We start from the raw sequence: 72,089 nt of genomic DNA on the forward strand, positions 1-72,089 counted from the left end.
AATGAAAACCTAAGTTAAAGAAGTATATTCATATCTCTTAAATACGTAAATACAAACAAATGTAAAAGCGTGCGAGTGAGACGGACTTATTTGGAATGTAAATTTCTTATATTGTAAAAATAGTACGAATATAATAATTCGTAAGACGGGATTCTTCTGATCTATTTCTATTTAAGTATTGATGTACCTACAATAAACAACTATACTCACACTCACAAATCGTCCCAATCAAAACTCTATCTCCTCGTATATTAGGCAGAGTTTTGATGAGCATATACTTTGAGCATTACTGCTACGAAATAAGGTGGTAATTTGAATGAAACTTCTATGCAACGCCGCTCGGACATATTTGGTAACCTTTTAATAGACGATTGTGAGTCTAGTTGTTTTAAGGTATCATAGCTTTTATCTCAGACTGAGCGCGGCGACAGAATGTAAAAATTCCGTAACGAAAAAACCTAACACCCCCTTTCCAACCGGCACAGCGATGCGATGCTATGCAATAGCTTTACGGCCGTACTCGAGTGCCACACGTATTTTTTTATGACACCAATGATTTTCAGTGTAAATGTGGACACTCCACGCCATCTACTGAGCGTATGTGACATTTTAACCAATATGGTACGTTCGTTTAATTTGATAAAAATGGCCTTTCATTTTAATTCATGTCTTTTACTATAAAATAGAAATGGTCTCTCATATATTATTGTTTTTAAAGCATTTATATTTTTTTGTTCTATTTGGAATAAGCAATGTTTTGTTATAATGTATTTAATATTTATTTTTTATTTCTTTAAACAGTGTTTCTGTATATTGTGTAAATAAATGAATTGTTTAATAAAACTGATAAAGTATTTGTTGTTTTTTATTTTATAACATCCGAAATATACACCAGATTCAGATTCAGACCCAATAAAAAAATGATAGAGTTATCTGTTTTTTTTTTGTTAGTTCACCATCAGCTTCCATAAATCGTCGGTTCAAAAGTTGAAGGACTGGATTCATCTTTGTTAAATGTAATTTTTCATGGTCTATTAAAATGGAACAAGCTTATTTCTTTATGTCGTCATGCAAAAGTTTAGAGTGTTTCATGCACTATATTCGGGCTAGAAGCGAACTGTAAAAAATTAAAAATGCATTATAATATATTTGATACTAGAGGTCCGCCCCGGCTTCGCCCGTGGTACATATTTCGCAATAAAAGGTAGCCTATGTCCTTTCTCGGGTATCAAAATATCTCCATACCAAATTTCATGCAAATTGGTTCAGTAGTTTAGGCGTGATTGAGTAACAGACAGACAGACAGAGTTACTTTCGCATTTATAATAGTAGTATGGATTGTTAGACGTTCATGCAGCTTGACAATTCACGTAGATGCATACCATGCTTCATGCTTGCATTACTGTCCGGGAACTGCATTACGCCAACACGCACACACGATTTGACGTCAAAATAACATGGCATGATTCAAATACGTACCCGACCTGTGTACCCGACGTACCCATACAAATGGTATACGTACTTAACATGAGTAAAATCTTATAGATATAAGGAGTAAAATGCCAAGAAAGTCATATTGTGACTTGCCACTTCCGGAGCGTTAATCAATAAATAAACCTTTTTACTTTTAATACCATTGTGATCCTCTATCAATATTTAGCCGCTTATCTAGCTTTCTATTCTAGGTTGATGCGAGATACAACAACGGACAAACTGTATTTTCGGAAATTAGCTCATTCTCGTTAGTAAATCGTGTTGCCAAGGAGAAAAAGGATTCCTTATCTGTCATTTCACATTTGTGTCACAGTGTCACTGTCAAACACTCAGCCACTCAGGTCAGTGACCGACAGTCAAAACTACGAAGTACGAACTCAATTTCATTTTTATAGTTGTAAAATGTAAAGTTCAATAAAATTTATATTTACTGACAAATATTTTCAGTAAAAGGAGAATAGTGTACAAGGTAATAATACTATCAATATAAAAAGAGCGTGTGTGCCCACCTCTCAGAAGTGAAACTTCTTTCGCAAGATTCAAAGATACCAAAAACGTCGCCTCACTCTATGACGTGACGGTATAGCCATGACGTGACCTTGAAATTTTATTCTCAACGCCCCTAGAAGTTTCACTTCAAAGAAAACAAATAGGAAGCAAATAGGTATTTCAGGCCAAAACAATAGTTTTACAATTCGGGCATAAACAATAGTTCAATAGAACTGATTTAAAACAAGATAGAGATTAAGGATAGAAATAAGATGAAGTTAGAACACTATTTTTTATATATTTGAAGCTGTAAAGCCCCATAAAATAATATATCCTTAAAATTAATTTTCAGGACACCAATCAGTAAAAACGGAGGCTCTACAGCCGCTAGAAGGCATTGGCCTGGTCCAGTATTTTCTTCCAGATCTCTCAGTCCTTTGCCCAGGCTCGCCAGCTTTTCAAACAGTTAAAATATGACAACAATAAATAAATTAGATTGTCCGTATGAAGTCAAAGTTGAATTTGTCGACACAGATGACACAAACACTATTACACCTAAAAATGAAGGTGAAATAACAATAGACGTAGAATTATTGCATAAAGAGAACTTTGTGGTGATAACTAATTATGAAGATTTGATAGTTGAAGCACCGAGACTGTGTTCTCTCTGTGACGGAATATTTCCCAATAGGTTTGTATATTTATCTATACTAATATTATAAATCTGAAGAGTTTGTTTGTTTTAATGCGCTTATCTTAAGAACTACTGGTCCCATTTGAAAAATTCTTTCAGTGTTAGATAGCCCTATAATCCCTATATATCATCACGCTAAGACCAATAGGAGCAGAGCAATGCGGATAAAACCGTGGGGCACAACTAGTATTTAAATATTTTCCCACAGAATATGTGTTATTTTAGTACATCTGTGCCTAGTATCATCAAAATCCTATCAGAGGCTTTCATATGAAAGAGTAACAGACATGAATGGATACATTCTTACAAACTTTCGCCTTTATTATATCGCCTCTTTGCGAGAAAAACGTGATATTTCGCAAAATGTTTTTTTTTTTTATTTGATAATCGAAACCGCCGTATTCAACTTTATTTTGTGCAAAAACGTGGTGTTTTAAAAGTGAAGGACAGCGAGACCATGAGCGAAAAGGACGTCACTACAGTGGTACGTTGCGTTATCGCGTTGTCCCTTTCACATAGTACTCTGTTTTCAACACTGTGACAAGTTAGTTTTCTCTTTAAGCGCCAAAGGTAAGGAGCTCTCAGTTTTCTGCAAAAACGTGATATCACGAGTGTACCACAGTTTTATTGCAAACATATCTTTAAATTCAGTGATATTTTTTGTTATTATACTGTGGTAAAGCAATATAACTCGGTTTTCTTGAAAAAATGTTTCAAATGCAACTTTTTATAAAATCTGATATCACGTTGTTGTTGAAATAATAACATTTTTGAATTGTGATATCATAAGGTGTAACATTGATGATGATGAATGGTTTTTTATTACCAGAAATGAGTGATGGTCATTTATTGTTGTTCCGTTTTTATAGATATGTTTCTTATTTCAATGCAATACATAATGATTTATCACGTTGTAAGCACTAAAAGAAAATACTATTAAGACTTATTTTTTCAGATGGGGACGCGGTCCAAATACTTAGTTTTATTAGCAACAAAAGAAAATAATGACGGAGAACAAAGCAATTCCATTTCTCAAATGGAAATACATGAAAATGAAAGCGACAACAATAATATCGAGCAAGGCGATTCAACTTTTCCAATGGAAACTAACTATGAAAGCAACCGAAATGAGGAGGTGACTGGTTGCAGCGCTGCAGCAGTTGCCGAATGTAAGTAACATTATTAGTTAATTTTATTGTATGTAATGTTATTCGACGCCCGTCTTTTCGTGTGTTTCGTGTGAGGCTTATAGATGGTAAAGTGAAGCGTGGAAAACATTATGGTAGTTATCATAATATTTATCATTTTGATATTGTTTTAGACAAAGAAGACTCAATGGTCACTAATCGTCGCCGTTGTGAATCAACTAGTAGTAGCACCAGTAGTTCCTCAAGTAGCAGTAGTTCATCAAGCAGTGGTCCGTCTTTCTACGAAGGTATAAATTTAATAAAACTCATATTATTGTGGGTACTCGATAACTGTATCTTACATTTATTTACTGACTTATAGATAATTGAAAGTTTAATAGATTTTTTTTGGTTTTTTTTTAGATAGTGATGATTCCGTAAAAGACCCCAACTATGAAATTATGAAACCAGCACGTGTGAGCTCTTCAGAATCTGACGACAACAATGACGTCTATACCAACATCGACTTTCGAAAGGATCAAGACGTTTTTCATTCTAGTGCAGCTACTGTAAGCACAGTACTCAATGCTATAGACCTGAATGTGACCCCAACAGATGAGCATGAAATTGTATTTCATACCGTAAATCAACAGGACCTGCTAATATCAGAAAATGAACCACCTGCCGTCGAAAATGTTAGCACCACGCAAGTAGAGTCAAATGAACCAGATAATACCCCTACTAAAAAAGGTAAAAAAAGGCCCAAAAGAGAATTATTATGGAAAAAAAATGTTGCGAAGCGACTAAGAAACTGTGGAAAATCATACAAATCAACAAAAACTAATAAAATTATACCGGAACGTAAACTAAAACCATCTTGCAAAGAAACATGTACATTTAAATGTGGATCTAATATCACTGAGGAGCAAAGACAACAACTTTTAAAAGAATACTGGGATTTAGGCGAGATTGAAAAGCAATGGTCTTTCATCGCAAACAATATCGAAGTAGTCGTCCCTAAACATCGATACGTTAAAGTTAATCCGGACGGAACCATAGCATTAAATCGTGATAATAATAATGCTTTCTTTTTGACTGTTTCTGGAGTGAAGATTAGAGTATGTAAACTGTTTTTTAAGAACACTTTGGGGATTAATAATCGCCCTATAGAGACGGCTTTAAAGAAAAAAAATAAAGATACTAACATTTCATTAATGAAAGATAATCGTGGGTGTCATCAAAATCACAACAAAGTGGATGAAAATATAAAAGATGGTGTAAGAGTGTTTATTGAGTCAATACCAAAAATTGAATCGCACTACATTCGTGCTAACTCGAAAAGACATTACATCGATGGTAGCAAAGCTATTACAGATCTCCATAGGGACTATGTTGAACAATGTAAATCCCAAAATACCCGTTTTGCAACATACTTGATGTTCTATCGCATATTTACACAAGAATTTAACATTTCATTCTTTATTCCAAAAAAAGACTTGTGCGATATATGCGAAGTAAATAAAAATAGTACAGCTGAAGAGAAGGAGTTAGGAAAAGAAATCTATGAGATGCATCTAAGAGAAAAGCAATTGTCACGAATTGAGAAGGCAAACGACAAGAATAACAAAAATATTTTAGTTGCTGTTTACGATCTTCAAGCAGTCTTTCAATGCCCTAAGGGTGAAATTTCAGTTTTTTACTATAAGTCAAAACTGAATGTACTTAACTTGACAATTTATAATATTCAGACTAACAATGCTGAATGTTTCGTATGGGATGAATCAAACGCTAACAGAGGCGTAAACGAAATCGGCACTTGTGTATTCAAATATCTGATGAAAGTTTCAGAAACGGCCAAAGATCTGGATGTTGTCTTCTACTCAGATAACTGTGCTGGCCAGCAAAAAAACAAGTTTATGATAGCGATGTACCTATATGCTGTACAGACTTTGCCAAATCTCAAGTCAGTGACACATAAATATTTAATCAAGGGTCACACACAGAATGAAGGCGATTCAGCCCATTCTCAAATAGAAAGAGAAGTAAAACGTCAGTTAAGATCAGGTCCTATGTATACCCCTGACGCATTTATTGGTGCCATAAAAGCTGCCAGAAAAAAAGGGGAGCCTTTCCATGTGAATGAATTGAGTTTCTGTGATATAAATGACTGGAAAAATGTATGCAACCTGATGAACTATGCGCTGGTAAAAGATGAAGATAATAACGCAGTGAAGTTTTCAGGAATAAAGGTAATACAAGTTAAAAAAGAGGACCCTAATGCCATATTTTTTAAAGATTCGTATGCCGACGTACAGTTCAAGAAGGCCATCGTTTTGAAGAAGAATAAGAAGATAAGTAACAATACCAATATTGAATTGAAAAAAGCTTATACTCGGAAACCTGGATTAGCCGAAAAAAAGAAAAAGGATATCATGGATTTGGTTAATAAAAACCTCATCCCAAGATATTATAAGCCATTCTTTGAAGCCTTGTAAGTTTTAATAATACTGTTTTGGAAATGAATGGCATTTCAGCACAAAATATGAGTGATATGGTTTTATCTATTTAAAGTTTTAATAGGCGATTTTTATGTTTTTTGTTATTATAATGTTTAAGATTTTGCTCATAGAGGAGATTTATGTTTTGATAATTATTATTTTTTGTTTAGAATTTTGCTTACTTTATAAACATACGTTTATAAAGTAAGCACTTAATTGTGCAAATTTACTGATTACTTAGTTTATGACCGAGACTGAAAACTTAGATTACTAGTTTTTTGAGATTATATAATTAAGATGATTACAATGTAAGAAGAAATAAGCATAAAGTGAGAAGAATATTGATTACATTCAATAAAGGCTGACTAACTGTTGATTAGTAATAGTTTTGTCCAAAGAAACCACTGTTTAGCTACAACTATTTCATCTGTTTAATAAATGTTTCTAATTTCAACAATGTGTTTTTATATTATAATTTAGCATAAAATAAAAATAATAGCATCAACAACGTGACAGATTAATTTGCTACATCGTTCTTCTTATACTTTTTCAGAAAAAATGTGACATATTTTTTCCTTTTTTTTTTAATGCTTTTTTTGTCCTAAAATCTTTTAAATTAGGGTATTTTTTTTGCATTATGCAATAGTTAATAAGATAATTCATATAATTTGTTATAGATGTAACCCATAAAAACGTTCATTTACCTAATATACCTTTTTGAAAGTTTAAAAATGCTCTCCTGTAAAATCGCCTTTTTCGAAATAACACGGTTTCGTCGCAAAGAGGCGATATATAAGTAGCATATAATAATAATATATGTACTTATTTATGTTTGTTGATTCTCTTTTGGTAATAATAAATAACTATGTTTTATTATTTTTAGCATAATTTGGATATTAATATCATCTTATTTCAATTATATTTTTTTTATCTTTATGTTACCATTTTTGATGCTTCAATATTAATATTTTGATTATCCTACAATAAAATATAAGTAACATTTATATCAAGGCTCAAAAGTCTGCACATCAAATATTTAACAAAATTTGTTTTTCATTTCAGCTATTCATTTCTACAACACAACTTACAGCATTTGATATTAAAACTCGATAAATGTGACGAATATTCTTGCAAGACATGTTCCGGCAAATTCTCAACACATCATGATTTAGAAAACCACAAAATAAACTGTATTTTATATGATTATAATAATAAATCAATATGTCCTATATGTAAGGAACATATAGAAAGTACAAAATTGAGATCGCACTTAAGAACACATCCAAATAAAGAAGCGAAATGTGAAATCTGTGGTGTAATAATCAAATCATTGAGTAATTTTAGGCATCATATACTGAATATACATAATAGGCAGTTTAAAACCTGTGAATATTGTGACAAAAGTATTAGACTATGTTATTACAGCGTTCATATAAAAAAAGTTCATAGTCACGAAAAAGTGAAGTGCGATCTGTGTTGCAAATATTTTAATTCCGTCGAAAATATGGAAAACCACAAGTCGTATATTCATGAAAAATTGAAAACCAAGCAAACCAAGGATTTTCCATATAAATGTTTTAGGTGTTCTAATTCTTTTAAATTGGAGAAGAATCTCATTGCACATGCAGAAAAATGTAAACCTCACAAATGTTCTTTATGTGATTCAACATTTAAAAATAATCAGACGCTTAAGAGTCATTTGACTTGGGTGCATTATAGTGGGAATGGGCATAACTGTGAAATATGTGGTAAAACTTTTAAATCGCCATACAGTGTGCGTAAACATATGAAAACTTCACATTCTACAGATAAACAAGAAAGTTGATATAATTTTTATGTTTTTTGGAAGAGATTGTACTGATTATTATTATTCTATATGTCTTTAAGATTAGTATTTGATTTTACGCAAGTATATTGCGTTTCATTAAAGAAACGAATCTTCAATGGCGGCCAAAGCTGACACTGACGTATGGTAGAGTCAGCAGAAAAAAAAAAGAAATCACGTAAATGGATAATTATTTTATTAATTATTTCAAATTGTTTGTTGACAAACTTTTTGTTATGGTATTTGTGTATATAAATGAATTATCATATTTACGTATACAGAATGTAACAAAATCCCCATAATATTTGTAATGAGCCCATAAACTGGCATAAAGCTGAACAACTTTTCCCAAAGAACATATTTTGTCAGATTCCAATAAAACATTATTATTACTTTCGCAAATGCATAATTGTCATTGTAAATTTATGATAAAAACTATTATAGGGAAAAATCAAATACATTTTAGTGATTGTATTTTTCCATATTTTTTTGCATGCCGTACGGCCGTGTGTAAGCGAGAGGGTTGATAAGCGCCGCCATTGAAGATTCGTTTCTTTAATGAACTGCATTATAATATACTTTAACGGCCTTACTAATAAAAAGTTAAACAATGAATAAATTTCTACTATTTTCTACCATAGCTGTGTCCTGCTCTTGCTCACATGAAATGTCAATCATAAAAACAAGACAGGTTATTGCAATAACTAATCCATTGCAAAGCGAATGGGTAACTTTTATTAGTAAAACCGTTAGAAATTAAAGATTTTAAACTAAGTCAAGAGGTGATACTTATTTAATATACATGTAATTTGTTACAATATATAATAATTATAATTAATTTAAATGAATCAATTTTATGTTTTATTGTTAATAAATTTCAGTATTGAAGTACTTATTGGAATTTAGAGGAAAAGTATTATTAGGGTAAATAAAATAAATGTTTCTTAATATATGTCTTTTATTAATTCCTAAAATATTAATTATTTTATATATTACTAGCGTTCCGCCCCGACTTCGCTCGTGGTACATATTTACGTTTTCTGTACATAAGAACCATCCTCGTATTTCAAGGAATATAATAAAAAAAGAATTATCGAAATCGGTCCACCCGTTCACGCGTGATGCCGTGACCAAGGAAAATTTTATATAGGTATATATATAGTATATAAGATGTAATAAGTAAGAATAGTGTCGATTTTAAAGAGCGGCAAAATTCAAAAGGATTTTTAAATGAGATAATAAATTGGCGCGTTTTTCACAATTTATATTATGTATTTATTTATTCATATAAATGAATTATTTGTTATTTTTCTACAAGAACATAATATTTGTTACAATATGTATTATTTATATTTTAAGAATTTTTGTAAACAAATGTTGGTTGACCAAATAAATAAATATATAGAACATAATATATACTCAGGGCTTCTCAGGGGAGACTGCCCCCGTTTTCCAATTACAGCACTACTAGAGCGCATTATGTGGCATAATGCTTAACGTTGAATGTTCCAAATACAGCAACGCTTCGCACAATCGAGCACTAGAAAAAGTAATGCGCGTGAATTGATGCGTGCAATCGATTTATCGTTAGTAATTATTAATTGTTGGAAAACATTTTAAAGCTTTCGTTTCATTGTAGTTTTTTCGAAATAATCAAAGTTAATTCAAATTGTGTTACTTAAAAAAATAAATATAAGTATGGATGAAGGTACAAACATTGAAAAAAATGTTAATGAAATAATCAAAATCCAAATTACTTAAAATAACCGTAAATATTTTTCAACCAATTATTATGTACATACCACTTTATTTACACATTAATGAGGTTATTGCTAATTAACTCTATGAATATTTTTTTTTTCAACACTGAACTACGCAACCTGCTGGTGCGTTTCACGTTCCAATTAAGCATCAGCATAATTCGGCATTGTGCGGCACTGAGTCGCATTATGCTCTGTAATTGGAAAACAGCCTGCATTACGCCAACACGCACACACGATTTGACGTCAAAATAACATGGCATGATTCAAATACGTATCCATACAATTTGTACGATACAAATCGTATACGTATCATGAGTAAAATCACAGTAAAATCAAGAGTAAAATGAGTAAAATAGATAACAGGAGTAAAATGCCAAGAAAGTCATATTGTGACTTGCCACTTCCGGAGCGCTAATTAATAAATAAACCTTTTTACTTATAATACCATTGTGATCCTCTATCAATATTTAGCCGCTTATCTAGCTTTTTATTTCTATTCTAAGTTGATGCGAGATACAACAACGAACTTAGAACTATATTTTCGTAAATTAGCTCATTCTCATTTGTAAATCGTGTTGCCAAGGAGAAAAAGGATTCCGTCATTGACAATTACTTGCTCTGTCAAGTGTCATTTCACTTATTTTGTGTCACCATTGTCACAGACCACAGTGTCACTGTCAAACACTCAGGTCAGTGACCGACAGTCAAAACTACGAACTCAATTTCATTTTTACAGTTGTAAAATGTAAAGTTCAATAAAATTTATATTTACTGACAAATATTTTCAGCAAAAGGAGGTAAAAGTAAAAGGAGGTATACAAGGTAATAATACTACTAATATAAAAAGAGCGTGTGTGCCCACCTCTCAGAAGTGAAACTACTTTGGCATTTCTTTAGCAAGATTCAAAGATACGGATACCAAAAATGTCGCCTCACTCAATGACGTGACAGTATTTCCATGACGCAACTTTGAAATTAAACCTTGAAATTTTATTCTCAACGCGCATGAAGTTTTTCTTCAAAAAAACAAATACGTTAGGTATTTCAGTCGAAATCTATTGAACTGATTTAAAACAAGATAGCGGTATGGAAATAAGACAAAAATTTATTTATATTTGAATCTGTAAAGCCTCATAAAATAATAATTCCTAAAAAATAATTTTCAGGAGACCAACCGGTAGAAAAGGAGGCTCTTCAGCTGCGAGAGGGCATTGGCCTGGTCCAGTATTTTCTTCCAGATCTCTCGGTCCTTTGCCCAGGCTCGCCAGCTTTTCAATCAGTAAAAATATGACAACAATAAATAAATTAGATTGTCCGTATGAAGTTAAAGTTGAATTTGTCGACACAGATGACACAAACACAATTACACCTAAAAATGAAGGTGAAATAACGATAGACGTAGAATTATTGCATAAAGAGAACTTTGTGGTGATAACTAATTATGAAGATTTGATAGTTGAAGCACCGAGACTGTGTTCTCTCTGTGACGGAATATTTCCCAATAGGTTTGTATATTTATCCATACTAATATTATAAAGCTAAAGAGTTTGTTTGTTTGAATGCACTAATCTCAGGAACTACTGATCCGATTTGAAAAGTTCTTTCAATGTTTGATAGCCCATTTATCGAGGAAGGTTATAGGCTATGTATCATCACGCTAAGACCAACAGGAGCAGAGCAATGCGATATTTAAATATTTTTCCACTAGTTACAGTGGAACCATAAAAATAACTATTTCTATAGAATATGTGTTATTTTAGTACCTCTCTACCAAGTATCATCAGAATCCTATCTGTGAAAGAGTATCAAACATAAACCATACTGTCTTACACACTTAGCCTTTATTAATTATTATTAGACATCGGATTATATGCATTTGCATATTTGCATATGCAAATGCATAAAACTCTCTAACTACGGCGTTAGTGCATATTTTGGCCTTTTTTCCCCCAAACGTGCATATTTCGTTAAGTAGCGGGAGCGGGAGGCATGCGTGACAATGACGTGAAGCGCGAGCGCAGTGGCTGACTGACTGACAGTGCGAATCGCGGGTGCGGGGTGACAATTAACGTCGCACTCGAAAATTTAGAAAAATGCTTAATTGTATATTGCCACAAAAACAATACTTAATTTTAAGAGAATTTCGCTGTTTTTAAACAATCTTTGATTAAAATATATAAAAATAATAATTTGATTAAAATATATAAAGGTTTTTTGAATTTGTATTGTGCATATTTTAGGCATATTAGTTGTTTTTAGTGCATATTTCGGCCTTTTTTAGTGCATATTTGCATGCATATTTTGGCATTTTGTTAGTGCATATAATCCGATGTCTAATTATTATATACTAGCTTCCGCCCACGACTTTGTATGTGCATCCTCGTTTTTCCCCGTTCCCGCAAGAATTTCGGGAATTCCTTTCTTAGCGGATGCCTACGTCCTAACATCTACCTGCATGCCAAATTTCAGCCCGATATTTCCAGTGGTTTGGGCTGTGCGTTGATAGATCACTATATCAGTCACCTTTGAGTTTTATATATACAGTGTAAACTCTATATAACGTCACGTAAGGGACCGTGCATTTTTCGACGTTATAGAGAGTGGTCGTTAAATGGAGAGAAAGGGAAAATTGCATGATTGGTCCCGAGACAGGAATATTATTTTGACATTGCCTATGAAACCATGTTATCATCGCTTGATCAAGGTCTTCATATTGAGGTTTCTTCAATTTTTTGGCAGATCGTCCATCTTCTTCGGCATGCAGAATTTTTTCTTTATTTTTCTACGACTGCATTTCTGAGAATCTTCGGTATGTCAGTAAAAAAGAATGTAAACAACTACATTTTCATTGATTTCGGCAACTTAGTCAGTACTTCCTAGTCCTAGTTCCTAGTTGTAATGTCTTATTGTGGTCGTTAAGTAGAGTGAGCGTGATGCTATATGGAGTGTATTATTGTATAGACAACAATATAAACCAACCAAAGTCGAGAAATCTTGACGTTATACGGAGTTTGACGTTAAATGGAGTGTCGTTATATAGAGTTTACACTGTATAGAAGTAGCATATTATAATAAAAAGCTATGTATTTATGTTTGTTGATTCTCTTTTGGTAATAATGCTTTTGATATTAATATCATTTTATTAAATTTTTTTTTTCTTTTTGTTAGCATTATAGATAGAATAGATGAAGAATATTTATTGTATGTATTTTGATTATCCTACAAAAAAAGATGACATTTATATTAAGGCACATAAAATATTTAACAATATTTGTTTCTTGTTTCAGCTATTCATTTCTACAACACAACTTACAGCATTTGAAATTGAAACTCGATAAATGTGACGAATATTCTTGCAAGACACGTTCCGGCAAATTCTCAACACATCACGATTTAGAAAACCACAAAGGAAACTGTGTTTTGTATGATAATAATAAATCAATATGTCCTATATGTAAGGAACTTATAGAAAGTAAAAAATTGAGATCACACTTAAGAACACATCCAAATAAAGAAGCGAAATGTGACATTTGTGGTATCATAATCAAATCGTTGAGTAATTTTAGGCATCATATGCAGAATATACATAATAGGCAGTTTAAAAACTGTGAATATTGTGGTAAAAGTATTAGACTATTGTACTACAGCACTCATATAAAAAAAGTTCATAGCCACGAAAAAGTGAAGTGCGATCTGTGTTGCAAATATTTTAATTCCATCGAAAATATGGAAAACCACAAGTCGTATATTCATGAAAAATTGAAAACCAAGCAAACCAAGGATTTTCCATATAAATGTTTTATGTGTTCTAATTCTTTTAAATTGGAAAAGAATCTCATAGCACATGTAGAAAAATGTAAACCTCTCAAATGTGGTTTATGTGATTCAACATTTAAAAATAAGCAAATTCTTAAGAATCATTTGACATGGGTGCATTATAGTGGGGATGTGCATAATTGTGAAATTTGCGGTAAATTTTTTAAATCGCCGTACAGTGTGCGCAGACATATGAAAACTTCACATTCTACAGATAAACAAGAAAGTTGATATAATTTGTATGTTTGGAAGAGATTGTATTTGATTGACTTGATTATAAGTATTTTATATATCTTAAAGATATTATTTTCTAGTGTTTGATTTTACGCGAGTATTGTACATTTAGAAATTAAATATTTTGACAGATTTTAAACTTAGTCTCTCCCCGGTGACAACGTTGAAACGTCGGCAAAATAATATAAAGAATTAATCGCGTTTAAATCCGTTAAAATCTTTAATGCGTTTGTTATACATAGATGTTAGAAATAATAGGTCCATGAATATCTAATTCTAATATATATTATAAAGGCGAAAGTTTGTAAGGATGTATAAATGTATGGATGTATGGATGTTTGTTACTCTTTCACGTAAAAACTACTGAACCGATTACAATGAAATTTAGCACACATATAGAGGGTAACTTGGATTAGCACATAGGAAAGTTTTTATCCCGGAAATCCCACGGGAACGGGAACTATGCGGGTTTTCCTTTGCAAACGCGGGCGAAGCCGCGGGCGGAAATCTAGTACCTAATAAAGTAAATTAAAATTGGCTAATGACATGCTAATTTACTTATGTTGTCAGACTTAATCATCAAGAGGATAGAAAGATATTTATTTAATATGTGTAATTTGTTACATATAAGTAATTATAATTAATTTAAATAAATCAATTCTATGTTTTATTGTTAATGAATTTCAGTATTTTAATATTGGAATTTAGAGTAAAAGTATTATTTATTATTATTTATTATAAGGATCTAAGAGTCTTTTGTTTAAAATAAAATAAATGTTTTTTAATATCTGTCTTTTATTAATTCATAAAATATTTAATTATTTTATTTATATATTAAGTAATAAGTCAAGTAAGAATAGTGTGGATTTTAAAGAGCGGCAAAATTCAAAAGGATTTTTAAATGAGATAATAAATTGGCGCGCTTTTCACAATGTATATTATTTATTTATTCATTTATTTGTTACTTTTCTACAAGAACATAATATTTTGTTACATGTAATATTTATATTTTAAGAATCATTGTAAACGTCGTAAACAAATGTTGGTTGACCCATGGACGTATAAAAAAAGACGGACGGTATATCGCCTAAACATTGAGTGAAGCCTAGTAATGGCGGCGAAACATCCATGTGTGTGTGCCATGTTGCCATGGCAACAGCTGTCCTGATGACAATGGCGGCTGTATTTTTTTCTATAAATTTTGCCGTAATAATTTTGTCATTAAAACATAAAAGAAATAACTTGCTTCCCTGTGGAATGTAATCCCTTGTGTTTTGTTATTTAAAATTGTACTGTTGCGACACCATTTAACCACGCAAGACGGCATTTTAAATATTTTTTGTGAAACAGTGACGCAGTTAATCAGTCGGTAGTTCATGACGTAATGGCGGCCGACTAGCTTACTATGGTGAGAGTGTGTGCGTGTTTATTGTCTTTACACGATCGCTAGCTTACTATGGTGGCTTCACGTTGTTTGTTCGTAATACGGCGTCCGTCTTTTTTTATACGTCCATGGGTTGACCAAATAAATAAATAACTAAATATAGGTAACGGAGACAAACTTGTTATACATTTTTCAAGACAAATGTATGTAATTTATGTACTTCTATGTAATATACATTTAGACAGAAAACGTTATATTGAGCGAAAAAATGTCTAACAGCGCGTTGTGGTCATAGTAAAAGGACCGTATGAAATTCGAGTTGTGACTCGAATTAGAACGCACATATTAACGCGCTGTGGAAAGAAGAAATGCGGCATTCTAAACTTTAATTTGCTAACAATGACGCGATGAAATATGAATAGGCGTGCTTTTATTTTATTACTTAGGGCTGATTTTTCAATACTTTCTGCACGCAAGAGCAACTTTTGTCTCCGCAACTACTTTGCGGTAGAAAATGGCAATGCTATTTGAAGTAGAAAATGGCAGCTCACAGAAACCAATAAGGTTTAGGTAACCAATTAGCAAGTATCATCACAAGATCATTGCAAACTCCTGAGGCAAACTCAAAGTCATGGAGATGTTTTTTACACGCTTTATATTAGCTTCACCTGTATGTTTGTATGTTTGTAATTTTTTATACAACAGCTGTGTCCTGTGAACTGTCAAGTGTCAATGTCGTAACAAAAATGTCACATGAGTTTTAAAAATAAGTGCTTCAATTTGAAAATATTTGCGTTTAAACACAAATAATTGTGATAAGTGATAACTAAAATAATAGTGAACAAACTAAGCGTTAATTAATAATATCCAAACAACAAATATGAATTTAGAGTTTTTCAACAGTGCTGATATAAAACTAGAAAATGCTGACACTGTATCTTATTCCAAGTACATTACGTTTGAAGAAGAGCTAAAAGAAGATATTATAAATTTTGAAGAAGAAATATTATTGAGGGCTACTCCCACCTCATTCACAGCCTATGACGACTTGATGTTAGATGACCCACGAATGTGTTCAAAATGTGATAAAGTTTTTCCTAATAGGTATGTTATTTATCGTTTTACTGACAAGAAAAAATTCCATAAATTAAGTTAGATGTTTTAGGGGGTGAGGGGATCGAGTGACGAGTCAAATAAAAACTCAAAAAATAAAAAAAATCACGTAATTTATGGATGCCCCCTAATATAATGTTATGTTCTCACGGTATCATACTGCGTTTTTGTCGGCAGCTTCTTTTATAATAGCTCAAAACTCTTATTTGACTTGCTTACTAATAAACTTTACCTGTTTTAAAAGTAAATAACTCAATAACAAAGTTTTAAATAATTTAATCAAAATAAGTGGCTATTGACAATACTATAACTTTCTTACTAGAACTACTAATTTTATAAATCCAATGTCGTAATACAAGTAATTACTTCAATATTAAGAATAAAAAGCTAATTATAAAATTGTAATTTTAATTTCAGTTTCACATTTCTGCAACATAACATAGACCATATTGAAGTGCCTTTAACCAAATTAAATATACACACATGCAAGAAATGTAACCAAACATTTCAGTCTAAAAGACACCTCGACGAACACAGATCAACCCATAAATTGACAACATTAGACGAGCTTCAAACATGTAATATATGTAATAAGACGTTCACTCGAAAACGCTGGACGGCTCACATCGACGAAGTCCACGGAATGTTGAGACACGAATGCCAACTTTGCAAGAAAGTTGTGAAAACTTTAAGTACATTAAAGAACCATATGATGTTCGTTCACGAGAAAAAATATAAGCCGTGGCGGTTCCGAACACACGACACAGGGGAGGAGTATCGTTGTAAGAAATGCCCAAAGATATTTAAACATAAGTATTCGTTACAAACGCACGTCAAGAATTGTCATTCAGATGTTGAATATGAGTGTGGTATATGCAAGAAGATGTTTACGAGTAAACCGTATTTAAATACGCACTTGCAAAGGGTGCACTGTGCTGATGGAAAGGAATATGCATGTGAGATTTGCGGGAAGTTGTTTAAATCGATGCGTAGAGTCAGTATACATAAGAAGAACTCGCATAAGAATTTTAAATCATGATTTTATTGTATTGTTCTATTAAACATTTGTGGAAATCAGTTAGGCTGAATTATATAGGATAAGATTCTTGTAATTTTGGCTATAGTATGGGTGTTATATCTTTATATAGTGCTATAAGGAGCTTTTGGTACATGGTGTGATTCGGATATAATGCCGGTCATCTTGTAACAGTGCATTTACATCAAACGAGGGAATGCTCATTCTAACCCCAATATGTCAAAGTCTTTTAGTGTAAACAGGCGTAGAGCATTCTTTCGTTGTTCTTAATGCATTCGAAAAAATTCTATGTAATGTTCTAATATTGAATAACACTGAATACGAGTTTTCGTTTACACTAAAAGATCACGAAAGAACCCTCTAGCTCTAGCACTATGTTTAGTTGATGTAAATAAACCGTAATTTGATGACAGATCCAACGATCATGTCATAGAATCGGCTTCGTTTTTAAATTCCACAAAACAATTCACGAATTTTGTACAACGCCAACATTTTTGTACACCAGTGCTGTTCTTACACTGTCAGCCAAGTGCCAAAAGATCCTTGTAGCACTATATCTATAATGTGAGCAATAATAGTGATAGATGAGTGAGTGTAAAACAAAATACTTTATTTTATATTTATAAATTGTTTTAATTGAGGTTTGTGATAATTGATAACCAGTGTGAGAACGCCTTAAAAAGTTAATATATTTAGGTAGTATTAAAAAAATCGTGCATGCTTTTTAGATTTTACAGTTAACATTTTATTAGGTTTCAGTTTTTCATGGTCAATCTTGTGATTAAATAATACATATTTTTACTAATGGTGCATTTACAAATTCGTGTTCGTTATTCGCCTAATCATTTGTAACTATATATTCGACGAAACATTCGTATACGAGTGTTGACATGAATCACTGTTCACACATTCGTCTTTTCTTTGACTAGCTGCTCCGCGCGGTTTCACCCCCGTGGCTCCACTCCTGTTGGTCGTAGCGGGATGATATATACCCTATATTATAGAGGTTACCCTCATTTATCGAGGAAGGTTATAGGGCCTATAACCTTCCTCGATAAATGAGCTATCTAACACCGAAAGAATTTTTCAAATCGGACCAGTAGTTCCCGAGATTAGCGCGTTCAAACAAACAAACAAACTCTTCAGCTTTATAATATTAGTATAGATTATGTCCGAAAACCGGCTACACACGCTAAATATTGTTAGATTTTGTAAACATATTATTTTGTCAAGCGTAATCTTCGCTGCGTATCATCCTTGCTGTAAGCGCCAACCATATTACTCGTGATCGTACGGGGTGACGTAAGTGTTTACTTTTGGCGGGAGGCGGAGTCTCCGTTCGTAGCGTAAGCTACTATTTACTATTTTGTGCCGGTACAGGGCGTACCGGAAACTTGTACGGTAAGACCGTAGCGTATTTGGTTTACAAAAACACGCATACTCGAACCTCCATGCGAATAGAGAATGTACTGTTTACATATGCCTATTGTGTAAATGCACCATAACACTATTTGACTATGTACGATAAAATTAAATTAAAATTAATTACAAAGGGGTCTTACAATATCTTCTTTGTAATTTTTTTAGTAAAAATTGTATTGAATTCCTATTTAATATGACGATACAAACAAGATTCAAAAGTATTTGAATGTAATAGTTAATAACTAAATCATTTTAGTAGGTACTGAAGTGTTATCTAGAGTATATGATTTTAGTACTTTAAGTACTTAAATAAGACCTATTAAGTATATAAGATATCTTCGTTAAGTTATGTTGAAACATTGTAGCTTATATTTGTAATTATAGAATATAACATTTCGACCGCTTCGATCTTACATTGTTTTGTATAAAATTTCCTTAGTTTCATACTAGCTGTGCCTCGCGGTTTCACCCGCGTGGCTCTGCACCTGCTGGTCTTACCGTGATGATAAGCCTTCCTCGATAAATGGGCTATCTAACACCGAAAAAATTTTTCAAATCGAATCGGAAGTAGTTCCTGAGATTAGCGCGTTCAAACAAACAAACTCTTCAGCTTTATAATATTAGTATAGATAAATGTAAGTTTTTGTAGATAGTTGTTGAAAAGTAGCAATATGTTGAAACAATTGACTGACAGTATTAAAGGTTTCTAGGTTTAAGAGATTAGTTAAAATCTAATCATGTTATTGGGTTCAAATTTTACAGGGTTTTTGAAATAAATGAATATAAAATAATGTTTGTTTTATTTCTGGTGCTGACCAAGGGCATTAATTTTTATCCCAATTCCAACCCTTTAGTATAAGTAAAAAAGTATATATTATTACTAAACTAGCTTCCGCCCGCGGCTTCGCCCGCGTGGTGTTTTGATAAAAGGTAGCCTATGTTCTTTCTCAGGGTCTAAAGATTGTCTGAGCCAAATTTCATCTAAATCGGTTAAGAGGTTTAAGCGGGAAAGCGTAACAGACAGACAGACAGACAGAGTTACTTTCACATTTATAATAGTAGGGATCAAGCATACAGTTCTCGTTGATACATAAGACTATAAACCTGTTAACACAGTAAGTTTAAGCTGTTAAGTTTAAAAAAAAATGGTCTATGTTATGTTCCTTGGCTCTATTTTGATTCAAAATTTCATCGAAATCGGTCCTTGCAGCTGTGAAAGGGTAAGAAGAAAGGGTAATCTGTCTAAGATAACATTTCAAAACATCACGAAAGAATGCTCTTGCTCTATGTGAATGCACCGCAAAACCCTTCCGGCGATGCAATTTTCAGGAATAAATAAAAGCACCTTGCACTTGTTAGGTACTACATCAAAATACAGTTCGAGAGTAAAAGCAGCACCGATTTCTATATCATTTACCTACTACCGATATCGCATTTCCATTATCTATTTACCTTCACAGTTTACTATTCAATTTAAGACAAGTACGAGTCAAATCAATAACTTTATCAAAAAGTGAAGTCCCATGTACCCAAGTGGGGTAAGGGGCAGATGCATTATGCATACATCTGTTTCAGTGATCGATTTTCTATAGGGACAAGTAGGTGATCACTTGATCAGCCTTCTGTGTCCTGCCAGAACGAGACTTTTTTTTTCTTCGTCTCCACCAGGATACGAATCCCTGACGGTTCTACGCTCACGCGTCAACCACTGTACCTATCAAGGAGGCGGTCAATAACTTTATCAACTGTATTTGTAAATAATTATGTATAATACTAGATGATACACTTTATCTATTGGTGGGTTCAGACGTAGGGTAAAACAAAATACAGAAATATTAATAAAAAACATTTATTTATAATTTTATTTAAATATGTAAAATACATACCTACCTACAGTCATTTTAAATAAATTAGAAAAATAGAAAATGTATCTAATATACTCTTCGTAAACTTAATAATATTTCTAAACTTATCACACAGCAGTACATGCAAAAAAGCTACCACACATTTTACTTTGATATTTTATTCCATTGAGGGTTGCATTTCTCAGAGGACGGATCATTACAGGACAACTTTCACACACGGCACGATCCTGATCCCATACTAAGCTTTCGCTTGTGTTATGGAAACCAAATGGCTTATACACATATAATTTTTAAATAAATATCTACAAATATGTATAGATAATTAACACCCAGACACAGAGCAAACATCTATGTTCATCACACAAATATTTGCCCCGGGTGGGAATCGAACCCACGACCTTTGGCTTGGAAGGCAGGTCACTACCAACTAAGCCAACCGGTCAGTCGATTTTTATTTTATGGATGTGTAGAGGAGGTTTGTAAAAGCATAAAGTCTAGTAACTAGTTTGTAGAGCCCTAATTACAGTAATCCCGCGGCCGCCATCTTGAAAAAAGATCCTCTGATAAACGCTAAGGCTAAAATTTTGACATTTCAATGGTCTATGCCGCATTTTATAAATAAATTAAATTGTGAACTAGCTTATTATTTTATGCTATAGCATAAAAAACGTTATCTCTCAGAAAGGAATTCGGAATGGATAATTTCTGTGCGTGTCGCCCATCCTGAAAGAAAAAACAATATGAATTAGAAATATTATAAAAAAAAGATGTGATGTCAATCTCACAATTTATCTTAATTATTGTGAGCTCAGATTGTGAGCCTTTGTGAGATTGACAACACATCAATTAGGTACACATTTTTTGGAAGACAATTATGTCTACTTTATAACAAACTAGCTTACCGCCCGCGGCTTCGCCCGCTTTGTCTAAAACCTAATAAATTATATACTAAAACCTTCATCCAGAATCACTCTATCTATTAAAAAAACCGCATCAAAATCCGTTGCGTAGTTTTATAAATATAAGCATACAAAGGGACATAGGGACAGAGAAAGCGACTTTGTTTTATACTAAGTAGTGATGAACATTAAATTATAGTTTTACTAGCGATACGCCCCGGCTTCGCCCGTGGTATATATTTACGTTTTCTCTACATAAAAACCATCCTCGTACTTCAAGGAATATAATAAAAAAAGAATTATCGAAATCGGTTCAGCCGTTCTCGAGTTATGCGCTTACCAACACATTTTACGATTCATTTTTATATATAAAGAAGATTTCAGGAATCAAAGCTCTTATCGTGGAATTAGTACGACTCACCCTTTAAACAGAAAGTTTCTTTTATTCCTGTTCATAGCGTTCAAAGCCTCAATATGGCTGCTCTCCAGACGGACATCCTGCGCAAGGAGGTTACTCCATAAATGAGCTCCAGTGGACGACTTCACTATCACACTGTGGCCCACGTGTAGTTGGTAGCTGGAAAATAATATTATTTATGTGTTTTTTATTCAAGTAAAACTTCATTAGCGCGTTGAGAGTAAAATTTCAAGGTCACGTCATGGAAATACGTAAGTTTCACTTCTGGCATGTCCGCTCGGCAAATACTCTTTTTTGTTCGTCGGTCTGTTTGTTCGAGATAATCTCTGAAACGGCTGTACCCATTTTGATCGGACTTTGATGGACGGATAGTCGATGTAAATTAAGGGGTAAATTGGGATACTTTTTATACTGATATTCTTTTAGGAACATTAGGACTAAAACTTAGAAGGAAAAACTCATTGACGAGTGTGAAACCGCGGGACGTAGCTATAGTCTTTCATAAATGATAAATGTACTGGCGGACGTAATCACCACTACATTATTATAAGTGTATAGGAAATCAACTTAAAAATCTCCATTTCTTGCAATTAAGTTCAATTTGGTTTACATGCAAAAGTTCCATTCAGGCAGTATCAAAAATATATTGACCTCAAATTCTACTAACTTTATACCTACATTTGCGAGTAAGTTTGTATTATATTTGTATCATTCTTAATTTCTTAGTACAAACCTGATCAGCAACTGCGCTGGCGTCACATTCAAACCCGCCGCCATAACCAACACCAATGGATCATCAATGACAGGTGTCAAACCACTTTTATACTCTATGGGCGTCCCTTTTGAACCGAGAACTCCGTAACAATTGAGTTTGACATCTCTCGTTTGACAGAAGTCATCTAGACGCTGTTGTGTGAGGTACGGATGACATTCCACCTGTGGGATAAACTGTATTTTATTTAGTGTATAGTTAATTGTAGCGAACTAAAAATGGAGGTAATTTTTAATACAGGTTATACCTAGTAAGGGGGCCTGAACCCCAATCTATTGTAACTTAATGTATAAATTTAAATAAAGATTTTATTTATTTATTTAATTATAAAGGGGGTGTGCAGTGAGACTTACTTTCTAGCTACAGTGAGAATTTACTTAGAAATCTATAGCAATAACGTACATTTATTTTCAAACTTTATAATTTACACCATCGACGTCATAATTTGGTGCTAAGAGTAAGTCCACACGGCGCGTCGCGTCAGCGTTGCGTCGTCGTAGCGCTGTCGCTGCGTCGTTTTACATACAAATAACCAAGGTATTCACACGGCGCGCTGCGGCGCGCAACGCACACGTGACGGACAGCAGCCCCCGAGACGAAGCGGGAGGGGGTGTCAGCGCTCAGTTGTAGTAGTCTGTAGTAGTAACGCTGCGATGGCGCAGCACCCGTGTGGCCGGCTATGCGTCAAATATTTGCGTTGCGACGACGCAACGCTGACGCGACGCGCCGTGTGGAGTTACTCTAAGTCGTTCCTATAATTAATGCCCTAATACCACCCGAACGTACAAATATTCGTACAATGTACGAATGTTCGCGCTATGATATGGACATTCGCAAAATACCGTCGTACATTGCTTTGTATATTCGTGCGAATGTAACTAGCAATAAATAAATAAATAAATTTAAATAAATTTAAATTTAAAAAAATTCGCTGGATCGCTAAGTAGGTCATTAATAATAACTGCGTTAAAAACAACCGACTTCAAACTTGCACTTGCAACATTTACAAATACAGACAAAAATGCTTATAAAATAAAAACTACTGTGCCAATCCGAATAAAATTTTTATGGGACTAATTCAACACCATCCCGCATCGAACAAAAAAAGAATCACGTAAATCGGTTCAGAAACCTCGGAGTAATCGGTGTACATACATAAAAAAAAAACATACCGGCCGAATTGATAACCTCCTCCTTTTTTTTGAAGTCGGTTAAAAATGCATGGGAATGTGAGTAACTAGCATTACTTTGACCACTAAATACATAATTAAAAAAAAGAAAACTCTTTTATTACCTTCGTGAGAATTTGTGTAACTGGTTGGAACACTGAATACGTTATTAAAAATAAAATGTTGTGTGGTTTTATGAAACCACGGTAAAAGTGAAACTGTTCGAACGGTTCCGAACACTGCTTTGTGTAGCGCATGTCGCGAGACGGTCGGCTGCCGAGTAGGTCTCGGCAGTCGCGAATCGCGATACACGCGACATGCGCTACACAGACCAAAAAGTTTGAGACGATGTAATAAAAGTTTCACGTTAAAAACTAAATTTACAATTACCTGATTAACAACCGGCTTCAGTTTCCCCTTATCCACGATCCTGTCCACTTGCGCCGAGTTGAAGTTACTGACTCCCCCCCTGCGGGCCAACCCCTTTCGTATTACGTGCTCGACCCCGTACCATGCATCTAGGTAGTCGGAATCTGAGTATTGGATCACGTTTGCGATCTTTGGTAGAGGGTCGTCGCCTTCCTGGTTACAAATTGTATACATAATGTAAATATCTATACATATAATATAATCGTAGGAAAGTCGAAACTGAACATTGAATATTTTAAAAGTGGGGCGTGATCTGCGATCGATACCGATGCTGCAAAATATAGTTTTTTTTTAATTTTTGTCTGTTTATGTGTGTATGTCCGAAATAAACTCTAAAGTATTTACTTCAAATGTTGCATGAATGTCTTAAAACTAAACATCACAATTCTTAACCGATTTCAAAAAACTCATCCGCCTGCAAATCAAAACTGGACACAATTGAAATGAGACTAACCGAAAGGCAAGCTTCCAAATATTCGCGTTATCGCGTTAAAAAACTCAATATTTGACTGACCGGTTGGCTTGGTTGGTACTTGGTAGTGGCCCTGCCTTCCAAGCCAAAGGTCGTGGGTTCGATTCCCACCCGGGGCAAATATTTGTGTGATGAACATAGATGTTTGCTCTATGTCTGGGTGTTAATTATCTATATAAGTATTTATTTAAAAATTATATATGTATGTTTATCAGTAGACATCGGATTATATGCACTAACAAAATGCCAAAATATGCATGCAAATATGCACTAAAAAAGGCCGAAATATGCACTAAAAACGACTGATATACCTAAAATATGCACAATACAAAATCAAAAAACCTTTATTATTTTTATATATTTAAATCAAAGATTGTACAAAAACAGTGAAATTTTCTTGAAATTAAGTATAGTTTTTGTGCCAATATACAATTAAGCATTTTTACCAAATTTTCGAGCGCAAATTTGTGACGTTTATCACCCGCGAGCCCAGTGTTGCCACTTTAGACTTTTCCGGGCTAAATCTAGCCCTTTTTTGGAATTCAACCCGTGTTTTAAGTTTTTAGCCCCAAAAGGGTAATCTAGCCCTATTTTGAATGGCTCATAATTTACTTAAAATGGAGCCCATTTTGTAATTTTTTGCCATTTTACCATGCCAAAATAGGGTTTTTTTACTCGCTGAGCGTTCTGATTGGCTAATAAAGGTTAGTCGACTAATCAAAACTCCCGCTACTTAACGAAATATGCACGATTGGGGAAAAAGGCTAAAATATGCACTAACACCGTAATTGGAGAGTTTTATGCATTTGCATATGCAAATATGCAAATGCATATAATCCGATGTCTATTTATCAGCCATCTGGTTTCCATAACACAAGAGCTTAGTATGGGATTAGATCGTGCCGTGTGTGAAAATTGTCCTGAAATATTTATTTATATATTTTTTATTTAGAATTTACCATTTACCTTGAACGACATGGGGTTATGTATCATGTACAGGTCAAAGTAATCCAAACCCATAGTTTTTAGTGACATTTTACACGCTTTTTCAACCAAGTCCTTGCGGTGGAATGTACTCCATAGTTTTGATATGACGAATAAGTCCTCTCTAAAAGGGAAATAAACATATTGCTAAATGTTTTAAATTTTTAATGTTCGTATTCTAATGATAAAACAATTGAACCAATTTCGATGAAATGTTGTCGTTGATAACTCAATAGAGTATAAGATTTTGCATAGATATTTGCTTAGATAATTTTTTCGATTCTATTTTATCAGTAAAATATTTACCAATTTTATGTGGGTACTTAAAAAAATAATAACGTAGAACAAACCTTTGGACAGTACCATCTTTTATCTTCTCATTTATAGCTTCTCCAATCTCCTTCTCGTTACCATAGATATATGCCGTGTCTATGGTTCTATACCCTAGGTCTATGGCAGCAGACACTATATGTTTGGTTAGGTTTTTACTGAGCTGAGAAATAATATTAATTAGTTGTAGATCTATAGTTACTTTAATATTATTATAAAATATTTTATAGTATAAACGAAGAGTTTGCATGTTTGTTTGAATGCGCTAATCTCATGAACTACTAGACCGACTTGAAAAACTCTTTCGGTGTTATATAGCCTATTTATCGAGGAAGGCTATATGCTATATATCATCTCGCTGAGACCAACAGGAGCGGAGCAATGAGGGCGAAACCGCGGGGAACGGCTAGTAAAATATAAAGCTGAAGAGTTTGTTTGTTTGAACGCGCTAATCTCAGGAACTAGTGGTCCTATATCGTTCAAGTTTCAGTCAACAGTTTTGTAGATATTTTAAAAAACACCGAGAAAGAAGGTTCTCTATATACTTAAAATTTCTGACATATTCATCCAGCTGAAAAGTTGTTGTGCCTAACCTACAAGCACCAGGTACCTACAGTACAACTTCGTAATTAAATTTGTAAGACATTCAATGAATCTCTGAATCTCTCTTTAAAATCCGCCTAAGTCGAAATCCTCCTTAAGTTGAAAACTCTATAACTCGAATTTTTTGGCGTCTCCCTTGATATTCGACTTATAGAGGTGCTACTGTAATTGCATTTCAATTTGATACCGATATTAATCTATTATGCCGGTATGACTCTACTCGACTAAATTTTGTTTGTTTGAAAATATCTCGACAATAGCTATTCAATTTGAGTAACTTTTTAACAGAGATATATTCAAGGTGTCCCACTGTTGGTATACTAAGCTCAAAGGAGGTTATAGTTTAGCATACGCTGAGTACGAAAAAAATACTTATAAAATTCCTTCATTTTTTTTCAAATTCTTGTGAACTCTATGTGTACACCCATAACAAGCAACCCGCCCAACTTTGCCACCAGCACGTGAGCTATCGTTTAAGATTATGTTTTCATAGACAAAATGCTCACATTAGAGAAGCGGTTGAAAACATGAATTTTCAGGAAAAATTTAGCAAACAATTTTTGACGTTGTTTAAGTATTTTTTACGTGATCAGTGTATGCAAAACTACAAGTCCCTTCGCGCTTAGTATACCAATAGTGGGACACCCTGTATATTAGGTTTTGTCGAGTAATACCTATGCATATACAAAAGCTCATCTATTAGAGTCCGACTCGTGACTCCAATTATTTATTACACGGTCCCCCGACCTAAACCCCATTGATTTTTTTTACTGTGGTTATACTACAAAGACGCACTTGGCCAGCGTGGTGGATTATGGCCTGTACCCTCATAGGAGGCCCGTGTCCCAGCAGTAGGAAAGTATATGGGCTGATGATGATGAGTGATGACTTACCAATGCAGTACCCAAGCCAATAGCAGGCATCTTGCTACCATCATTTAACTCTACGAACTTCAAATCCGTGTATCTCCCATACTTTCTTTTAGCTCCTCTTAACTCTTCTATCTTCAATCTCAACTCTTCTTCATTCATCTTTTCCTCAGATACCGTTTTAGATTGATCTTTCGGCTTGTTTCTACTTTCAACTCTAACTGGTGTTGATTTCTTCTGAAATAATCGAATGTATTAATACAAAATTTTATGCAATTTTAATTCAAAATATAGAAGTGTAGAATGAATATACCTGCAGGAATCTAATAAAATAAAATGTTGACAACATTAATTATTTATCGATATGTATATAATAAAAGGAATCCATAAATATGTTGCTGTAAAACTCGAGAAAGGTTTTCGTTAAGGCACAAGGAAGGTTCTTATGCAGAGAAAATATGAAAAATGGACGTCTGTCGGGGAAGCTAGTAAAATAATAACTAACGTTTAGTAACTGCGCAGTTTATGGCGTAAAATGAGTGATTTTAAATGTATAGAAAAATGTACTATCATAATGGGCTCTTTTTAACAATGGGCAGCGTTGGCCCAACAAATGAACGTCGATGTTTGCCGCCATTACATATATCTATACTAATATTATAAAGCTGAATAGTTTGTTTGTTTGGACGCGTTAATCTTGGGAACTACTGGTCCATTTGAAAAATTTTTTCGGTGTTAGATAGCCCATTTATCGAGGAAGGCTATAGGCTAATAGGCTATATATCATCACGCTAAGACCAACAGGAGCGGAGCAATGCGCGGGGCACAACTAGTTATGAATAAACATCTACAACGACAGCCGATCATAGACATTTAGGCTCTAGGTACACTATCCTGATTGCCTCTACTCGCCTAACGTTCGCCGTTGTGAAGAGTGCCCATAAAATATATTTACTAGTTTAGTACAAAGTTTAAATCAATAATGATACGCCCCAACAAATAATAATACTAATTGTTTGTTGTATGATATCTTTATTTGGTGCCTTTTCTTATATAGGGTACGAAATAAATTGGGTTAATGTATACTAATAAAAAAAATGTATGCGTGTACTAGAGTACACACGTAAGAAGTGAAACTTCTTTATGACCTTAAAAATGTTACGAGTATGGCGTAACGCAAAAATGTCACGCGTACGGCGTAACGCAAAAATGTCACGCGTACGGCGTAACGCAAAAATGTTACACTAAATTTTTGTCCAATCCCGATAAAGAAGTTTCACTTCAAAAATTGGAGTCTCTGTTTGAAATATTAAAATAACCGCTTTTTACTCACATGGATGTATATTGTATAATGTGTATACGGTATATATACCAAAACCAAAATAGTATTTTTTACAATTTTTTCTGTCTGTTTGTTCCAGCTAATCTCTGGAATGGCTGGACCGATTTCGACGGGACTTTCACATACAGCCGTTGTAATAAGGAGTAAATTAGGCTACTTTTTATTATTATATTTTAAAATGAAAAACACATTTACGTGGGTGAAACCGCGGGATGCAGCTAGTGTGGAATAAATATGATTAAAAAAGAGCGTGAGTACAACACGTGTCAGATGTGATTAACTTCTTTGGCAAGATTCAAATATACCAAAATCGTCGCCATACTCCATGACGTGACGGTATTGCCATGACGCGACTTGAAGTTTCACTTAAAAAAAAAAGACGGGTTGCACTCCGGGAGTGCCGGCAGAAGTGAAAACTTGATTATTAACGTTGAGTATGTAACATGTTTGATATTTTGGAATGGTATCCGTTTTACGCTTTTTCGATCAGGTCACGTGTCCTGACGCGAGTTTAAGATTTTAATTTTTATACCCATTACAGAAAAAGTGCTCAACGCCGCTAAAGAAGTTTTCACTTCAAAAATTATTTTATTCATTTTGAACTTTAGCACAGAATACATAATAGTAGCTAAACGCTACAGAACGGACACTCTCCGCATCCCGCCAAAATTAAACACTTACCTCACCCCGCACGATCAGTTTATTAGATGGTCCGCAATCCGCATTTTTTCGTAAGGACGATTCACGATACGCAACGAAGATTAACAACATTAATCAAATTGACTTAAAGTAATTTTATTATTTTGGATTTGTGAATATCGTTTTTCGTAAAAAATGGTTAGATATTGTGCTGTTTACGGATGTATTTCATCAGAAAAACGCGAATTTCTTTACGCTAGTCACAATTAATGTGCGAACCCTAAAGCATTAACACATACATTTGCACTCTCTACAGTGTAACTATCAAAACGATAATTTTGTATGGAGTGTCCGGGGTGTGACTTTAGCTTGGTAGAGGTTCAAAATATACATTACTTATTACAATATTCAATACTTGACTAACTGACTCTAAAGATAACTTTTCTTCAGGGTTTGCGCGAAGTTTAAATAGTCGCTAATTTAAATTCTGTTTGATCAACTGAATTTCTTTATTTATTTAATACATTCTCATACAATAACATATGCAACAGCAATATATTTATAGAAATTTTATAAATAATTAAAAAAAATAACGACCATGGCATACAACTAAAACGACATTTCTTAAAATAATCTATATCTATACTAATATTATAAAGCTGTAGAGGTTGTTTGTTTGTTTTAACGCGCTAATCTCAGGAACAACTGGTCCTATTTGAAAAATTCTTTCGGTGCTAAATAGCCCATTTATCGAGTAAGGCTTATAGGCTTTATTTAGACCAACAGAAGCGGAGTAGTGCGGGTGGAACCGCGGAGCATAGCTAGTTTTTAATATTTGTGACGTAGATGTTAGAAATAAAAAAATGTACAATATAAATGTTTTAAAAGAGCCTCTACAGTTTCTTGCCGGCTCTTCTCTGAAGAAACTGCTTTCCGAACCGGTAAAACTATGTTATGACGATTCAAAGGTGCTTCGAAGTCTAATTAAATAAATAATTGAGGAGTTTTTGAAGTGAAACTTCTTTAGGCGCGTTGAGAGTAAAATTTCCAGGTCGCGTCATGGAGTAAGGCGACGACTTTGATATCTTTGATTATTGCCAAAGAAGTTTCACTTCTGACACGTGTGCTCGGCACACACGCTTTCCTTACCTCAAATAGAGCGATTTTCTCCAACACAGTTCCTCGTTTCGGTGTCTCTTTAATATCTATAATACCTTTCTTTTCCAAATCCATACGTTCCATTGATATCATTCTGACTACGTTTTGCACTTTGCCTTTAACAGCATCACCTAAATCAATTTCTGCATATGAAACCTCTTTTTTATTATCCCTTTCTTTGAAGGATACTTTGATTGTTTTTGAATTATCTTCATAGTTTAACTCATCATTATTTAAGCTTTTTAACGATGAATATTTTCTGCCATCACTTATTACTATATTTACGCTATTATTAGTGTCTTTTTCAAAATCAAAATTATTTTGGCTACTAGTCAATTTATTCACTATATCTTCAGATTTATGATTGTTTATCAAATTTCTACTTAAATTATGCGAATGTTGTTTATTATAAACTTCTGTTCGACTTATGTTAACATTGTTTTCCATTTTGGATGTAGTTTTGAGTACTTCTTCAACTATTTTGGGTTTATGTCTTAAACTTGGGCCATGGCTTTGTGAGCGCGGTATTCTTCTGTAGAGAGGTTTTTCTTCCACTTCTTTACGCTGTAAAAATATAGATAATATTATTTTTAAGTTCTTTTTTATGAGTGTGACAAATTGTACGACTATTTAACATAGATCAATCTAAATTTTATGTATAACTGTTTCAGAATATTGATGCATTTTAAAATTACATACATATCTTAATTAGGCTCAAATTGATATATTTATCATAGCATCAAAGAGCTGGGGCCGTATTATGGCCGTATACCTCATATTTCCAGACAGTTTACGCCGTGAATTGAAGTGACTGGCAAATTCATATTACGATTGCAATGGCTGGTTATTGCGATCAATCCAGTTCGCGATAAATAGGCAATAAAAATATATACGAAAAACAAATATTTTTTCGAACTTACTTCAAAAATGGCGATCTTAGATAATACTGTTCTTTTGGGAACTTCATCTACTATCTCCTGTTGAATGTTAGTCTTTTTACTGTTTATAGAATCGAGTCGACTCATAACTCTGTTCACTTTGCCTCTAAGAATTATAATATCTTCCTCTTGAAGGTCTGATTTTAACAGTTCATTTATCATACTCTTATCTAAAACTACCTTTTCATTTCTTTCTTTATTACCAACTATACTATCTATTATATTAGATGCATTGTTAACTCTTGTATGAGAAGCTTCCTTGAAATAATGTTCAGTTACATCTTTATTTGATAGATTATCATTAGAAATTATAATTTCTTTTTCTTTACCATCAATGCAACTTGGTGAAATGTCAATTACTGGAGTAGCTGGTCTTATTAAAGTATTATCAATAGTTATATTTATCGGACTTTTATCGCTATCAAAACCTTTACTTTCTCTTTTAATAACTTTTAAATCATCGTAAGAGTCATTAGTTTTCTCCAATACTTCCTTAACTTTAGTAGTTATTGTTTCCGATTCTGTAACTTTCTTTTCTAAAATATTTTGAGTTGTCAATGTAGTCTTAGTTTCTTTTTCATAGGCTTTGGAAACGCATTCTTTCTCCATAAAAGAATCATTAATTGAACTAGATTCAGTAGATATGTTTACATTTTGCGTGATATTTACTTGTCGTGTTATATTGTTGTCTGTCAAATTTGTATTGTCTTTGTCTTGACTTTGATTTATAGGTTTTTGAGGTTTTTCATCAATTTCTGTTACAACTTGTGTTTTTGTTTCGGATATAGATTCAATTATTTTATTTTCACAAATTATATTTTCGTCTCTAGAAATGGTTTTTTCTATTACACGTTTTTCTTCTTTGCTATTAAAAGTTGTAGCACCAGCATTGAATTTTGAGTCCAAAGATTCTTCTACTGAGGTTAAAGTACTATCGGATTTTTCAGGTAATGTATTTGGAAGATTTTGTGAAACTTGTTTCGCTGTAGTTTCAGGTATTTTGTTTATATTATTAATACACGCTTCTGGACTCTTCTCATCCTTTTCACCTTCAACGACTTCCTTTGATATTTTCTCATCAAGAATATCGAGGTAATGTTCTTCTGTATTATTATTAGTTTTATCATTAAGTTTGTGTTGAGTAACCACTCGTTTTACCATACAAACAGAGACATCGAGGTAGTTGGCAGATTTATTACTAGAGTCTGCACGTGTTTTGGCTTCTTTTTCTTGTGCAATATCCGATTCCACATTTCTGGTTTCAGTGTCTTCGGTTTTTAAATGGCCAGGATCTTCCGACGCTAGGACGTTTTTCTCAAGGGACTCAATTTGTGAAATACTTATTTCCTTGTTTTCTGTATTGTTTATGATATTGTTTTTGTCTATACTACTACATTCATTTGTATTTTCATGGAAGTCATTTGAGTATACTCCTGTTGCATCTTTATCGTTTGTTTCATTTAAATCAGCATTAGATTCTTCGTTAATTATAGTTTTACTGTATTCGACGTGTGTTGAGGATTCTTTTTCTTCGGATGTATCTGTTTGTTTAATTGTTATTTTAATTTCTTCTTTTATTTCTGGATCTTTGTTAGATTCAGATTTCTCTTCTTTGTTTTCCACATTGCCAGTTTCTATGCTAATGCTATCTTGCTTACTAATTTCTTTATCAATCATATTTTTGCCGTCTTCAGTGGTCTTGATTGATATAATATTGTTGTCAGTAGCAATTTCCTGAATATCTGGTTTACATGTATTAGTTTCTTCTTTTACTTCCGGAACTATAGTCGATTCCAATTTTTCTTCTTGCTTATCTTCATTGTCAGCTACTATATCAATGCTACCTTGCTTACTAATTTCTTTATCAATCATATTTTTACTGTCTTCGGTGGTCTCAGTTGGTATAATATTATTATCAGTAGCAATTTCCTGAATATGTGATTTACGTGTGTTGGTTTCTTCATTTACTTCCGGAACTGCATTCGATTCCGATTTTACTTTTTGGATATCTTCATCGACAGTAACTATGCTAATGCTATCATGCTTATTTATTTCTTTATCATTCTTATTTTGATTTTCATCTCTAGTCTCAATTGTTATATTACTGTTATCTATCGCAATTACCTGAATATCTGATTTACATGTATTAGTTTCTTTTTTTACTTCCGGAACTGCATTCGATTCCGATTTTACTTTTTGGATATCTTCATTGACAGTAACTATGCTAATGCTATATTGCTTACTCATCTCTTTATCATTCGTATTTTCATTTTCTTCTTTAGTCTCAATTGATATAACATTATTATCTGCAGCAATTTCCTCTATATTTGATTTACTATCTGCAGCACTTTCTTTAACTTCAATATTTGTTTCAGATATTTCTTTAATATTATTTGTGCCTGAGTCGTCCCTTTTATCCTTAGGATCTTGACTGTCATTAATAATTTCGCAAATTTCTACAGACACATTTGCATTTTCGTCCGATAAATTATCTTTTGCATTTTCTTGAACTAATTCAACTTTATTGGATACTTTTTGATTGTCAATAGAGTTTTGAATATTTGAGTTCACTGAACTTTGATTGCTTTCCTCATTTGTGACATGTTGTGTTGTTTTGGAATCATTAATTGTTTTGTCTGATTCATTTGAAATCATTGGGACTTCTGATGCAATGTTTTCTCTCTCTACCGTTATTATAGCTTTTATAGTGTCTCCGTTATTGTTGTTTGTTATTTCTGTAGTTGTTATTTCCTTTGTTTGTGAGATATTAGAAGAAATATTTGTAGATGTTATACTGGACGTGTGCTGTTCACTGACTGTACGTTGAATAGTTTTGTGTAGTATTTTTGTGTTTGTTTCCTCGTTATTCAAGTTTGTAGTTCTAGAGTTATCGATTGAGGAACTTTTCTTAAATATTTTTGTGTTTTCGTTATTATTTGTTGAATTTACAGATTCATTAGGGACTTCGGAATTTTCGTAGTTAGTTAAATGTGTTTCTGATACTTCCTCATTTTCAATATTAACATGTTCATTATTATCGGATGAATGTCGAATAGTTTTTGCGATTTGTGTCGTTTCCTTGACTGCCTTAGATGAAATTATCTTTTCTTGGTTGTCTTGACTATTATTGACTGCAATATTTGATGATTGTTGTTGAGTTGTTTTCGTTTCAAATTGTAGTTTAGTTGTTTGTTGTGTAAAACTTTTTTGTATTGTTTGCGATTGTATTTTCGATTCTTTAACGTGCATAGTCGTCGAACTATTGTGCGTTGAACTATCAACTGATCCTCTCTTTTTAAGAGATGCGTTTCTCCTGCGCTCTGAATATTTTGACATATCAATTTCATGCTCGCTTTTACGTTTTAGCATGGGAATCCTGGTCTTCACTCTGTCAATGCTAATTGGTTCGATTTTATTTTCATCGTAAGCGTGAATTAATTCTTCGAACTTGGAGTCTAGTTTTTCTGGATCCTTTATCAGTGGACTTTCATCTGCGCTTTGATTGACAACGATTTCTTCGAATAGTTTGTCAAATTCTTCATCTGTTCTTGGGGAAACAGTTCTTGCTTCTTCTTTACTTGTGGTCGCTGTTACAACTGTATGTTTTAGTCGGGGTATGGAAGACTTGCGCTGTTGAGCAGACATCTTCTGGAAAAGCATTATTAATTATCAATATAAGGAAGTCATTTACTTCTGTCATTAAATCGTGAGATTTTACTTTTAAAATCTCTTTAGATTTTGAAGTAATTGTTATAAATTCAAATAACAGATATTTATACACATAAATATAATTGTACTATGTATATGTAGGTATATTTGTGTTTTGGAGGGACAACACGTACGACATAGTATATAAGTCAATATTGTCATTATTATAATAAACCAGACGTTGTAACACCTTGGGCCTTAGACAAAGTAACAATTAAAAAACGATAACGAAGTTAGAAAAGGCAAAAATGTATGGGATTGACATACGCCGCGTTAGATCACGTGGTCTATCTAATGTCAATCCCATACATTTTTCCTTTTCTAACTTCGTTATCGTTTTTTAATTGTTACTTTGTCTACAGGGCCTTGTCTCCGGTTTATCCGGCTAATTTGTTTGGATCTAATTAATGAAATAATCGATTATGGGAGACCTACAATGTCATGACGAAAAAATGATTTGCAATACCTACTTGTCTTTCAGCTTCCTCATATTTTTTTCTTTCTTCCGTTATTTTTTTAATAGCCCGTCTTAATTTAGACATTGGAATTTTAGTTCGTGGTTTCTTTTCATCTTGTTGTTTCTCTGTAATCGTGTACATGGAAAATGTTTAAAAAATAATTAATATAATATTTCAGGACACTTTTCATATTAATAATGTTTTAAATATTTTTTAAAATCTTTCCAAGTACAGAATATTGTACATTATTAAATCAAAATAAGTGGAACTACATAGCTACAGTAATTTTAAAGTTCTTTACATAAATAAAATAATTAGATTAAATTTAATGAGCTTTAATTATCTTGTATTTAAAACTAGCGGTCCGCACCGGCTTCGCCCCTGGTACATGTTTACGTTTTCTCTCCATAAGATCGAAATCGATTCAACCGTTCTCGAGTTATGCGCTTACCAACACATTTTGCGATTCATTTTTATATTATAGATCTTGGTCTCTAGACCTGTCACCAACATTCCTAGATTATTTGAGCAAACTAAGTATAGAATAAGTAGAGCGAGTGTGTTGTTTTTTATTAAACATTAGCTTTCCGCCCGCGGCTTTGCCCACGTTTTCAAAGAAGAACCCGCATAGTTTCTGTTCACGTGAGATTTCCGGGATAAAACCTATCCAATATTGTGTTAATTTAAGTTATCCTCTATAGGTATGTGTACTAAATTTCATTGTTATCGGTTAAGTAGTATTTGCTTGAAAGAGTAACAAACATCAAACATACACATACATCCATCCTCACAAACTTTCGCAATTCGCATACAGGATAGAAACGAAAACATATTATAGCCTATCTATTAGAAAAGTACATCATTAAAAAGTATTTATGGAGCCTTTTTAATACAAATAAATAAAAAATCTCTTTATAAATTTCTCTAAAATTCCTCTTTATAATATTATTAGTATAGACTAGCTGTGCTCCGCGGTTTTACCCGCAGTGCTCCGCTCCTGTTGGTCTTAGCGAGATGTCTTAGCCTATAGCCTTCCTCAATAAATGGGCTATCTAACACCGAAAGAATTTTTCAAATCGGACCAGTAGTTCCCGAGATTATCGCGTTCAGACAAACAAACTCTTCAGCTTCATAATATTAATCTATATCTATACAGATATGAATGTAATTTACCTATTTCTCGCGTCGGTGTCGTATTTTCAACCTTTTTCACCGTCTCAATTGTTTGTGTGTGTGTCACTTCACAGGCACCGTCTTTATCCGTTATTATTTGTACTTCGTTGATAATTGTCTCATTTTTCGTTTTGTCCTGGAACGAAAATACTTTTATGTTAAACTTTAGATATGGTACCATGTTCAGCAACATGATTTTTCATTGGAATATTATTTTTATTATTTCTTCTTGTATAGAAAGGTTCTGCTCCGTGTGAGCTATCAAGTACATATAATTATTTGCAAGTATATATGTATAATCAGTAATTAGAGTCAATTAATGTGATTAGATCAAATCCAATTTGTTACGATTCCGTTCTTGAGATCGGATTTGGAGCTATTTACATTAATTGTAACTTGAAGAATCTCAGTAGAAAGAGTTGATAGGTATAAATTTATAAAGAATAGAAAAAAATCGATCACGAGGCGGGACTTGAACCCGCATCCTTTCGCGCCATTCCGGGGCGGATGCCTAACCAATTCAGCCACTCGTGACCCGCCAGAGCAATCGAATTTGTTCTATTCTTTCAGTTTTATGTGTCTAAGGGACACACCGCGCGCCATCTATTGAGGTGATAAACAAACATCTCAACGAATATGAAACACTTTTCAGTGAATACAATATTGTAACGATGGAACACGACCTTTTTTGTTGAAATTGATATGTATTTTTGGTTTATTATTCAGGAGTTGATAGGGTTAAAAATTGAATACCGGACTCCGCGCGTCCCTGTAGCAAATCATCAGGATTTCGTAATTATTTTATTTAAAACTAAATGAAAAATACTTGAATATTCTACTATTCAATTTTATTATTACTTTGGTTCGTCCCAAAATTAACAATTAATTACAGCAATCGAGCGTGATTTCTTGTTTAAGCTACCAGGGTACTAGCAATCATAAAATATATTATCGACAGCTCTAATATATGGAAAATTAAAAACTTGGTTCTGTAGTTTATAAGTGGGAAAATATTCGTATAATGCTTCATTGGTCATGGTTCATTATCCTTTTGGTATAAAGATAAGCCTACAGTTTTCAAGTTGTATGTAGTACACTCGAATCAGCCCATATACGTTCGCCCTGCTGGGTCGCAGGCCTCCTACTAGGGTTTAAATTGAGGTAGGTAACATAGTATAATCTTAATTTTACCAATGTAAAAATTTTAATTGAAAAAATACAAATGAACTTTTATGCAATCGCTATCCCTATTCTCTTTTCTTAGATGTGTCTTAACTGTCTTAAATAAAATTGGAAACTCGAAATAAATAAAACGCATGTACCAACAACACATTTATTTTCAGTATTTATATTGCAGTGTTTGCACTTGGGTGACTACCGTTTTGCCCGGCATCGTCTGCTTTTTAAACAAATGTTGGTACTTTACCGATATATCTTCCGTGACGCTGATTTTCTGCAATTTCAAATCGCCCTTCGTGAATGACGCTTCTTTCTTCGTCACTGTTATTACAGGCTCATAGTGGAAGTCTGTCTCGCTCGTTCCTACAGCTTGTGATGTATTTGTCTCGCTCGCGCTCACTCCTCGTACTTCCTGCTCGCCTGGTACTTTAGATTCGATGTTTGTATCATTGTCTTTTTTTTCTGTATCAGACATGATTTTTCTGGAAAAATAATAATAATTAATAAATAAAGGAGGACCCAACCCAACCATCAATCCATCGAACACCCCCTTTCCATAGCCCAGATTTTTAATTCCCATATTTTGCAATAGCCCTACATCGGCCACGGGCTGTATCTCTATGGTGCAGTTATGGGCAGGCTGCGGCTGGTGTCCTACAACACATTAAAATTCTCAAAAGGGCATCTGCGTGTTGGATCCCTGTCCCCACGCAAGCCTTCCAAGGGACCGGGTAGCTTCCTTATGGCAATACCCGTGAATTATGGAGAGAGACATAAATAATTTGGAAAATCCAAAAGTGCACGCCTCATAATTTTTTTTTAATAAATATTTATTAATTATTATTTTTGTTTATTTAATAACAATTAAACCACATCGAATCAGACCCTGAAAAATGAAAGGGTTCTATTCCTGAGCATACTCAAGCGTAAGAGAAAAAAAAGACTCGATTAGTAAAGTATTTCGGTCGCTATCGTGTTAACAAGAAAAAGGATCCGCACATACAGACACACGGACGTCCAAGACAGAACTTTTTTAAACTGTTTTTTAACTAGTTTAAATAACAAAAATGACATCAAAAATATCATGAACGTTAAAAATAGTGTTTTTTCTTAATATGTGTGTGTATGTATTATCTTACAAGTGCAATGTATGATACATAAAGACATTTTAAGTTTGAAAAATCAGATGTTTTTCGCGAAGTGACAGTATAGTCCGGGATACATCGCCCATTTTTGCAAGTGATTACTATCAAGCTAATTTTTCGTGAGTAGCTTTATTTTGATGAGATGCCCAATAATTTCATGTACGAAACTCTCGATTGTGGTAGCTTACAGAGGTAACAAGGATAAAAATTTTTGATTTGACGGTTCTCAAATATTTATTACGCAATTTGTAGGACAATATGTCTGTTGAATTATATAAGTATTAAATAAGTGAAAATAAAAAAATCAGCTGGTTAGTAATCATTTATGATGACTTCGTTATTGATACACATTGGAAAGGGGGACTCTTTGATCAAACCATAGATTTTGTAGGACAAATATTTTTTCGAATAATTTAGATAATTATCTTGAGATTGAACAAAAAAAAACATTCAGTTAGTAATTAATATTTGAGAACCATCAAATCAAAATATTCTATCCTTGTTTCCTCTGGTAGCTACCTCAATCGAGAGTTTCGTACATGAAATTATTGGGCATCTCATCAAAATAAAGCTACTCACGAAAAATTAGCTTGATAGTAATCACTTGCAAAAATGGGCGATGTATCCCGGACTAGTAGTACCCACCTCAACGCTTCGCTTATGAGGCGTGCAATAAAAGAGGATATTAAAAAGGTCTTATAAATATGTATTTGTAAGACATTCGCAGGGATTGAATCCAGTAAACTTGGCATTGGCAAACTTAATCAAGAAACCTTACACTTATTAGTATACTATGTAGTGTTTAATATCTGGACTTTCACCCGGATAACTTTTTATTCATCCCAATTTAAGAGGAGACAAATCCAACAAAGCAAATATCATTTAAATCTGTATATAACGATTTGCTTTTGCATATTTATATAAATATTTATCTTATGTATAGATAGTGAATAAATGTGCACTAAATAAGGACTAAAATCGATAACACCGGAACTCATGTATCAAGAATCGTAATTCCTTAATTCTAATCTTTTCTCCATTTACATCAGATGAGCGAATGCACATTCTACCTAATATTAGGTCAAATTCTTTTAATAAGTAACAGTACAGACCTAGAAGGTACAGACCAAGGTACAGACAGTGCTGTAAACAGGCGTAGAGCCATCGTAGAGCATTCTTTCGTTGTTCTTAGTGCGTTCGAATAGATTCTATGCAATGTTCTAATACTGAACAACACTGAATACGAGTTTTCGTTTACACTAAAAGATCACGAAAGAATGCTCTTACCTCTATGTTCGTTTGATTAAAATCCAACGTGAGACAATCAATTTAAGATTGTTATTATTTTGTAATGAGTCTATTTAATATCCTATCCTTCCTACTAATATTATATGTGCGAAAGTTTGTGAGGATGTGTGTGTGTTTGTTACTCTTTCACGCAAATACTACTGAACCGATTATAATGAAATTTAGCACACATATAGAGGGTAACTTGGATTAACACATAGGATACGTTTATCCCGGAAATCCCACGGGAACGGGAACTATGCGGGTTTTTCTTTGAAAACGCGGGCGAAGCCGCGTGCGGAAAGCTAGTAATTTAATAATTTCAATACAAGATACGCTACTATATTTCTGGGAAATTATGTCATTGTTCAAAATTGTGCATATCGGACGTAAGTCGATAATAAAGTTTTTTGTGATTACGCTCTGCATTTTTGGGGATTATTTTTTAACAAGTAAAATAATAACAAGTGGAAATATTTAACCAAAAAATCATGATAAGTATCTAGATACTTAAATTTAAATCGTTAATCCTCAGTCTGTAATGAGCGATAAAAATATTTTCTATTATCTTCTTATTAAATGTATTTTATGTATAAAGTTTGAATGAATTACCTATAATGAATTTAATTGGAATAAAATATTTAAGCACTTTGACGTTCAAAATATTATTATATTAAAATTTAAAATTATTATTATATAAAAAAATTAGTTTATAATTATTATTTTTTTTCAGCAAATTGACATATTGAATTTAACTTAATGTAATGTTGTATTTTCCTGTTATTGAAGGTGCAGTAGACCATATTGTATTCAATTGTAAGCAATGTAAAATAATATAGACTGTATCCTTTGTTGGAAAATCATATAAATAAATAAATAAATACTACTCTACTATGATGACATATAACATTATTATTTCCTTAGTGAAAGTCATAGCGCTGTGCTTTTTCCACACTGGAAATAAAACTGCTTTAAGACATCATGGTAACATGCCTGATATAATGGATGGATCGATTATTCGTTCAATGGAAGAATGCCGTAATTAACTTAATTCGTTATGTCAAATCATATACGAATACTAAACGAAGGTAGCGCTACTTTTTCAACAATAATTAGATTACAATTTTGTTTTAAATGTTTCGTTGATATAACTTGAAATCTAAAATCAATATTTATTATATAAAACACTGATATATAATTGATATAGAAATCTTCATTTGAAACCACTGAAACAATATACCTCAATCTATGTGACATTTATAAAAAAACACTCCTGTCAAAATGACACTTCTTAATTATAACTTATAACATGGCTTTTAAGCAACTTTTGCTTATAAGATTAACAACATTTAGGGCCGATTTTTCAATCCTTGGTTAAGATTTATCCGTCCAATAAAGTATTACACGAATATTTTAAAAATATGTCACCTGTAATCTGTCATATTATACGGACAATTAGAATACATTTTTGAAATGGTTAATATATATAATGGTTAAACGTTATTCGGTGAATAAGCTTTAACCAACGATTGAAAAATCAGCCCTTAAAAAATTAATTAATAATTTGAAATATACTTCTTTAGCTGCACAATAATGATTAAGTGCTAGCGCGCAAGAGCGATTTTTGTCTCCGCAACTATTTTGTTTCTCCCATAAACTCTATGGGCTAGTAAGAAAGTGCGCGCACGTAGCGACGCAACTCCCCATAGAGTTGATGGGAGAGACAAAATAGATCAGGGTGAACCTTCAGTTCACCCCCGCGTCCGCGTTAAAATGTAGAAGCCCTTCTGGCTAACATTGAGAGACACCACACAAAAAAATAAAAAATAAAACAAAATAATTTGGAAAATCCAAAAGTGCACGCCTCATAATTTTTTTTTAATAAATATTTATTAATTATTATTTTTGTTTATTTAATAACAATTAAACCACATCGAATCAGACCCTGAAAAATGAAAGGGTTCTATTCCTGAGCATACTCAAGCGTAAGAGAAAAAAAAAGACTCGATTAGTAAAGTATTTCGGTCGCTATCGTGTTAACAAGAAAAAGGATCCGCACATACAGACACACGGACGTCCAAGACAGAACTTTTTTAAACTGTTTTTTAACTAGTTTAAATAACAAAAATGACATCAAAAATATCATGAACGTTAAAAATAGTGTTTTTTCTTAATATGTGTGTGTATGTATTATCTTACAAGTGCAATGTATGATACATAAAGACATTTTAAGTTTGAAAAATCAGATGTTTTGCGCGAAGTGACAGTAGTACCCACCTCAACGCTTCGCTTATGAGGCGTGCAATAGTTGCGGAGACAAAAGTTGCTCTTGCGCGCTAGCTCCAAAAATTAATTAAAATAATATAATAAATATACGTACCCTTTTACGAAGAATTTCAATAATCGACTGTGGCCGATATCTTCCATAAAATTATCGTATTATCAAATGATAAGGAAATTATAACTTGCTAATACTTTGATTATTTATAAGACATTATGCTTGTTTTTCGTTAAATTAAATTACAATAGAAACAAATAAATATAATAACTTCAATACTAAATTTTGGGAAAAAATTCAATGATAGAAAAATTATTATTTTTAATTTATAATTATTATTTAGAAGAAGAAATTAAGTTGTAATTATGTAATTTTTTAATCTATACTTAATATTATAAAGCTGAAGAGTTTGTTTGTTTGAACGCGCTAATCTCTGGAACTACTGGTCCGATTTGAAAAATTCTTTCGGTGTTAGATTGCTCATTTATCGAGGAGTGGAGACACGGGGGAGAAACCGCGCGGAGCAGCTAGTATTAGATAAAATGAATTTAAACTTATATTTTTAAATGAAATTATATTTTTTAAACAATATTAAATAATATCTAACATAGCATAGCATTATTATATTAAAAACACTCTTCCACGAAATTTTCATATATTTCTGTATCTATTTATTTTATTTTATTTTATTTTTTACATACATACTACATAGATTCCTTACAGCTATTTGTATTACAATATTTATAACTCACATTTGTAACTTTAACAAAACAATACGCCAATAAAAAGGAATACCAATAATAAGACAATTAATCTACATATTATGTATTTTGATTTTATTTACAAAAAATATCCAAATTTTAATTTATGTGACGTTTATGAATTGTTTCAAAGCTGAGGACTATTTTTGTTTGGTTGAACGCGCTAATCTCAGGAACTAGAGATCCGATTTGAAAAATTATTTCAGTGTTAGATAGCCCATTTATCGAGGAAGGCTATAGGCTATAATATAATCGCGATAAGACCAATAGGAGCGGAGTGATGCGGGTAAAACCTCGGGGCACGGCTAGTCCTTTAAACACATGAATAATTTTGGTTTAGAGATAAACTAAACTGAATTATCTGAATTTCACAATTATTAATCACAATGAGTCAGTTATTTTGCGAGTGAATCAACCTTATGTAATTTTGAGATTGTGGCTTATAATATAATATTACTAGCTTTCCGCCCGCGGCTTCATCCGCGTTTAATAGATAGCGTGATTCTCGAGGAAGATATATAATTTACTAGCTTTCCGCCCGCGGCTTCGCCCGCGTTTTCAAAGAAAAACCCGTTCCCGTAAGATTTCCGGGATAAAACCTATCCTATGTCCTTTCTCGGGTATCAAAATATCTCTATACCGAATTTCATGCAAATTGGTTCAGTAGTTAAGGCGTGATTGAGTAACAGACAGACAGACAGAGTTACTTTCGCATTTATAATATTAGTATGGATTAGGTTTTAGACAGAGCGGGCGAAGCCGAGGGCGGAAAGCTAGTTTATTATAAATTCATGTTTAGAAGATAGAAAAATATTAAGAAACTAGATTTCCGCCCGCGGCTTCGGCCGCCATTTCAAAGGAAAACCAGCATAGTTCCCGTTCACGGGGGATTTCCGGGATAAAACCTATCCTATGTGTTAATCCAAGTTACCCTCTATATGTGTGATAAATTTCATTGTAATCGGTTCAGTAGTATTTGCTTGAAAGAGTAACAAACACACACAAACACACACACACACACATCCTCACAAACTTTAATATTATTTAGTTACATTAAAGTCATTTATTCATATATTTACAACGACATATTTTAATTTTTTTAGGAATAATAATTTTTAAATATTAGATTTTTAATTAGCCGTCACGTTTTTGAGTTTTCCACCGAATTTAAATAGCCACAACACAATAATTGCTATACCTAATTAAAATTTAAATACCAATGCACTATATTTTAGTGTTTACACTTATAATATTACACTATGTTCACAGCACTAGAACGAGTGAAAACTGCAACAAATATAGATAAGTATTGATTATTACTGATAGTGACTATTGATAACATATATTTTTTTCTTTACCGTGATAAGGCGGAGTACCGTAGTTTTTTAGGTCATAATATTTTCAGTGACAAAGTTTGAATGTTTGTCCTGCTTATACGTAAAATGAATAATGTTGATGGATTTTAATTGATGGATTTTTTATGTTGATAGCATAGCCCCATAATAATGAATTACTTAAATCTATATCATATTATTAATATTATAAAGCTGAGTTTGTTTGTTTTAACGCGCTAATTCCAGGAACTGCTGGTCTGATTTGAAAAATTATTTCGGTGTTAGATAGCCCATTTATCGAGGAAGGCTATAGACTATATATCATCTCGCTAACACCAACCAACAGAACCACAGACCAACAGAAGCGGAGCACAGCGGTTAAAACCGCGGAGCACAGCAAGTACTGTATATGCCGGTTATCTCACGTTGTTTTCCTTCACCAATCTAAGTAGCATTTATACGATAATATCCCATTTTTTGTTTTGTCTGTCCCCTGAAACTACAATAGCAAAAAATACATTAAAATTAATTATCTCTAAGATAATTCATAAAAAACAATAATCTTCATACGGAACCCCTTAAGTTTGTAATAAACACACACATAATAATAACACACTTTGCCAAATTTAATAATCTAAATCTTTCATTTTAAAAACATATTTATTAAAAAATACTCGATTATAAAAATTCTATTACAATAATAGCAAGCTACATCTCCACCGAGAATTGGCTATATTTTTATAAAGACTGTATTTTCGTCAGAAATTAAATTAAACCGCGTTTAAAATCCGTTAAATTTTTAAATTTCTAAATGTATAATACTCGCGTAAAATCAAACACAAAGACAAAACTATTGGCTATATTTATTTTATTCCCGTTCGTTTTAGACGAAGTCGGGGTACTATATTAGTATATCAATATTCTCAAATACCCATTACGTCAAGCGGAGTCACGTGCAATCGTAATATTTTAATAAAACGGGTCAGAAATGTTGGAATGGGATGAATTTCGATTTCCACAGCTCCCCCTCTCTTCATGTCATAGGCAGCCTGTTGAATGTATGTGCAGGGGTTATATGCCGCTGAAATTGTTTATTTTTAGAATAATAAATAATATTTTTCATGCTTAACCTTATTTGTATGTTATACAAAGACTTTATTAACTTGACTTGACTTACCGGTTTGCTTAGTTGGTAGTGACCCTGCCTTCCAAGCCAGAGGTCGTGGGTTCGATTCCCACCCAGGGCAAATATTTGTGTGATGAACATAGATGTTTGCTCTGAGTCTGAGTGCTAATTATCTATATAAGTATTTATTTAAAATTATATATGTATGTTTATCAGCCATCTGGTTTCCATATCACAAGCGAAAGCTTAGTATGGGATCAGAATTCGCCATGTGTGAAAATTGTCCTGAAATATTTATTTCATTTTATTTATTTAAAGATTTTATAATTGTGAAGAACTATTGTATGTTCTATTTATGAATTGAGTAAAAAAATGAATACTATTATAATGGTATATAAGTTTATAGCATCATTTGAAGACACCTTGTTAAAGTGAAATACAGTATTACAATCTTGTACATAATACTAATATTATAAATGCGAAAGTTTGTGAGGATGTGTGTGTGTGTTTGTTACTCTTTCACGCAAATACTACTGAACCGATTATAATGAAACTTAGCACACATATAGAGGGTAACTTGGATTAACACATAGGATAGGTTTTATCCCGGAAATCGCACGGGACCGGGAACTATGCGGGTTTTCCTTTAAAAACGCAGGCGAAGCCGCGGGCGGAAATCTAGTAATATGTATATATGTTTTGAATATCATTCAAAACATTGTAGTAATATTTAGTATATAATTATTAACGTTAAGGTATTTATTATTTGCTGAAGTTATACTTTATACGGTATCCCATACTAAAACCAGCTTAATTAGGTCAGTTCAGGCCATGTCAATTATCAAAGGTTAAAATATAAAGTTTTCAAATCCTTACTAATATTATTAATATGAAAGTGTTTATTTTAACTTATTTACATCGTATCGAATCTATTTTAAAATCGTACAGATTTTTGCATCTTGTGATCGTTAGGTGAAAGTAGGTATCTTTCTACCGTGGCGTGTGGTCTAAAATCTTAGCCTCATGAGAAATTCTTTAGAAAGTGTGGGTGAAAGCAATTGAAAAGTTTAAAATTAAAATAATATACTTATATTTCAGTCTCATTATAAATTATTTTGAAACTGCGGGCTAAAAGCTGAAAAGTTTTTAAATAAAATATTCATTAATATTAAGATATTATTATAAGCATCGCCATGTAAGCCGAATCACGAGACGTGCCTCGTATTATCCTGTCTTTTACTCCTTAGTGGGTCAAAGAATAACTTATTTAAAGAACTGACAAATATATTTTAGATAAATAAATTTAAACATACCTAGTTTAATGTTTATGAAAGCTTTAAGTGTAAATAATAAGAAATAAAAAATTGAAAATATTTTGAACGGACATGTTGCAGAACCAACAAATTCAACGGTATTTGTAGACGATGGCCATTGCTTTTTCCGACTATCCATTTTCAAGAATATCTATCATAAAACAATTTAATATTTTTCAATCATTTATTTCTGGGCTTTTGAACGAATGTTGTAAACAATCAACTTACAAACTAAACACAAATTAATTAACATGTCTAAATAAAACAATGAGAACGCCTACGAGCCAGCGCTATACGTTGCAAGAAATTAGATAAGCTCCCACCATGCCATACACCAACCCTGCATCTTCCGAGCAAGGGTTGGATAACGAACTACAAAAAAATATGAACTATAACTAACTACCTTATAATAATTAAGAGCTCTTATGATAATCAAACTTAAATATGATGTTATCTTTTTCTATTCAATTCCTATGCAATTTTCATTTGCTTAAAACTTAAGTGAGTTTTTAAGTAGCTATACTTTAAACATTCATCATTATCATCATCATCAGCCCATTTGAGTTCCCAACAACAACAACAACAACAACAACAACAACAACAAAAATACTTTATTGTGCACCACAGAGAGAAGTACAAGTGAAAATGACACAATACAATCATTAATAAAAGAGCACAACAGGCGGTCTTATCGCTCAGGCAGCGATCTCTTCCAGACAACCTCGTGGACAAGGAGACGCAGTGCAAAAAAAACTTCCCACTGCTGGGACACGGGCCTCCTATGAGGGTTACAGGCCATAATCCACCACGCTGGCCAAGCGGATGTCACATATCGCCAAACTTTTGATTCTTCGACATGCCGGTTCCCTCACGATGTTTTCGTTCACCGTTCGAGCAGTGGTGATTTTACATGCCCGCCTGGTTTCGAACCTCGGACTTATCGATTTGAAGTCCGAGTGCTGACCACTGAGCCAATATTTATTTTAACCATTACACCGACAAATCTTAAGTTCAAGCACAGACTGTCAAAATCATTTACTACATAACTAAACCTATATTTTTCCATACATTAGTCATATCTGCGCTATCTAATCTCCCCCCCAGTAGGTCAATTACCACCCCCGTTATAAATATAGATCCATTGTCCCGTTATATTCAACGTTCGGAATCCAGTCTATTATTTATGATTAAGGGAGTAGTTTTCGTGCGTATATGTTTTTGGGTTTATAGTTTTTGATAGAGTTATATTATAATTTAGTAGTACATTTTATATAATAAGTCCTATCCTACTAATATTATAAATGCGAAAGCTTGTGAGAATGTGTGTGTGTGTGTTTGTTACTCTTTCACGAAAATACTACTGAACCGATTACAATGAAATTTAGTACACATATAGAGTAACTTGGATTAACACATAGGATAGGTTTCATCCCGGAAATCCCACGGGTTCGGGAACTATGCGGGTATTTCTTTCAAAACGCGGGCGATGCCGCGGGCGGAAAGCTAGTAGATTATAAGTTTAAGAGACTATTGGTAAAAATCTAGACTGGTAGTAACACACCTGTAATGTGACAATAATTATTATATCGTGTGTAAGTTTGTTTGAAATGGTCATTTTTTATAATGGTGGTATTAAATAATAGGTAAAACTTATTAACCGAATTTTAAAATTTATTTACCAGTAAAAACTGTATATTATCATCGACTGAAAACTAAATTTTTGAACAAAATAAAATTTCTTAAATTATGATCATGTGTTTTAATATAACGTGAGAATTTAATATAGACAATATTTATCTATACTTTTAAATAATATTGTAAATATATGTTTGTATGAGGTTACCATCGTAAGTATAGGTCTGATAGTGAAAATTCTAAGTTCTTAAAATTATTCACTAACAAAAATCATCTCTTCAGGAGACACATTGGCTATTATTTCTTTTATCAAACTTAACCCATACGAAGCCGGGTGAGCAGCTAGTCTATAATAAATTAAATTAATGCTCAGACGATTCCTATAATGTTTGAAAAGGAATTCTTAACAATTCTATCTCAAATTTTCTTTATATTTGAGATAGAATTGTTAAGAATTTATATGTTCTGGTAAATAACACAAGCAGCTTTATTTCGATTTAAAATATGTAAATACAAAATGAGCTCAAACATGTTTTGAATAAAGTTGAAAATAATAATGAACGATCGTGTAAGGGATACGGTGTCAATGCGTTTAGAAACTTTCAGGCTGATTTTTCAATCCTTGGTTAAATATTATCCGTCCAATAAAGTATTACACGAACATATTAAAATGTCACCTGTAAACTGTCATATACGGACAATCACAATACATTTTTGAAATGGTAGTTTGATACGTTATTCGATGAATAAGTTTTAACCAAGGATTGAAAAATCAGCCATTAATGAAGTTAATTTTTTTTAAGTCATGGAGTAAGGTGACGATTTTGGTATCTTTGAATCTTGCCAAAGAAGATTCACTTCTGACACGTGTGCTCGGCACACCGCTCTTTTTTCACTTTTTGTCTTACGTGTAAAACGGCTAAATTTTAATGACTTTCACTGAATTATATCAGCTCATATAAGGCTACTTTTTGCCGTGAATATCTCGCGGGATTTATGCCAATCAAGTCGAGCTTCCCACCATTTTATTAAGAGATGAATTTTGAATAGAATCTCTATATTATATTATAATTTTTAAATAACTACGACCATAAAAAAAGATCGTATGTGCTGAGCACACGTGTCAGAAGTGAAACTTCATTCGCAAGATTCAAAGATACAAAAATCGTCGCTTTACTCCATGACGTTTTTGCCTTGACGCGACCTTGAAATTTTTTTTTTTTAAGAAGTTTCACATCAAAATATTTTCTTTGTCCCATAATTCCCAAAAAACATGGACACACTAATCCACGTGTCGGCACGAACCGTCTCTTATTTAATAATCGTGAACGCTATTCCTGACTATTGGATTACATACATTTTTAAACAACGTTATTCTGATATAGTTAAGTGTATTCTGGGGTATCGGTTTTTAATTAAATACAGGTATTTTTACGATAAAATATATAAGACTAGAGGTCCGCCCCGGCTTCGCCCGTGCTACATATTTCGCAATAAAAGGTAGCCTATGTCCTTTCTCGGGTATCAAAATATCTTCATACCAAATTTCATGCAAATTGGTTCAGTAGTTTAGGCGTGATTGAGTAACAGACAGACAGACAGAGTTACTTTCGCATTTATAATATTAGTATGGATTTTTGAAAAAAGGTATTCTGCTAATAAATATGAAAGTTTGTCAGAAAATGTAGTCGTTCATTTTAACTTTTACTAATCACTAGATAAACTATAAAACAAAGTCGCTTTCTCTGTACCTATATCCCTGTATGCTTTAATCTTTTAAACTGCGCAATGGATTTTGATGCGGATTTTTTAATAGATAGAGTGGTTCTCGAGGAAGGTCTTAGTACATACATATATAATTTATTAGGTTTTAGACAAATCGGGCGAATCCGCGGGCGAAAAGCTAGTCCTACTAATATTATAAAATATAATAATAGTAAGAATGTGAAAGTTTTTGAGGATGGATGTCTGTGTATGTGTATGCATGTTTGTTACTTTTTCAGGCAAATAATACTGAACCGATTACAATGAAATTTAGCACACATATAGATGGTAACTTGAATTAACACATAGGATAAGTTTTATCCCGGAAATCCCACGGAAACGGGAACTATGCGGGTTTTTCTTTGACTGCGCGGGCGAAGCCGCGGGCGGAAAGCTAGTACGTTTATAAATACAGTTACAGAATAATCATTATCGTACGTTAAACTATGATAAGATACGGAAATATTCCTGAATTAAATTTTATCGGTAATTTATTAAAAGACTAGCTTTCCACCCGCGGCATCGCCCGCGCAGTCAAAGAAAAACCCGCATAGTTCCCGTTTCCGTGGGATTTCCCGGATTGCGTCATTTTCCCGGGATAAAAAGTAGCCTATGTCCTTTCTCGGGTATCAAAATATCTCCATACCAAATTTCATGAAAATTGGTTCAGTAGTTTAGGCGTGATTGAGTAACAGACAGACAGACAGAGTTTCTTTCGCATTTATAATATTAATATGGATTATCGTTTCTTGTTTGATTATAACAAATTTGTTATGTAAAATGAAGAATTATGCTTTGGTAAATAAGTAATTGTTTTATTCACATTTTTATTAACAGCATGATCACATTGGACCTGATTATTTTAATCAATATATGTTTTTTAATTATAAATATTGTTTTATCAAAAAAAACTTGTTTTTTTTATAGTGGCATGGTATATGACAAAGACATTACTTATAGACAAAACACAAAAAGATACTATTTGATCTTTAAATATATTATTAAAATTAAGGATAATATAATAAAACATTCAAATATATCAAAAATACCCAGCTCTTTATATAGTTAAACTTATGTTTGTTTTCCTACAAAAAAAATCTATTCATACCAGTATTTCCTGAGATGTGCCGGTTCAAACAAACAAACTATTCAGCTTTATAAATTACACATACATCATCGTACTTAACCTATTTGGTTTCCAGTATTTGATTCCTCATTGACAATTTTTCCACCTTCTTTTGTGAACTTCAAAAAGTTTTGAACAAAGACAGAACAAGATGATGGGAGGGGATAACTTCCTAACCTTTTGGAGCGTGACAATATTAATATGAAACCAATTGTGTATCGATTTCTTACCTTTTAGAGTAGTCGCTTTCTCTGACATCGCACAGCAGTCCTAACTATCGCTACATAGTATAAAACAAACACATTTATTTATTCAATTTCATTCATTCATCATTTTGACTGACCGATTGGCTTGGTTGGTAGTGGCCCTGCCTTCCGAGCCAGAGGTCGTGGGTTCGATTCCCACCCGGGGTAAATATTTGTGTGATGAACATAGATGTTTGCTCTGTGTCCGGGTGTTGAATATCTATATAAGTATTTATTTTAAATTATATAATGTATGTATGTTTATCAGCCATCTGGTTTCCATAACACAAGCGAAAGCTTAGTATGGGATCAGATCGTGCCGTGTGTGAAATTTGTCCTGAAAATATTTATTATTTATTTATAAATTAGACTTCTTATAAACGCACCTTTGAATCGTCCTAACATTTTTAACATTTACCACCGATTCGGAAAGTAGTATCTATGGAGAAGAACCGGCAAAATCGCTTTCCATCGTCATTGTCTGTATGCATATTGCATAGATCTTTAAAATTACGCAACAAATCTTGATGCTTAATAGGTAGAGTGATTCTCGAGGATGTTTTTGGTAAGTATATAATTTATTAAGTCGATATAGCGGGCGAAGCCGCGGGCAGACAGCTAGTAATATTATTTAGCAAACTAGCTGTGCCCCGCGGTTTTACCCGCATTGCTCCGCTCCTATTGGTCTTAGCCTGATGATATATACTATACAGCCTTCCTCGATAAATGGTTTATGTAACACCGAGTTTCAAATCGGACTAGTAGTTCCTGAGATTAGCGCGTTCAAACAAACAAACTTCATTTATTATAACGATGAAGATATTTTCAAACCCAAACGAAGCCGGAGCAACAGGCTAGTTCAATACATTTCTTTGCTATCAATTCATTAGCTTCCATCAATCGTCACAAGAGACATTTGATTCCTCTACTAATCTTTATTGTATGTCTGTCCCTGTCACACTCAGGTGGAATGCACTATCTCGCTCTAGCACTTAAACCGACCCTTTGGGACTATGAAGGGAACAGGGAATGGTGTGGAGTAGTGTTTTTATTGGTGCTATATTTTTACACCTGTTAATTGCAGTAAAACAAAGTTTTTGCTTGTCGTAAAGTTATCAATTCTGGGTTCATTTTCAATAAATTTTAAAGATATCGCTAATGGAATATTGTGGAAGTATAAGTCATATTTTACACAAAAAAGGTATTTTCCGAAAGGAATGACATAAGAGATCCAGGATTGTACTTGGAAAGCAGCTGAGGTAAGCTGCAAGCTACAAGAGCAATATTTTAAACACACATGCACTTGCACATGCATTTTTATTACAACGCCATGGTTCATCAAAATCTTATATATAAAATTTTCGTGTCACAATGTTAGTCTGCATACTCCTCCGAAACGGGTGGACCGATTCTCATGAAATTTTGTGTGCATATCGGGTAAGTCTGAGAATCGGCCAACATCTATTTTTCATATGTACCACGGGCGAAGCCGGGGCGGACCGCTAGTCTTTATATATAAAAATAAAACCCGTTTTCCTTGGTCTCGGCATCACGGGTGAACGGGTAACCGATTTCGATAATTCTTTTTTAAATTATATTCCTTGAAGTACGAGGAGGGTTCTTATGGAAATAAAATATAAACATGTACCACGGGCGAAGCAGGGGCGGCCGCTAGTATTCAATAAAAATAGCACACAATATCGACTCCATTCCCTCTCTGTCCATCTTCACAGTCAGTCCTACAGCAATCTGCACTTGGCTCTAATCCGTGACGTCACGGCTCCCGTAAGGAAAATTACAATAGTAATATTATCCTAGTTACGTTTGATATAATACCTTCTATTTTTTATAGATTTACTAGCGGTCCGCCCCGGCTTCGCCCGTGGTACATAATATTTACGTTTTCTCTACATAAGAACCATCCTCGTACTTCAAGGAATATAATAAAAAAAGAATTATCGAAATCGGTTCAGCCGTTCTCGAGTTATGCGCTTACCAACACATTTTGTGATTCATTTTTATATATAAGAAGATATTTCATAGAATATTTTTAAGGGTAGCTAGATTTTGTAATTATATTCTGTACTCGCTGTGCCCCGCGGTTTTACCCGCATTGCTTCTCTCCTGTTGGTCCTAGCATAATGATATATAGCCTATAGCCTTCCTCGATAAATGGGCTATCTAACACCGAAAGAAATTTTTCAAATCGGACCAGTAGTATCTGAGATACGCGTTCAAACAAACAAACTCAGCTTTATAATATTAGTATAGATTTACTTTCTGATATCATAAATGCGAAAAGGTTGAAGAAATCGATTTCAAGGAATGATGTGATAATTAGGGGGATACAGAGTGTAATAGGCTTACCGCGGTATTGTCATGGGAATTTTCATTGTTGATCACAGCGAAACAGAAAGATCACAGAAAGCGAGGGAGAGCAGCTATAAAGTACATAATGTCAAAAATAATATAAAGTTTTATTTTTAAAATCATGCGTTAATAAGAAATTTCTAAAGAATGGAGTAATAATATTTTTTAAAGAAAAGGTGGGTTCGAATCCCGCCTCGGCTTAATGATTATTATATTATCTATTCCTTATAAATTACTCCTTTTAGAAAGTATTTTTTTCAAACTTTTGCAGTTAAAATATCATATTGCTATGTAGACAGTACCGTAGACTGCGCTACGGTCTTGCTACGGAGCTACGAATGCAACTTTAAACTAACAAGCGATGTCTACGACAATTTGTAGACGCCTACGGCGGCGGTTCGTAGCGTTGTCTTTTAGTTTTAAATGTATTTGACGTAAATAACTTTTAGTAACGTAAATAATAGGAGTAAAATGCAATTATCTTATTACATATAAATCTCGTGTCACAATGTTTGTCCTCAATGGACTCCTAAACCACTTAACCGATTATAATAAAATTCGCACACCATGTGCAGTTCGATCCAACTTGAGAGATAGGATAGTTTAAACATGTAGGTACCACGGGCGAAGCCGGGGCGGACCGGCTAATGGTGCAGATTACTAACTGAATGGGTACCACTTTTATAAATATAAATGAAATATAATTAAAGATTTTATTTTAAACCGTAACATTTTTTCTTATTTATTTTTGTTTTATTTAATTTATTGCTGGCTCTTTTAAACCTTATTTTTTATCATAAAATATTACATTATATTAACTTACCTATACAACTATCCATATATCATATTAATATTGATTTTAAAAATACTAAAAAAATATTTAGGTTCAGTATTTAAAATAGTTTATTTGTGAACAGAAGCGTAGCGTGCCTTGGCGGGGCCCCGTATAAAAATTTGTTTGGGGGCCCTTAGGAAGGGTAAAGATTTCTCACAAAAGCGCAAGTTGGGGGCCCCCTTGGCGCGGGGGCCCCGTATAATTGATACGGCAGATACGGCGGTAGCTACGCCCCTGTTTGTGAATAAACTTTCATAAAATTATGATAATATAATCCCACCAAAAACATTTTCATGTAAAACTAGCGGTCCGCCCCGGCTTCGCCCGTGGTACATATTTACGTTTTCTCTACATAAAAACCATCCTCGTACTTCAAGGAATATAATAAAAAAAGAATTATCGAAATCGGTTCAGCCGTTCTCGAGTTATGCGCTTACCAACACATTTTGCGATTCATCTTATATATAAAATTCTCGTGTCACAATGTTAGTCTGCATACTCCTCCGAAACGGGTGGACCGATTCTCATGAAATTTTCTGTGCATATCGGGTAAGTCTGAGAATCGGCCAACATCTATTTTTCATATGTACCACGGGCGAAGCCGGGGCGGACCGCTAGTTTTTATATATAAAGAGAAGATGTTGCCAAGACGAGCCCATATGACTCGCACTGTCAAAAAGTTATCAGATCTCATGTAGAGCCAAGCTTCTAACACTACACGCCCTAACTCTACAAGGCCTAACTTCACAAACTCTACACCTTAGTCAAAATATGTGGCTTGGCCATTTCGCTACATTCACATCGGCGTAACGAACGGCCAAGCCACATAATATATATATATATATATATATATATATATATATATATATATATATATGGGAACCAAGTTTTAGATTATTAAATCAGACCTCTAGCGTAATCAAAATTTAATTTAAAATTACAGGTCTCATACAAACTCACATCCCCTAGTTTAAGGGGTTGGGGGATGAAAGTTACAAGTTTTATAATGTTTTTGTTGTTTGTGTGCTAATACTAGCTTACATACAAAATTTCAGCTTTCTAGGACATTAGGAAATACCTTTTTTGATGATCATCAGTGAGTCAGTGATGAAATTAGCGTTTTTTAGATATAAATAAAATCTGAAGTATAAAAGCTAATGTAATTAAAACTTAATATGTTCAATAAGTCCGCTATTGACAATATATCCCGAAAATTTTGTTGATCTAGCATAATCCAAACCCAAGTTATGAGGGTTCAAAAAAACGTCGAAGCGCTTCGAGAAAAGGTAGGTAGTGCCCGTGCGCTTCGCTTTCGCTTGGCTCATCTTGGCGGGGGCACTACCGTGCCCCCAGATACGTAACAAAACCATTCTTTACATCTTCTATCGTACAAATCTGTGATCGTACAAAACAATTTGTTTCGCCAACAAATAAATGTAATTGTATTTGTCCAATAGTTTCCTACTTGATCGGTATTTCTATGTAGTGTACAGTTAGTAGCGCAAGTTACGACTTTACTCGTACATTCACACCTTACAAACTACTAGCTTTCTGCCTGTAAATTTATGCAAACCTTTGTTCTTTATTTTATCACTTTAAGGGCTGATTTTTCAATCCTTGATTAAAACTTATTCTTCGAATAATGTATAAAACTACCATTTTAAAAACGTACGTATTCTACTTGCCCGTATTTGATAGTTTATGTGACATTTTAATATTATCGTGTAATATTTTATTGCACGGATAAGTTTTATCCAAGCATTGAAAAATCGGCCCTAAGCTCATATTTATTGATAAAAACTGTCTTTTATCAATTCACAAAATTCACTCACTATAATTATTCAAATTTTACTAAGAGCTAGGCTCTTAATCATCGTTCAGGTAGTAAATAAAAAACATTACACATATTTGGTCTGCCAACCAATCCGCACTTGGCCAGCGTGGTGGATTATGGCCTGTACCCTCATAGGCCCGTGTCCCAGCAGTGGGAACGTATATGGGCTGATGATGATGATGATGATGACACATTTGGTTATTTGAAAAAAAAAGAGGAGAAGTTTCTGTTCCATGTAAACTGACCTATGTCGTTATTATTTAATCTTGCGAAGTAAAAATAGTTTTCTATAAATTACACAATTTGCTAGGTACTTTTTTGATTTCATTTTGTAATAATTTTCAAACAAAAACATTTATTTATTAAACTAGATTTCTTTTAGAGGCATTTTCAATCGAAAAAATATAGAATTAAATCATTTACCATCGGAAAGCAGTTTCTACAGGGAAGCATCGGTTCGACTCATTATAACTTTTTGGTTAACTTTCTCTTTTCTACAAAGTATTACATATAAGACTTAAAAATATATATAGATATCATCTATATTCTCAATTCACGTCGTGACCAAGGAAAAAGGATTCATTTTTATACAAATACTAGCGGTCTGCCCCGGCTTCGCACGTGGTACATATTTATGTTTTCTCTACATAAGTACCATCCTGGTACTTCAAGGAATATAATAAAAAAAGAATTATCGAAATCGGTCCACCCGTTCTCGAGTTATGCGCTTACCAACACATTTTGCGATTCATTTTTATATTATACTAGCGGTCCGCCCCGGCTTCGCCCGTGGTACATATTTACGTTTTCTCTACATAAGAACCTTCCTCGTACTTCAAGGAATATAATAAAAAAAGAATTATCGAAATCGGTTCAGCCATTCTCGAGTTATGCGCTTACCAACACATTTTGCGATTCATTTTTATATTATAAGAAGATTATTATGACATAAAAATTTTGTATAAAAAATGTAATAAAAATGATAAGCAAATCCGTATAACTCACTTGTATGGGTCATAAATAGGAACGGAATGTACTTAGAAATGTTGAGCGAGACAGCTATATGATAATGTATGGGTGTAAAAGGGATAGAGATAGAAATTAAGGACCTCTTATGAGGAGATTCAAGTAAAATGGCGTACGTGAAAATTTTATATTTTCGCGTTATTACGCCTTATGTTTTTGTAGTACCTTTTTTATTATTTACTAGCGGTCCGCCCCGGCTTCGCCCGTGGTACATATTTACGTTTTCTCTACATAAAAACCATCCTCGTACTTCAAGGAATATAATAAAAAAAGAATTATCGAAATCGGTTCAGCCGCTCTCGAGTTATGCGCTTACCAACACATTTTGCGATTCATTTTTATATATAAGAAGAAGAAGATTATAGCTACTTATGGATTAAAGGTAATTTTAGTAATAAAATTGTGATAACTGATTATTTTAGATAAGAGAAAGGATAATAAGAATAGTGAGGTAAAACCGTATGAATTCATACTGCTTAAAAAAAGCTTTAATGTAATTTTTATTTCTATAGTTTTTGCATCTATAATTTTGTTCCAATCTTCTTATATATAAAAATGAATCGCAAAATGTGTTGGTAAGCGCATAACTCGAGAACGGCTGAACCGATTTCGATAATTCTTTTTTTATTATATTCCTTGAAGTTAGAGGATGGTTCTTATGTAGAGAAAACGTAAACATGTACCACGGGCGAAGCCGGGGCGGACCGCTAGTAATAATATAAAGATGAGATTTTTTTGTTTGTTTGTTTGAATACCAAAGTTAATCTCAGAAACTAGTAGATCAATTTCAAAAATAATTTTGATTAAAAACTAATTTTATTAAAAAACCATTTAAAAATTGTGGCGCGTCTGTTGAGACTTTATGGCTGACATTTTTAAAATTGTTGTATAATACTTACTAAGGACAGGTATTAGTTATATCCCAGAAAAGAGACAATCTTTAAAATAAACTTTATTATAATGTATTGTAACTTCTTCATTACTGAGACATCGCTCACTAAATAAACTCATTTTATTTCAAATTAATGACTCATAACCCATTAACTCATTAATCCATAAAGCCAACCCAATTTCAAACAATACGTGACGGGTCATTAACAAAAATTCTTTACGTCATTTTCCACTCAGCACCATGTCGCTCTTTCAGCAAGAAGATATCGAAAACCTGTAGCTTTATATAACTGTACACACGAAAACCGACCCTAAAACCAATGCTATTAAGTCCACTTTATCACTAGCTACATTCTATACAGGACCATTAACTTTGACAATGGACAATCAACTCTATATCTATAGATGCAGCGCTCAATTTCAATCAACACGCTTTTAATAATCCTGATAAGGGTTGACCAATCACAAAGACCTGCCTCTGCCCCCGCGTTTCATATATATTCGTAGTATAAAGGGGGTAGTATCGCATATACGTCAGTTCTTTTATATTGGTCTGCATTCCAAGCTTGATTTTGAGTGTGTGGAAAGCTCAGTACGCCTCCGGACTCCGAGGAGGACGGAAGTCTCCATAGTATTGTTATACATATCTTTATGTTGAGATGTCCTGAACATTATAATTAGGGTAAGACTTTTTTTGTATTTTTATTATTAATAGAAGGATTATTAGCCTATAGGTAATGACATACATATTTTAGCAAATATATAATTTGGTGTTGATTTTCATCAGATTTATTACATTTTAATAAGTCCTTAATACTTTTTGGTTTAATATTAGATACTTTACGTGCAATCAACCATTTGAAGTTTACTCAAAATAAATCTAACTAGGAAATAATTTGATTTTTATGTAGTGTATATAAAATTTCGTTGATTTTATTTAAAGATTTAATATATTTTAATAAGTGCTAAATATTTTTGCACGCCTCATAAGCGAAGCGTTGAGGTGGGTACTACTGTCGCTTCGCGCAAAACATCTGATTTTTCAAACTTAAAATGTCTTTATGTATCATACATTGCACTTGTAAGATAATACATACACACACATATTAAGAAAAAACACTATTTTTAACGTTCATGATATTTTTGATGTCATTTTTGTTATTTAAACTAGTTAAAAACAGTTTAAAAAAGTTCTGTCTTGACGTCCGTGTGTCTGTATGTGCGGAGGATTTTCTTGTTAACACGATAGCGACCGAAATACTTTACTAATCGAGTCTTTTTTTTTCTCTTACGCTTGAGTAAGCTCAGGAATAGAACCCTTTCATTTTTCAGGGTCTGATTCGATGTGGTTTAATTGTTATTAAATAAACAATTAACATAATAATTAATAAATAATTATTAAAAAAATTATGAGGCGTGCACTTTTGGATTTTCCAAATTATTTACGTTTTCTCTACATAAAAACCATCCTCGTACTTCAAGGAATATAATAAAAAAAGAATTATCGAAATCGGTCCGCCCGTTCACGCGTGATGCCGTGTCCAAGGAAAATGGGTTTCATTTTTTTATATAACTTGATCGTAACACTTCAAATAAATAAATAAATCCTATATTTGCATGAACATCGTATTTTAGGTTGTTATAACTTACAATATTATAATATTACAGCATGTTTAGCTGTTATTTAACAGTGTGCAAATTATTTTATTACATATCTATAATCAAAGTGTCTAATTCATTTGTCATTCATTCACATTATTCATTAAATAATAAAAATTTCAAAATTTATTATAACATACATTATAAAATTGAGTCACAAATAGACAATTCCATCATGAGTCCAAGAATGAAGCGAATGATACATTAGAATAGACTCAACTGGTACCATTGCAATCAAAATATCTCACACATTATTTTTCATATTATTCAAAATTCTGAGATAACAAACCCAAATACAAATACAGTGAAAATAAGATCCTCGTTGTTTCTTAAAGTCGGTTGAAAAGCATTAAAAAAAAATTTAAATTAACTTAATATAGAATACGCCTTAACTTAAAGAACACGTCTAAAAATAAAACATTTTTAATAAAACCGCGGAGCACTCTTTGCTTAACAATAACTTTATCCAAAATGAATTGCCATCTTTGATAAAATAGATACTTGTCTCCAGAGCACTTTGAAAGGGCTCATTAGACTTCAGATTGTTCCGGCGGCCATTTTGAATTGCTCTAAACGTCTTTTATTTTAATTACAGCAATCAAATACGAAATTTCTCAGTGTTGTTACGATTTAATTGTCTTACGATTTATAAAATTAAAAGGATTTGAATTTTGAATACGGTTTTGGAGGTTTTTTTAATAAGACGGTTATGGTTGGAGTTTATATTTGCGTGTTAATTTTATTAATAACTAGCAGTCCGCCCCGGCTTCGCCCGTGGTACATATTAACGTTTTCTCTACGTAAGAACCATCCTCGTACTTCAAGGAATATAATAAAAAAAGAATTATCGAAATCGGTTCAGCCGTTCTCGAGTTATGCGCTTACCAACACATTTTGCGATTCATTTTTATATATAAGACTAGCGGTCTGCCCCGGCTTCGCCCGTGGTACATGTTTACGTTTTCTCTACATAAGAACCATCCTCGTACTTCAAGGAATATAATAAAAAAAGAATTATCGAAATCGGTTCAGCCGTTCTCAATTTATGCGCTTACCAACACATTTTGCGATTCATTTTTATATTATAGATAAGAAGATAATAGGCACATGTAAATCAAAATTAAACGAGTAACCATTTCATTGATCTGATCTTTAATAGCGAAAAAAAAAGTTTGTGTGCTGACTTATTTTACTTCTACTTATTTTGTTTTAGTCTATACATCTATACAAATATTATAAAGAGGAAAGGTTTGATTTTTTGTTTGTTTGTTTGTTTGTATGAATTGAATAGGCTCCGAAACTACTTGGCAGATTTGAAAAATTCTTTCACTGTTGGAAAGCTACATCATTTCTGAGTGACATAGGCTAGGTTTTATCCCGGAAATCCCACGGGAACGGGAACTATGCGGGTTTTTTTTTGAAAACGCGGGCGAAGCCGCAGGCGGAAAGCTAGTTATAAATAAAAACGAGTCAACATTTCTTTCATGTATATTGTATATACCTACTAGTTAAACTTAATAAATTGTAGATATATCTAGCGACTGTCTTCACAGACAGCAGGCTCTATATCTTGTAAAACTTTATAGACTTACTAGCGGCCCGCCCCGGCTTCGCCCGTGGTACATATGAAAAATAGATGTTGGCCGATTCTCAGACTTACCCGATATGCACAGAAAATTTCATGAGAATCGGTCCACCCGTTTCGGAGGAGTATGCAGACTAACATTGTGACACGAGAATTTTATATATAAGATTATTAAAGATATCATATTACCACAGTACAATGGGCGCAGCATCAGACGGGTTCGCGGGCTGGCGCGGCCGCATCGCCGCGATGCGCGAGTCCCGCAAGTTGGTCCTCGTGATCGTGGCTATTGCTCTCCTGCTGGATAACATGCTGCTGACTACTGTTGGTGAGTATTACTATTGAAACTATGTAAAAATCCTATCTTATTATTTGTTTTTTATTATTTACTAACCTTACTCTTTAACCATTTTATCTATTAAAAAAACGCACCTGAATCTGATGCTTTTTTTTTAAATCTAAACATACATAAAGTAAAACAGACAGTGAGAAGCGATTTTTATATGAAAATTTTAAGGAAGTTCAGAAGACAGCAATATTATGATTTTTTTTTATTTGTACTGACAATACAAGAAAAACGCTTCCCACTGTCGGCCCCTATGTTTACTACGCAACAGATTCTGATGCAGGTAATTTAATATGTAGATAGAGTGATTAAAGAGAAATGCTATGGCATTAATCCTAACACGCATAATGCACTGCATTGCATTTTTTTTGCGATTTTATTATGAGTCATGGTTTAAAAAATGATTAATTATACATACTGGACGATAAAAACCCATGGAGGGTTGTCGCGAAAAAACCACAGGACAGTTCTTTGGCATGTTATTATAATATATGATGTTACATAAGTATTTTGTAAAATTGTAAAACTGACATGATTTAAAAGAGCAACTATGGAGTTTCTTGCCGGTTCTTCTCCGTAGATACTGCTTTCCGAATCGGTGGTAAATTTTAAAATATGTAATGACGATTCAAAAGTGCTTCTATAAGAAGTCTAATTGAATAAATGAATGTTTGAGTTTGAGTTTACTTTTATACATACATTCTATAAACTAAACTCGAAAAACATAACCCTACTTCAGTCGTAATCGGTTAATATGCTTCACAAATGACGTCACAAACCCAGAGAAGTTACCGTAGCTTATCTTAATGTGCTACGATCATTTGCTACGATCTGCTACGAGGTGCTACGAGATGCTACGATGATTTACAAGTTGCTAGTGTAACTAATGTTATAACATTACATATATCACTACTGCTACATAATATGACTGTCTCTATGTATGCTTAGATTTTTAAAACTGCCAAACCGATTTTGATGCAATTTTTTAATAGAAAGAGTGGTTGTTGATAAAGTTTTAGTAATAATTTGTTAGGTCAAACTAGTTGGAAAGCTAGTGTGTAATGTAAAATTATTTTAATTTTAATACATTTCAAACAGATGCCAAATAAATGTTTATTTCTACCTTCACTGTAACTTAGCTCATTCAGAATATTCAAAATTTTAAATGGTACCAAAATTTCTAAATAGCGGTCTCTAAGTCTGAAATTTTTTTTATATTTTCAATCATCGCTGTTATTCTATTGAAAAATTTCTTTCAAATTTTGGATTAAGAAATAATAAAATTAATAAGTGCCTAAAATAATAATGACCTAGGCATTCCCCAGTACATTATTCCTTAACACTCTTATTTTATCAGCTACTCCATATTAAATAGAAACGGCGGGAGAAAAATCGAAGAGCACAGATACATAATTCATGGAGCACTTATTAGATTGGCCGCCATCTTACCTTTGTTTATCTGTGGAGCGTAAATGTTTCCCGCGCTTGATCAATTGTCAATTGTCATTACAGATTGTTTTAAATGTTGTCTTAATTTTTTATACAGGGTGTCCCACTATTGGTATACTAAGCGCGAAGGGACTTGTAGTTTTGCATACACTGATCACGTAAAAAATACTTAAACAACAAAATTACATCAACAAAATTTTGCTAAATTTTTCCTGAAAATCCATGTTTTCTTCTCTAGCTTCGCGCAGCCGGCATATACCGCTTCGATAATATTGTGAGCATTTTGTCTATGAAAACATAATCTTAAACGATAGGTCACGTGCTGGTAGCAAAGCTGGGCGGGTTGCTTGTTATGGGTATACATATAGAGTTTTAAGAATTCATCTATTTGAAAAAAAATAAAGAAGTTTCACTTCAAAAACTGCGTCTGGAATTTTATAAATATTTTTTACGTACTCAGCGTATGTAAAACTATAACCTCCTTTGAGCTTAGTATACCAACAGTGGGATACTCTGTATAGATAAAAAATAAAAAAGCACGATATAGTGATAGAATCAACTAATTTGTCTCACTCTGTCTCAGGCTGTATCTCATAACCGTGATAGCTAGAAAGCTGAAATTTTCACAAATGATGTATTTCCGTTGCCGCTATTAAAAAATATTAAAGGGGGTCCCCATAGAATAAGTGCTTTTCTATTATAGGTGATAGTACGGAACCCTTCGTGCGCGAGTCCGTCTCGCACTTGGCTGGTTTAATAAGTATTTATTTAATACCTACTCAATAATGTAAAACTGAAGTTTTTTTGTTTTAAACAATCTTTTTATTGGCTTATCTTAGGAATTAGCTACTGGACTGAAAAAAATAGGCGCGTTGAGAGTAAAATTTTAACGTCACGTCATGGCAATACCGTCACATCATGGAGTAAGGCGACGATTTTGATATCTTTGAATATTGCCAAAGAAGTTTCACTTCTGACACGTGAGCTCAGCACACACGCTCTTTTTTATTTATAAATCGATGGTACCGAACATTTCACAGTATAATGTCAAACTCCTTTTAATAAAGTTCTAAAATGATTGCATTTTTTATTTATTTTACATTATTATTTTTGTATTTACGAAAATATGACTTTGTACCTAAGGGACTTATTAATTTTCACAACTTGTTCGTAAGTCGAAGAGTTTTTGCATTTACTTCAAAATGTTTCGTTCTCAAAGGAAAAGTATTTTCAAGAGTTTCAACAAACGAAAGTTCAAGTAGCTTATATTTTAACTATTTAGTATTGTCTGGTGGTCAAAATTCACTTTTTAACTGATTAAAATAGTTAATAAGGTTTTAGATACGACTGTATTTCTCTATGTATTTTCCCCTATGTTTCTAACTTAAATAAGTCTATATAATTATATAAAACTCAAAGGTGACTGATATAGTGATCTATCAATCGCACAGCCCAAACCACTGGACGGATCGGGCAGAAATTTGGCATGCAGGTAGATGTTAGGACGGAGGCGTCCCCTAAGAAAGGATTTTGATCAATTCTACCCCCAAGGGGATAAAATACGGGATGAAAATTTGTATCATGTTTATTTATCTTTTCCACGCAGGCGAAGCTGCGGGCAACAGCTAGTTATTTAATATAATATACATACATGAAATTCTAACAACTAAAGCGAAGCAAGTGCATATTACTAGTATTTCTAAAATAACTAGTACTCCAACTGTGGCCGGAAGCGAGGCAATTTACTGAGCGGCGAGATCAAAGTGGAACTCACTTAAACGCCTCATCAAAGGACGCTGCTAGTGATGTGCTGCGATGTCGATAAATATTTTTTATTTTTGGTTGAACTTTGAAGCAATAAATATATTTTCCTCAATTTACTTTAAGCTCAATTCATTTACACTCGACGACTAGGTCATTCAACACTTTAATTGGTGAAGGAAAACATCGTGAGGAAACCAGCCAACCTTTGGCCAGGTCTACATTGATTGTAATGGAACAAAATATAGGTTGATGGCAACAATCATAATATATATTCGTTATTTCATATGAATTTGTTTTTAAATCACGTTTTATGCACTTGCTGAATAAATACCCTTATAACATAAAAATAACTAATTTTTAGTTAATCAAAACGTCACAGAAGAAAACAGAACAAAATAAATACGTTCTATATTGATAATCCAGTATAAATTATATCGATAAAGCGTACGCGGCACAACACTACGCTGATGAAGTTAGAGCGTGTCGCAAATGAAATTGCCTCTAGTTTTCACTGCTATTACAACTCCAATCAAATTTCGTAGACTTGATATTCGCGCAATCTTGATTCTTGTTAAGTTAGTTAGATTTTTTCGTGTTTGTTTATGAAGTTCTATTAATAGATACATCGTTTATTTTAATATAACTGCTAAATAAGAGACCTAATTAAAATTAAAATAATCATTCAAACACATGTTAGGTATATCAATGTTCGGTTGGAGTGTAGCCTTGGGGGCGCTATGGAAAAAAGACCATAATTTTGAAATTTTTTTTTAGTCAGTATAACATCTATTTTTTATGGTTTTATCGGCAAGAATAGCCTAAAATAAACCCTTTTTATTCTTTGTATTTTTTCTCTAAGGTTGATAGTTTTCGAGAAACTTACTGTAGAACATTTTTTATTCAGATTTTCTATATTTAAAATCTGAGATCATAAGGGGCAGAGTTGTTATGAGTCGCTAAGGTACGGCGAAAGACATTAATTAATGGTCAATTTTTGTTCTATTCTTTAAAGTTTTTGAAAAGTGAGTGTGTACCTATAGAAAAAAGAGCATAATATCTAATTAGTATATTTTAAAACAAAGAAATATAACTTATTTTATTCTAACATATACCTACTGTTTATACCTACGGTGGACTTATCCATAAGAACGAATCTCTTCCAACCAACTTTTAGGTACCTACAAATTGTATTCATTTCCATACTTATATAATTGGCACCTGTTTAAAACCTATAAAGTAAACATTGATACCACTACACTTTGAACGGGTCAAAATATGGCATAGGTTTCAATTCGTATAAATTAAAATTAAAAAATATCTCTCAAATTTCTTAACTCAATTTAATATTTATATCACAAGAAAGAAAATCTTTAGCAGCTCTCAAAATCCACTTTTGCTTATATTAATAATATAAAATATGAATACAAATTGCTCCGAATCTACCCTTTACAATATTTTCATAGAAATCGCTCAATTTCGTGCGAAATTTCATTACGCTTTCAATGGTGTCGAGTGAGCGTGTCGATGACAGCTAGTGATGTGCTTTGTATCGATAAATTGGGTTTGGTGTATTTTCGCTGGGATATCGATAAATTGGGTGAAATTTAGCTTTAAAATTAAAAGTTAGTTAAATACTAATTTTATCTAGCTTACTGCTTAACTGGTAAACGAACACCTTAAGATATCACCTTAAAAGGTTAAACATATTTCGATGAAATTTTGAATGAGACAGTTATACCATTTACATAAAGTTATTTTATACTTTTATACCTACTGTTTATACCTACGGTGGACTTATCCATAAGAACGAAGCTCTTCCAACCAACTTTTAGGTACCTACAAATTGTATTTATTTCGATACTTATATTATTGGCACCTGTTTAAAACCTATAAAGTTAACATTGATACCGATGAAATTTTGAATGAGACAGTTATACCATTTACATAAAGTGAAAATTCTAATGTATAAAACAATTTTTAAAATCGTATATATCGTAATCGTACAATAGTCATTTTAAAATAGTAAAAAAAAAAACGTTATCATCACTACATAGTATAAAACAAAGTCGCTTTCCCTGTCCCTATGTCCCTATGTCCCTATGTCCCTTTGTACGCTTAAATCTTTAAAACTACGCAACGGATTTTGATGCGGTTTTTTTTAATAGATAGAGTAATTCAAGAGGAAGGTTTATATGTATAATAACATCCATTAAATAGTGGAAAAGTACTGTTATTTTCGAGATTTCTAATGTGATGTAGTAAAAAATTACATTTTTTCCGCTTACATTGCAAACGCTGGCTGAACCCTACGAGTTTTATCAAAATAATGTACTAAGTATTATACACATTGAAAAGGTCTACAGAAAAGTCCGCGATGGTATATGTCTATCTCTTATGGATAACCCACAATAACTTTTTTTTGTCATTTACTTTTTACGACAAATAATGGCTAATTTTCGAAGCGATTTTAACCAATACGGCATTAATCCTTAACCAATTAAATACCTTGAATACATTGTTCATTTAATATAGATGTATATGGATGGCCCTTTACACCGTATGATTTAAGTGAATATTTTCGAAGATATTACTTACAGATTTAAAAATTGCGGGACGTAGCGATTGCGGCGGTACCGGCCGGCCGCCCGGCTATATATCTTATACCCGTGCGAAGCCGGAGCGGGCCGCTATGTTTTTAATTTTTATATATGTATATGTACAACGTTCACAGTTTTTCTGTAGTGTATTTAGTATCAGCGTTGCACCCGTGCGAAGCCGGGGCGGGTCGCTAGTAAAATTATAATTTGGTCTATCAAAATAATAAAAACCTACATGAAATAAAACAAAATACGTAATATAACTTCTTATATTTAATTTTTTAAAGTGAAACTTTTATTACATCGTCTCAAACTTTTTGGTCTGTGTAGCGCATGTCGCATGTATCGCGGCTGCCGAGTAGGTATACCTACTCGGCAGCCGACCGTCACGCGACATGCGCTACACAAAGCAGTGTTCGGAACCGTTCGAACAGTTTCACTTTTACCGTGGTTTCATTAAACCACACAACTTTTTTAATTTAGATTATTTCAATTTAAACAATTAAAACCTACACCCATTTTAACCATTTAATATAAATAAACATATCCTAGAAACATCAGCAATCTAGGTCACATTGCAGATTTCTAACTAAAGCACTAAAACTATCTCAAGTCTCAACACATTAACACTAAGTACAGAATGTATACTATCTAAGTATGTTAGGATTCAAGTAAGTACTAACATCAAACGATGTGTCTCGGCTATCTTTAAGCGCATCACACACGGTGAAGATACTATAATATTTTATCGATACGGTAATATTTTATATTATAGTATCTTAAGGTATCCGGTATCAGCGTTCTGACCATCATTTTTCTTTTTGTCATTGCGTACTAAGACCCCTGTAGAACCGCCATCCTGTTACTACTGACCAGAAATTTTGTGAGCCATTTGTAACATCATTAACGATGTGTCTCGGCTATCTTTAAAGCGCGTCTCACACGGTGAAGATACTATAATATTTTATCTTAAGATACGGTTATATTTTATATTATAGTATCTTAAGGTATCCGGTATCAGCGTTCTGACCATCATATTTCATATTGGCATTGAAAATGAAATGGAATGAAAATACGTTTATCATGGATACAAAATTAACGATTATAGATTGCATCATTAACTTAAATTACTACAGAACCCTGCAACATTTACGCTATTATTCCTCAGTGCCCATCATCCCGGAGTTCCTATACGACATACAGCACCCGGACGCGCCGCTCTCCGTCGCTATCGAGGACCTGACCACCCCGCCGCCAGCGCCGACTCCCTACTGTCCCTGTATGAATGTTACTGGCTTGCCGATTGAAAATGTTACTCGTGGTAAGTAGTCATTTTTAGATTTAATTTCTAAGTAGGAACTATTAAAGTAGATTTGTGGTAAAAATAATACTAATAATTTTACTAATAATAATACTTTTGACAGTATCGGTAATAGGCTAATGGGTCTATATGATGATACCTCATTAGCCGGTTTGCCAGGCTTATGTATCATCTGAATGTTTGATAATTTCCAGAGATTAGGAAAATGTTGAACCCTTATTATTCCATTATAAAGGATGGTCAGGAATACTATAACCTTACGGGGCATCTGCTTTAAAATTTCCTTGGTTATAAGATCTATACCAGGCGCTTTTTTATCTTTAAGATCTTTTATCTTCCTCCATACTTCGGCGGTAGTTACTGGTTTTGGTGGGAGAGACATTTGCATATCCTCTTTAAGGGCATTAATGATTTCATCGTCGTGTCCAGTGAATGTCTCTTTGTTGGGACGGAAAACTTTTCTAGATGTTCGGCAAAGCAGGTTGCTTTTTCCTCTGGTGTCCTCGCCCAGCCTTGCGTTCCTTTTATTGGTGGTTTAGCATTCTGTGGACGATCATAATTTTTTGTAAACTTCCAGAGCGAGTAATTCGTCGAGGCATTTGCAGTCAGCGATTGGAGTTGTGTTTCGAGAGTTTTATTTCGCCAATTATGAAGCATATCTTTCAGTTTTCTTGCCTCTCTGTTGAATTTTGTTTTATCTGTACTCAACCTGCTGTCGTGCCAGATGCGCCTTGCTCTTCTTTTATTTACTATAGCCCTTTTTATATCGCGAGGATAATTATCAGGTATTTTTAAAGTCCTACTTTCTAGAGTGTTTAGGATACAGGCTTTTTGAATAAGCGATGTTACATATTTTGTGGATTCTTCTATGTCATCGGGTGTCTTCAGGGAAACTTTTAGGTCAATATTATTATTCAGATATTCTCTAACGGAATCCCAATCTGTAGATTTATTATGAAGTGTCTTTATGTTTTCTTCTTCTATTAGTAAGGTGCTAGCTGTTAGTAGAACTGGAGTGTGATCAGAAGAACCATCGTAGCAAGATTCTATTTTAAAGTAATATGTTGACATACCCTTTGCAATGAAAAAGTCGAGTAGATCCGGGATTTTATTCTTATCTGAAGGCCAATACGTTGGCTCGCAAGTAGTAATGACACGCATGTTATTATTGTCTATACAAGTTTTTAGTTGCCTGCCCCTTGTAGTTGTTAACCGTGATCCCCAGTGAGTGTTCTTCGCATTCCAATCGCCTCCTGTAATAAAGCGACTTCCTAGACTGCTGAAGAATTCGGAGAACATTTCACAGCTAATTTTATGTTTTGGAGGGCAATAGACCGCCGAGACTTTGATATAGCCGGTCCTATCTTCTATAGCTATTGTAGTAGCTTGGATGTAGTCGGTTTTAAATTCTGGTAAGATATGATGTTTAACTGTCTTTCTCACAATAATTGCAGACCCAGCGTGGCCAGTTCCGTCTGGGTGGAGTGTTACATAGCATTGATATTTATTAAATTTTATGTTTGAAGCTGAGGTACAGTGTGCTTCAGATACCAGCAATAAGTCTAAGTTATGTTCGTTAAGAATCAGTTCGATTTCATTTCTATTAGGCGCTAAACCATTTGTGTTCCAGGTGGCTAGCTTCAGAGCTGTCATTTTGACATTTTGTCGACTAGCTTTGTTATGAGTACAATTAGATTACTCATTTGTTGTAAGATTTGATCGAACTTTTCGTTTTGTTTTATAACTATTTGTTCAAGTAGAGAGTTATCTGCTTGTTTTGTTTCAGTCTTCTGTTCATTATTCTTCTGTCTTAGTATATCTGAGTAGAGAGTATATTTCTTCGGATTTTTCGTTTCTCTATTAGTGTTATTATGATCTATGATTATATTATTTTCAGATGGAGTTTTAAAATCTTTTTTGTAATTCGAGTTTAGTTTGTTATTGGTTCTTCTGGCAAGGATCTCTTTGTAGATTTCACATCCTTTATAATTAGCTGGATGTGGTCCGTTGCAGAGAGCGCACGTTGCCAGCATATTTCTATCGTGTTTTTTACACTCGGATGTTTTGTGTGGTTCTCCACATTTAACACACCTGTACG

At 33.3% G+C, this 72,089-nt stretch overlaps 6 protein-coding genes across 6 annotated transcripts in view; 5 read left to right on the forward strand and 1 right to left on the reverse strand.

Annotated features, from left to right (window-relative positions):
* The first annotated feature begins 1,849 nt into the window (after nucleotides 1-1,849).
* LOC149896255 (zinc finger Y-chromosomal protein 1-like) lies at nucleotides 1,850-8,987 on the forward strand. Its single transcript, XM_090118087.1, has 3 exons — nucleotides 1,850-1,963; nucleotides 2,336-2,674; nucleotides 7,365-8,987. The coding sequence occupies exons 2-3, from the start codon at nucleotides 2,457-2,459 to the stop codon at nucleotides 8,125-8,127; spliced, it is 981 nt and encodes a 326-aa protein (XP_089974213.1). The 5' UTR covers nucleotides 1,850-1,963; nucleotides 2,336-2,456; the 3' UTR covers nucleotides 8,128-8,987.
* On the forward strand, nucleotides 3,513-6,722 carry LOC149896256 (uncharacterized). The gene is made up of 3 exons (XM_090118079.1): nucleotides 3,513-3,846; nucleotides 3,999-4,112; nucleotides 4,228-6,722. Exons 1-3 carry the CDS (start codon nucleotides 3,633-3,635, stop codon nucleotides 6,297-6,299), a joined length of 2,400 nt encoding a protein of 799 aa, XP_089974205.1. The 5' UTR covers nucleotides 3,513-3,632; the 3' UTR covers nucleotides 6,300-6,722.
* A 1,585-nt stretch (nucleotides 8,988-10,572) lies between the features above and the next one.
* Nucleotides 10,573-14,656, forward strand: LOC149896257 (zinc finger Y-chromosomal protein-like). Its single transcript, XM_090118042.1, has 3 exons — nucleotides 10,573-10,712; nucleotides 11,057-11,395; nucleotides 13,178-14,656. Exons 2-3 carry the CDS (start codon nucleotides 11,178-11,180, stop codon nucleotides 13,935-13,937), a joined length of 978 nt encoding a protein of 325 aa, XP_089974168.1. The 5' UTR covers nucleotides 10,573-10,712; nucleotides 11,057-11,177; the 3' UTR covers nucleotides 13,938-14,656.
* Nucleotides 14,657-16,174: 1,518 nt separating this feature from the next.
* LOC149896258 (uncharacterized) lies at nucleotides 16,175-18,126 on the forward strand. The gene is made up of 2 exons (XM_090118239.1): nucleotides 16,175-16,428; nucleotides 16,855-18,126. Exons 1-2 carry the CDS (start codon nucleotides 16,205-16,207, stop codon nucleotides 17,474-17,476), a joined length of 846 nt encoding a protein of 281 aa, XP_089974365.1. The 5' UTR covers nucleotides 16,175-16,204; the 3' UTR covers nucleotides 17,477-18,126.
* Nucleotides 18,127-20,787: 2,661 nt separating this feature from the next.
* Nucleotides 20,788-43,236, reverse strand: LOC149896259 (uncharacterized). The gene is made up of 14 exons (XM_090118025.1): nucleotides 43,113-43,236; nucleotides 38,548-38,782; nucleotides 37,122-37,257; nucleotides 35,961-36,073; nucleotides 33,627-35,430; nucleotides 31,765-33,431; nucleotides 30,836-31,408; nucleotides 27,730-27,942; nucleotides 26,254-26,396; nucleotides 25,886-26,027; nucleotides 24,409-24,600; nucleotides 22,811-23,013; nucleotides 22,081-22,236; nucleotides 20,788-21,483 (listed from the first exon to the last, which is right to left on the reverse strand). Exons 1-14 carry the CDS (start codon nucleotides 43,157-43,159, stop codon nucleotides 21,438-21,440), a joined length of 5,670 nt encoding a protein of 1,889 aa, XP_089974151.1. The 5' UTR covers nucleotides 43,160-43,236; the 3' UTR covers nucleotides 20,788-21,437.
* Nucleotides 43,237-59,868: 16,632 nt separating this feature from the next.
* Nucleotides 59,869-72,089, forward strand: part of Vmat (Vesicular monoamine transporter) — a 21,153-nt gene continuing 8,932 nt past the window's right edge. The window contains exons 1-3 of the mRNA XM_090118066.1: nucleotides 59,869-59,952; nucleotides 62,709-62,842; nucleotides 69,839-69,991. Of these exons, the coding sequence (XP_089974192.1) occupies nucleotides 62,713-62,842; nucleotides 69,839-69,991 (283 nt within the window). The 5' untranslated portion in view covers nucleotides 59,869-59,952; nucleotides 62,709-62,712. The remainder of the gene's footprint in view (nucleotides 59,953-62,708; nucleotides 62,843-69,838; nucleotides 69,992-72,089) is intronic.

This window comes from Colias eurytheme, chromosome 29 (genome assembly GCF_061535395.1).
Source record: "Colias eurytheme isolate Ceu_HAF_F1 chromosome 29, ilColEury1 Martin Lab GWU primary, whole genome shotgun sequence".
Taxonomy (NCBI): Eukaryota; Metazoa; Arthropoda; class Insecta; order Lepidoptera; family Pieridae; genus Colias; species Colias eurytheme.

Bases quoted from the DNA above. Each gene is read 5' to 3' on its own strand.
- LOC149896256 (XM_090118079.1), top strand. From the start codon at position 3,633: ATGGGGACGCGGTCCAAATACTTAGTTTTATTAGCAACAAAAGAAAAT. The intron at 3,847-3,998 runs GTAAGTAACATT...ATATTGTTTTAG, and splicing joins CGCTGCAGCAGTTGCCGAAT to ACAAAGAAGACTCAATGGTC. The intron at 4,113-4,227 runs GTATAAATTTAA...GTTTTTTTTTAG, and splicing joins TGGTCCGTCTTTCTACGAAG to ATAGTGATGATTCCGTAAAA.
- LOC149896257 (XM_090118042.1), top strand. From the start codon at position 11,178: ATGACAACAATAAATAAATTAGATTGTCCGTATGAAGTTAAAGTTGAA. The intron at 11,396-13,177 runs GTTTGTATATTT...TTCTTGTTTCAG, and splicing joins GACGGAATATTTCCCAATAG to CTATTCATTTCTACAACACA.
- LOC149896259 (XM_090118025.1), bottom strand. From the start codon at position 43,159: ATGGAAGATATCGGCCACAGTCGATTATTGAAATTCTTCGTAAAAGG. The intron at 26,028-26,253 runs GTTTGTTCTACG...TTTCCCTTTTAG, and splicing joins AAAGATGGTACTGTCCAAAG to AGAGGACTTATTCGTCATAT. The intron at 23,014-24,408 runs GTAATTGTAAAT...TTTATCCCACAG, and splicing joins TGAAGCCGGTTGTTAATCAG to GTGGAATGTCATCCGTACCT.
- LOC149896258 (XM_090118239.1), top strand. From the start codon at position 16,205: ATGAATTTAGAGTTTTTCAACAGTGCTGATATAAAACTAGAAAATGCT. The intron at 16,429-16,854 runs GTATGTTATTTA...TTTTAATTTCAG, and splicing joins GATAAAGTTTTTCCTAATAG to TTTCACATTTCTGCAACATA.
- LOC149896255 (XM_090118087.1), top strand. From the start codon at position 2,457: ATGACAACAATAAATAAATTAGATTGTCCGTATGAAGTCAAAGTTGAA. The intron at 2,675-7,364 runs GTTTGTATATTT...TTTTCATTTCAG, and splicing joins GACGGAATATTTCCCAATAG to CTATTCATTTCTACAACACA.